The sequence below is a fragment of the Amphibalanus amphitrite genome, unplaced genomic scaffold (genome assembly GCF_019059575.1).
Source record: "Amphibalanus amphitrite isolate SeventyFive unplaced genomic scaffold, NRLGWU_Aamphi_draft 000602F_arrow, whole genome shotgun sequence".
In the NCBI taxonomy this organism is placed as follows: domain Eukaryota; kingdom Metazoa; phylum Arthropoda; class Thecostraca; order Balanomorpha; family Balanidae; genus Amphibalanus; species Amphibalanus amphitrite.
In genome coordinates, this window is record NW_024882096.1 from 149,363 (window position 1) to 219,996 (window position 70,634).

Genomic DNA, 70,634 nt, shown 5'->3' on the forward strand with positions numbered 1-70,634 from the left:
TAATAAAAGGTTGTGGCAGCTGGCTCACCAGACCACTGAGAACCTGCTCCGAAAGACGCTCGTTCGGCGGAAGGTACAACGAACAAATACACAGCCGACATCTGCCAGTTGGGGCCGATATTGCAACAGCTTGTAGACAAGTATTCAGATTTATCTGACAATGGGGATGTTTATTGTTGACATAAATACTGACTCCTCCCTGTCTCCTGTCCGTATTGGGAAATGCGTTATAAAGAGTGTAATTATTAAGGCGGAAATCATAAGGATCATTAGGGAGAAAATGTGACTCTTGGATGCAAATCACATCTTTGCCTTTTTCCAGTAGCACAGGTTTAATCTCCGGCCATTTTCCAATCATTCCACGAGCATTCCATTGCATGATGGTAAAACTCCTCACACTATTAACCATAACGCTGTTTCTAACTAACTATTCGACGGAAAAGTACCCAGCACGGTCAAGGTCACCTTTGCGCTCGTTCTCGGCTCTGAGGTCGGGCTCACGCCGCGCCCCAGGACCGGGCCCACGCCTAGCCCCGGGGCCGGCCCGCCGACCTCGCGATAACATCGGGTCACGTGACCTGCCCCACTGCCCCGGGCGCCGGTCGAACCATCCCGGCTCCGACAGAACACGCCCGTTTCATCAGCCCCGCCGCCAAACCGACCCAAAAAAGGATCGCCTGGCAGACTGACGACGACCACCACAAAATCAAATATAACACATGAGATACTGAAACCAGACACCAGATGCAAATCAGGATAAGGAAATAAATAATACATAATCTGGGTACCGACTAAAACCTGCGACAAACGCAGGCAACTGTAATCACTGGAAATAATTGTTCGATATTTGCCAGAAAAAACCACAAACACAGAAATGATGCTTTTGCTGGGTATTGTCTAAGAGTTGGGGGGATGGGAATTGTTTTGCCAACACTGTTTGGACGAAGGAAGTCGCGAAGCACTTTGGGCCCGCTGCATTGGTTTGAGCCGACCACGTTCACCTCGCCCTGGGGCTCGAGTGAATCGAGTCAGCTCGGGGGACGGCGAAATCTCGTCATCCCCAGTCAGTGCTGGAAGGACAGGCATGTTGCCTCCCTTCTTTCCCTTGCCCTTCCTCACAGTTTGCCACTTCCCAATCTCCTTGTCAAAGCCAGTCACTGGTCTTTCATCTGAGTCGACATCACCATGTTTTTGAACCTCCATAGAATCACTCTCTGTCTCTATGCATGAAATCTCACCACTACTCTCTACACCCTGTGCACCGCTGTCAGTGATGCAGGCAGGCTCTGTCTCCTTGTCTGTGCCTTTGGGATCCAATTGTTTGCCCAGAACCTGCTTGAGCAAACCCACCAGCTCTGTCACTGCATCTTCAAGCTTACCCACCCTGGTTTTCAGTTCCTCCTCCTGTGGGGATGAGCTCTGTGGTACCTTAAGGACCTCAGAATATGATTTTGGACTCTGTTTCTGTGCTTGTTCCTCAAATTTTTTCCTCGCCTCCCCAAAGGAAATGTCTTGTTCTACTTTCATTCTACATATTGCCCTCTCTTTGACCCATATCTCACACCTCCTATCCTGACAGGAGTGGCCACTCTTGCCACAGTTGATGCACTTTGGAGTGCACTCTCCCTCATGACTCGGTTCCCCACAGACAAGACACACACGATCATCCTTGCATGTCGTTTCAGAATGGCCAAATTTACCACATTTGTAACACATCATTGGATTTGGGATGTACTGGTCAACTTTGTAAGTGACATAGTCCAAAGAAATCCTAGAAGGGCAGGTGGGGGTATCAAAAGTTAGAAGGAGTGTTGCTGTCCTTTCAGTGCGCCCATTGACCTTCCTTGTGAACCTTTTGACCTTTGTGACACCAAACTCTTTCAACCACCCAGCTACTTCCTCCTCAGACAGTTCCATCAGGTCGTGGGCCCGCACGATACCCCGGGAGGTGTTGAGCCGTTCATCCCTGATCACCTGACACTCCTCACCTGCAAACATTTGAACTTTCAGAAGCTTGGAAGTCTGAGACTCATTTTTTGTCCTCATCAGCAGCCCACCATCAGCCAAGAGGCTAGCTTTAGCCAACCTATCATCAGGTCCCAGTATCCCTCTGATTCCGAGCTGAACCCAAGGCCATCCCTTTGATTTAAATGAAACATCAGATAACAACTTTACCTTCAAGAAAGAACCTGTGTTGTTGGACTCTCCTCCGTCAAAGAAAAACTCGTCAGGTCGCACCCGCTTTACGGGCCGCCTCCGATCCATCACTGCATCACCTCTTACTTCAAAGAAAGAACTTGCCTTGCAAACGAAACAGAAAATAGAAACCAATGAACCCAAACTCCAACACCCTCAGTAACGCGCGAGAGATCGCAGCTAAACTCGAGCTCCTCCTCCGCCGACGTCTCGCACACGAATGAGAGAAGGGATCCTCACTTATTTCTTTTTGTTCAGTCGATTCAGTTCATAGTTCAGTGTATAAAGCCCTTGCACAAAACTTGATAAGGCAAACTCAGCTGCTCACCTAGCGGTTAAACACTCAAATAGACTCAAAATACCGTTTTAGTTTTTAATACCATCAAATTGTTATTTATTTCTGCAAATTTAATGCTTTAAAAGATATTCACATTGTTTTTTAAGGAAAACAGGCATAATTGTTTTATATTACGCACAAAAATATTGAATATTGAGACTCTAGAAAAATGAGTGATCACAAATGGTTTGTTCCATTGCTGGCGCACTTTTTACGGTCTGCCAGTCGTGTTCACTCGTACCCCCGTAATATGCTCATGTAGAGATGCAAGTTAATAAACAACACTTAACAATCTAAAAACAGCTTAAAATGAATATAATTATGTTCAGTTGATAGGTATATATTCATAATGAATTCGTATTACAATATAAAGGTATTATCTTACCAGCAATGATATCAAAAAGTGCGAATATACTGGGCAAAAACTGCATTACAGTTTACCACGAGCATAACTGGGACCAGACACGCCGAAATAGTCAGACACTACCTATATCGAACCGTGCTATTTTGTTCCATCATGTGCTTCGTCTTTTTAGGGCCTTGCTTCTCGACTGAAAAGTCAAGAGCGCCGATTAGACGTTATACGCTTAGACGAATAAGAGGAATAGGGCTTACTGGGGTCGATGATATAAATGATAGAAGGGCAGTTCCTTTTACTTCATTAAAGAGCTTAAGTTCTCATTTGCCATTTGCTGCCATTCTCAAATGTTATCGTTCTGATCAGTGATCTAGGCCAAGGAACGGTTGTCTGTGAGTATTTCTGCATTTTCAGTATTGATGCTGCTGTTTAGAGGAAATGACTAAAAAAAAATTGTATTCCAAATGTAGGGTCAGAAAGGCACTACTACCATGGCATCCAAATTATATTTGCTGAACAATATATGACGCCAATATTATGAAACCTTGCAGGTTGTACACGTACCTATGGTATTTTCTGCTGTTGAATATGCTTAGAGTTTTTTCATGTTATAATAGGTCATTTTCACTTTAACCATGCAGGAAAATAACTTCCAGATCTTTGTTGTCATTGATGAAATTGCTGGAATGCCAGTAGTGATACGTTCAGAGAACATGCAACAATAAATTGGTGTTTCTGGTTTTTCCTATTTGGTTGTAGGTTCCTAATGTCTCATGACAGATCATTAGCCAAAATATGGTATGAGAATGGCATGAAGTTGCCATCATATCTTCTACTGTTTATCACAATAAATATGTCTTGTTCCTGCCACCTGCCAGATATATTGACAATGCTGATGGAATTTTCTGTCTAATAAAACTGTAAAATGCCATTTCTATCTAGTCCATATACTATTGACCTCTCTGTGATATGCTGACAGGAAAAACCCTACATCAGGTTATAAATGGTATTCTTCCGAAGCAGATGGTGCCTTTTGGAATGGAAGTTGAGCACAAGGCCAAAATAAATTTCCTATCACTTGCCAGTGTTCAACACATTTTTGTTTTCCAGTTGAAATTGTTCAAATAATAATGCATTTATTGTATTTCCCAGGTACCATCAATGGATAACTAGCACAAAACTAGATAAGCTGACATCTCATACAGTGGAATATTGAACAACTGCTACAACCTCCTAGCAAGTCTCTGGTTGTGCTGCATCATCTGGTTCACTCTGGTGGTGAGTCATGCTGTCCCTGTGTTTCCTACCCGCGCGGGCGGCCGTCCCCTCGGCTCGCCTGGTCTGCGTCCGCGCCGCCTCCGGTCAGCCGGCGGCCGGACGCACAGACGACCCCCAGTTCCGGCCTCTGGACATCGGCCGCCGGCGCGAGGTGGTGCAGCAGGCGCGCGAGCGGCGCCGCGCCACCCTGCCGCCGCCGCGCCACGAGCGTCAGCCGGTGAACCAGCAGTGGGGTGACGTGTGGCCGGCTCCCAGGACCTTCCACCCGGACGCGGTGCCACTGCCGCTCAGACAGGGCTTTGTGAAGCGGCCCAACGCGCAGGCGCCGCCCGGGAAACACGCCAACGCCGAGCTGATGAAGATCGCCAACTTCCTCCACCTCACACCGCCGGTCATTGAGCGTCAGTGTCGCGCGCTGGCCAAGTTCTGTACCCCCTGGCCGGAGGGGCTCACTGACGAGCGTTTGGACGAGCTCCGGCCTCTCGAAGTCATCACTCAGGACTTCCTACACGCCTCGCCCACGCTGCGCCACCCGGATGCGCGCGTGGTCTCGCTCAAAGTACCCCTTTCCTGTCTGGATCTCACCGAAACGGACCGCGACAAGCTTCTCCGTCTTGTCGGTGATCGACACGACCCAAAAACAGACGTCATCACCCTCACCGCCGACCGGTGTCCGTTACGGCGTCAGAACCGTGACTACGCTCTCTACCTACTCACGGTCCTCTACTTCGAGAGCTGCAAACGGGAGCCGTGGGAGGCGGAGCTTCGCACGGTCGCCGATGCGGAGAAGTTCGTGTGGGCGGGATCGGCGTCTGAGGCAGCCGTGGCGCCTCTTGGGGCAGCCGCAGATGTGGTTAACAGCTATGGTGAGGCCGTGACACGATTACACAACGAGGGAGAGGATGAGAGCACTCTGGCCGAGTACAGGAAGGCGGTGGTGGCGCTGCTCGGATTGCCTGAACATGTGGGCGCGAACTGAGACGTGAAAAGACCGAACACATTGCGGACTGAGGTGTGCAGGAATAGTTGGTTGTCATGGAGACGAATTGAGTTCTGTCTCGCGACGTGGGACGGTGGATTGTATGTGTGTGTTGGTGGGCACGAGTGTTAAAGTTAGGAGAGCGGTTGGAGATGAAATAGGAAGACTTTCTTGCCGACATTGGATGATGTTTCTTTGCTGAGGAGGTTGAATGGCTTTGCTGAATGGCTATAGGACACGAAGCGCGCTTTAAATTCGGTACAAGGTTGTTTAAAGGGAAATTTCGATGATGTCCAGTCCTTTTGTAAGCATCGGATTTTGTAAATCTACACGGGTCATGAAATTTTCCGTTTTGATTTAGTGCATTTTTATTTGACATAATGCTGACTGTCGCAGTGGGTAAATGTCTGTTATCCTGACAGTTTTTTGCTATTTGTTTTGATCGTGCAGTATCTGTGTAGCAACGTTTGGATAGCTCTTTTTAAGTGAACCTAGATACGAATCTATTGCGATTTCATAGCAATAATGCATAGCTCGTGCGAATAAAAATGAAACAGGCGAATGTTCGTCGTAAAAATATAGTCAGCCAGCACATTCTTTCTGCCTCTGTACTTCATGATCGTTGAGTTTCGGTGTTGCTGGAATGAATAGGTAGTTATGAGAGTGAACGCGAGCTGTAGGTCCCTCCTAATAAATTTTAGCCGTACCTTAGGAAATATGAGTATGAGCGACTTTTACGTGTCGTTACATTTATGCGTTTCAAACAGCCGTAAAGCATTATAACACCGTTTCGTCGTTCTTTGTTACCTTCGGGGCTATCGGATTCCAAACACGTCAGCTTGTGGCTCCCATTTATTGTCAACAACTACAATGCAATCACCATAAAACACAGTCAGTGTCATTACAATTTGCGGCGCGGCAAGCGTCGCTATCACTAAGTGATTGCCATGGCAACCTACCCTGGCAGTTTGGTAACACTGATTGTGGTATCAAACCATAGATCTCGGTCCGTCGGTCTTGCAGTCTAAACTGCAACGAATTGATTCAGACGCAGCGTACCGGGCTGCGACGCGACGTCAACTCAGGGAATGGCATAGTCGCTCTCATCAATGTCATGTACGTGCAACATCTCGTGTGGCAGCCAACATCGGCATAAAATGATAATTGCTAAATATGAACGCGAAGAACAATCGAAAATACGTTTTTGTAGGCTAGGAACGTTTAGATTCAAACTATCAGGCGCTATCCTCGCAAAGACGTCAGTTGACAAGAAGGAGACATCTTTCTGTATTGTTGGTAGCTCACCTTGTCGCCTCTTTGAACAAAAAAAAAATGCAGTAATTTAGATACCTATGAGAACTGATGAAATTCATCAATGTCCAACTTTCCATTCGCCACAATCTGTCAGTCGCTCCTCTGTCAGATCACGCAGTCCGTTCATCGCGTTGGCGTTCATCTATTCGCAAGTGATCATTGATGTCACTGTCAACAGACGTATTTAACAACAAGTTTCAGTGTTTGTAGTTCCTGATAGATCAGCCTGCCCTCGGCAGCAGGCTGTCACGTGACACATTCAGCTCCTGGAAAATCGGAGCTTCACAGGAAAGGACTCTCCGTCGAGGAGCCCGTGCTAGCATCTACCGGCGCCTCGGTGCTGCCCTCTAGCGTGGCCGTATCCACCGCCGGTAGACTTCTCACGTAGTCGTCGTCGTAATAGTAATCGGATAGATCGTCATAGTAGAAGTAGTCACCCTCGAACGGCGGGTAGTTAGTGGTGGAGACGGGTCCGCCCGAGTTCGCGGAGCTCGCTGAGCTCTCGTCAGATTTGGCGGAGTCGCTGGCTGCGAACAGCTGCTGCTCCTGCCGGAGAGGCTGCTGTCCACCGTCAGTGCCTGTGCTCACCACGCTGTTTCGGACCGACTCGCCCGACTCCAGCAGGTCAACTGGTCCCCTCTGCTCCGCCTGACGCTGAGCCTGCAGGGCGGCGACCTCGCGGGCGGCCGCTCTTCGCCGAGCCAGCTCCTCTGCTACCAGCTGCTCCTGAACTTTTCTCCTCTCCAGCTCTTCAGCTAGGAGTTTCTCCTGAGCCGTCCTCCTTTCCAGCTCCTCGGCTACGAGCTTCTCCTGAGCTGTCCTTCTGTCCAGCTCCTCGGCCACCAGCTCCTTCTGGGACTCTCTCCTCTTCTCTTCTTCGGCCCTCCTCACAAGCTCTTCTTCCCTCCTCTTTTCCTCTTCAGCCCTCCGGACGAGTTCTTCTTCCCTTCTCTTCTCCTCCTCCGCTCTTCGTACCAGCTCCTCTTCTCTCCTTTTCTGTTCCTCCTGTATCGCCTTCTCGTGCGCCTCTAGTGCCAGCTCGTGCGCTGTTTTGGGTTTTGCGGTGGTGACGGGAGCCTCAGTCGTGGACCTTCTCAAAGCAGGCCTCCTTCTGGACACGACTCGAATCCTCTGCGGTCGCAACGATCGCGGAGCCGCCGTGGTGCCTTGCTGTTCCTCCGCCTTCTCCTCATCCTTGGGCATTTCGATGCGCACCTCGCCAACCGTCTGTTCCCCGCCATCTCGGCTGAGGTCCAGGCGTCTCCGGTTCACCTGCACGCGGCGTGGCGCGCTCGCCAGGAGACGTGGACGGCGAGCTCGCTCGACCCCCTCCTCGAACTGTACCGGGGAGAAGGTTGTGGGCTGTGGCAGCTCAGTCCGCCGCCGCGTGCCCAGCGGTACCAGACGCACGACCTGTTTGTGGATCACGTGCTCTGTGCTGGCCTCGGGTTCAGTGTCTTGGTCAGACTGGTCAGTGAACCCTGTCAAATCGGCTGGTCCTCTCGAAGCCTGATCAACGCCGGGGCCGTCAGCGAAGTCCTGGCTACTGACATCAGATTGTGCGTCAAATGATTGCTCCCGATTGGCGAAAGATTCTCTCCTAGCGGAGGCTTCGGCACCAGGCAGAATGAACGGTTCCTGTGTTCTCAGCTGGAACAGACCCTGTCCTATTTCGTCCAACCGCGCCGTGTCTTCATTTTGATCGCGACCGCGACCGAAACCGGGCTCCACCTGGATAATGGACCTGGCAGAGGTTCCACGAATTTCGTCATCGAATGGTGACGCGATAGTGCGTGCTGTGACATCTTCGATCACTTGTCTGGCGGCGCTGCGCTGGTCTTCAGTCTCTTCTCTCGGCGAGAGCAGCGATGGCAGGCGAGGCCGGAACGTCGGTCTTCCCAGCGGTCTGGGACGCGGATCCGCCTGGTCCGGACGAGGGGAGATCCCCGTCCGGGGAGCCGGAGTGGTTCCCAGAAGCGAGCTCAGTGTCGAACTCTCGATCAGGGTGATTTCTGAAGTCTCAGCGACTCCAGGTCGGTTGTTAACGATGAGTCGTCGGTCTCCACCGGGCTGTGAAATCACAGTTCCGCGGCCGATGATCTCGGGAGCCGCTGAGCCCGGCTTCCTTCGTACAAACACGGCCTGCTTCTGAATGGTGCGGTTGAAGAGCTCCCGGAGCTGTTCTCGGGTCATGTTGTCTTGCGCCTGGTCGCGGACGAACTGCTCGAAGGCGATTTCAGTGCGTTCGGCAGACGTGGTGGCTGGGAAAGCGGTGGTGATTGCCGGGGGTACAATGGTTCCTCGTCGGATGGATGCAGCCGCCTCGGTGGTCGGAGGATCGGCGATCTCCTGGTTAGACTCTACGGAGGGTCCTGTAGTGACTTCCTCCGTTGATTCTGTGGTCGAATCGACAGGAGATCGGTTGGAGCCTCTACGCGGAGTGCTGAAGCGGTTCCTTCTACGTGTCTGGCTGAGACCAGGTCGGCGGAAACGGCTGAGAGCTGAGGATAGTGTCGTCGACTGTACCTGTTCTTCCTCCTCCTGTGCTGGCTGGCTCTCATCCTGGGCTTGTTCTGTGGTCGTGGCGGGACGAGGCCGAAGTGGCAGGCGTCGCCGAGAAGAACCGAACCTCGAGGACTGTCGGCGGCGCGCCGCCGCGGAGAGACGCCTACCGGGAGTGGTGGTCTCCTCCCCTCCACCCTGCTCCTCCCGCTGAGTTTCCTCTGGCTCTGCCTCAGTGCTCGTTTCTGTGGTTGTAGCGAGGCTCGGTCTCCGCCTTCTGCTGCTTGGTCTCCTCCTCCTGCCAGGTCTTGCCACAGCGAATCGAGATCTCTCAGTGGTCTCGACGGTCGCCGCCTCTGTTGTGGTTTCGGGTGCAGCTTCAGTGGTGGTGACGTCCTGTTCACGACGGGACGGACGGAAACGCCTGCGCCCAGGGCGTAGCCTGTTCAGCCGAGATTGAGAGCTGAATCGGCGGCTGCCACGGCTTGACTCGACTTCGTTCTCCTCAGCTGTGGTAGCCTCAGTCTCGGCCGTCTCTGTTGTAGTTGTTGTTGTCGGGGTAGTAGTTGTGGTAGTGGCGACAGTTGTTGTGGGGATCGTCGTGGGAACATCATTCACCAGATTAGCGTCGTCGGTATACTCCGGGTAATCTTCGTACTGTGCATCATCCAGGTACTGGACGTTAAACTGGTCGTCTGCGTATTGAGGCTCTTCAGACTGCTGTGAAGCCGTCTGAGGCAGCCGACCACTGTCCGGCAGAGGACGCAGGGGACCTAAACGCTGTCTCTGCTGCTCAATCAGCGTCTGGATGGTAGTGGGGCTGAGAGGCGGACGCCATGTGGTGGCCTCTTCCACCTCAGGCTCTGGGGCTTGGCTCGGTGACGGGTCAACGAGCTGACTGAACTCCGTGGTCGTCTGCGGCTGAGGGAGTCCCACCGGCTGCCGAGGACGTGGACGGAACGAGCGGATGGTGGCCGGGGTGCGGCGCGGGATCGGTGATGGCGTGGTCGTCACGATCTCCGGTTCCGTCACTGGCTCCGCCGTGGTTACCTCCTGACGCCTCTGGTTCAGCGCGTTCAGGACTCGGATGGGCGGCACAACGCGTCCAGTGGGACGTTCTCCACGATCCCGCGAGCCTCGAGAAGTGGTGGTGTCTTCCGCTACGAAGGGACGCAGAGTGCTGTCTTCGGCGCCTCTGAACCCTTCGTCAGACGCTTCCACGGGGCGGTACGTGGTGCTCACGATCCGTCGGCCCTGTTCGTCGTCAATGATGACGATGTCTTCGTTGACGTCTCCAGCGATGTCGTACTCGTACTCAGCGACCTCATACCCAGGAGGGATCTCGTCTAGGAATGAGGCACTGTCAGAGGAGACTGCGGCGGTGTTAGACTGCTGACTAGCAATGGATGGCTCCGAGATTCTGCTGGAGTCTCGTCCGAACTGTGGGAAGGGCGAGTTGAAAGAATTGCCGGTAGGTGGCCGACGCGACTGCTGTCTCAATGACGATGATCCTAGATTGTCCGTCTGCGTCCGGCGGGATTGTGACCGGAAGTTCGGCCCGCGATCGGAGGAGAGCCTTTGTCTCGGTGGACCTCCCGGAATCCGCCTCTCGGCTCCAGGTGCTGCCTCCTCTTCAGCGCTCACCAGTGGGTCCCTCACCAGTGTCTGATCAAACGCGCTGTCGGGCAAGGAACGACCCTCCTTTGCTCTCAGCAGCTTCTTGGCGAGTTCAATCTCAGCCCGTAGCTTGACCAGCTCCTCCGCCGGAATCTCACGCACCGTGCCATCAGGATACTCGAACACGTAGTCGTAGTAATAGTCGTACTCGACGTCTTCTTCGGGAGCTCCCGGTACGCTGGTGTCGAGGTTCGCTTGACTGGTGGGTCGCGGCAGCTGCTGCTCGGAGCCGGTCCTCAGTGATGGGACCGTGGTGGGCGCTGGACGCTCGGTGGTGGTGGTGGTGGGAGTGGTAGTAGTAGTGGTTGTGGTGGTGGTGGTGGTGGTGGTAGTCGGAGGTTCCGTAGTGGTGGTCGGAGGGTCGGTGGCCAGTGGCCGACGCAGACGGTTCGATCCGCGTCCTCTCGTCCGCTGGCGGAAACGATTGCGTGCCGAGCCTCGGTTCTGAAACAGAAGATAGACGGTCAACACACTGCTAAACAGAACTGATGGGGTATAGATACATTTGTTAGTGAAGCAACTCAAGTTCTTCAATTGAATTCTGACCAACTATAAGGTTTTGGGAAGCGGTCGTTCTAGTGAATAACGCACGCCAAATTAATGGTACCGTCATCGAATGGTTTTATGGGGTAGGAATAGGATGATGTTTCACACTGCTTCCTTTCGAGCAAACACTAATCATGAAAATGAAGATTTTCGTTTTGTCTCACGACAAGCTTTCAAGTCTCTTTGCCTTCATCTACAATTTCAGGGAGATCTCAATCTCATCTCACTATCACTTACCTCAGTTGCTGAGCTCGGTGGCCGGATGGCCACAGGTCTCTGCCGGCGGGTCGATTGCGGCGCGGGCGTCTCCGGCTCGGTCGCAGCGGTCGTGGTCGGTTCCTCGCTAGTGGTGAGACGCGGCGGTAGCGTGGTCGTGAGACGGAACACCTGAGGCGCGCGGCTGCCAGGTCGGCGGATGGTGACGCCTCGGCGACTTCCCTGCAGTCCAGGCATTGGAATGTGATGAACAGATTGCAAACAATCCCCGGAGAAGGACCAGAGATTTGTGGTGGGCATGCACACTGGCGGCGGCCTTTGAGAGTTTGGGATATTTTCCCCATTTAGGTCCGATTTTCATAATTACGCTTATACAAGTGCACAGTAAAAATGAACAGCCGATCATCAATTTCGAAAGGGGTGGCCGAGGTAACTTTTACCTCACTTTGGGGCCGCCAGTGCATGTGCATTCAGCATTGTGTCCTTAGTGAGAGTGGGAAATTTATGGTATGCATAATATTACACATAGTGCGTGTTTTAGTGTATTATTATGTATATTTACATGTTTGCTTATTCATTATCATTATATCCTTTAAGGTTTGTGAGCGGACGTGTGTTGTGTAGTCATTGTGGTGCATAAACGAGCAATTATTATCTTAGTTAGCTGCAAACTTTTTTTAAATTCGGTGACCATTGGTTATTGAATGAGGAATGGGGAGATCGATCTCAAATGTGGGCACTGGGCGCTGATGGCGATGCATCGAATGCTAAACGATAAACGTCAGGGGCAGCGGGGATATGAAACACATCAAAAGTTGAAGAGAATTTAAAGGAGCGTTGACAATGCTCAAATCATTTATCGACCAATAATTGACATCCGAAGGATCATAGGGATACGAATGGCGACTACGTTTTCTAGGCATGCGTTCCTGCATGCCTACTTTCCTCGCCACGTGCCGTTTACGCTACACTTTTATACAGAGACGATCCATCACCCACAAGCCACACTACCAAGATAACAATACAGGGTAAGGCCACAGGTCAACCACCCTGTCCCCCACCAGGTCAACTCAGGCGTGTCGGTATAGTCGGTGCAGTCAGCGTGTCTTTGTACAAATGCCAGTCGTCACTTGGCGTGGGATTGCGTGTGTGAGAGACCAAGACAGGTCTTCCGCTTCAGTGGACGATCGGACACTTACTTGTTGAACTCGTAGATACCATTGGCAGGATCGTCTTCCCCGGATCTCATAATGCTAGTCGCTAGTCGGTCCGTGGTCTGGGCAAGATTCGGTTAAAAGTACTTAAACGGTTTCGCTTGTATATTGGATTATCTTCACACACATCATCCAACATAATTAGCTCGCGAAAGCGCAGTCACGAAGGCTAGAAACAACATGGATTGACCACGGCACATGAGACACACTTCACTCTTAACAGAACAACAAACAAAGGAGTAAATACACGAGCTATCATACATCCTGAGCACGCTTGGTTGACATCTCGAGGGAAAACGTTGAGCATTGTTTACATCGGACCCATCGGCTATGCGTGACGATGATCGCATACAACTCTCGCTCACTCGCTGAACCTATTCTAGCCGCTCGAACGCGCGCAATGGAAATTCTGATCTCCTAGAGGGCATCGTGAACATCTTTGTAAAAGAGTGACGTATTTAGAACCCCACGGGAAATAGTGCATTATGTAGGGACCAAGGAAACATTGGAAACCAGGAAATAGCAAGCGGTAACCAGGACCTTCTTCTGGGCGAAAAGCCAGTTCCATGAGCTGCATGCTTGTGACTCAGTTTACGACACGGCTCAGCTTCATACAGCTCTTCATTCAATCTTTCAACATCCGCTTGAATAAATGTCCATTTGATCCTCAGCGGGCTCAAGCACACTTGGGTTCTTTTTATGCGTTGCTGTTTTTCCTTTCTAGCTTCTTTCCATCCAGCACGGTTTTCATTTATTTCATATTGATCAAGCTTTGGGCTGTTCATCCAACGTAGCAGCATCTGCAATCCATGACGCATTCACGCACAAATTAAATAACTTCGAATCTCTGCGCAGTTACTCCTCTTCAGCCTCTGCAGAGCCGAACCATACCGATACAACAGTTCTATTCTTCCGCAGGCGCGCATCATCCCAATCACACCGTCCTTCTTACTGGCTGACCACACTGCTAGGACGTCCGTCTTGCCTGAGAGCACCCTTTTGACGTCACATTTCTACTCTAGTCTCCAGCCAGCATGGCCCGCTCTCAGAGCCACCGCAGCAGCAGTGCGGCGCCCGCTGCCAACGTCCAGCAGAGCAGCCCTGGCGAAGCTGCCGGAGCTGAGTTGGAGATGAACGTCTTCCTCTTGAAGAGGCTGTCCGGATCTCTGTACCGAGGCGTGACGGTGGAGTAGGCCAGCACTTCCTCCTGGTCCAGCAGGCTCTCCTTGGGATCCTGCCCGGCCGCGCTGGGGTCACCGCTAGATGCCAGCACCGCCGGCGGCTTGTTCAGTAGCGAGGAGCTCTGAGCTCCATCGTGGCTCTGGTCGGCATGGTCAGCGTGGTCAGCGTGATCATCGTGATCGTGGTGGACGTGCTCCTCAGCTTCTCCCAGTGGTGATTCCTCAGCTTCAACATCCACCTCAGTCTCTCCACGAGGCAGTGGCGACGTAGGCCGAGCCGAATCGTCAGCCCACATGGTGAAGAGGGCCTCAACGGGAGAGACGGACGGCTTGGGCGAGGTGATTCCCCCGGCCGGTGGGGCCTCCTGCTCGGAGGAAACGCTGACCTTAACGGAGACGAACGAGTCACCGCCAGCAGCGGCGGAGGCCGGTGGTGGCAGGGTGGCGGCAGTGATGATCACAGCGCCATCGGAGCCGACAATGACGGGACGCTGTGTGGTAATCGAAGGACCGACGATGAACACGCGTCCGCCGCGGTTCGAGCCAGGCGCTTCGGTAAGAGACTCTGAGTCGGAGTCTCCGCTGGATTCTGTGGTCTCCTCGACAACAAAGTCGTCCTCAGAAGAAGACTCCTGGTTGAACTCTGTGGCGTAGACGGTAGGCGCCTCAGTGAGCTCGTCAAACTCATCAGCCTCTTCAACAGACGAGACGTCCTCGGCAGCTACAACAACGGGGCCGGCCTCTTCAGCCACATCCTCAGCACTCTCTTCTGTAACGTCTGCTGCTGCATTGACAGCTTCCTCAACCGTCGAATCGATCTCAGTGTCAACATTAGCGACCTCCTCCGTTGCTCCTGCCTCAACGACTCCCTGAACCTGCTCAATTGTCTCCTGAATCTCTTCCAGAGCCTGTTCTGCCTTCTCAGTGGCGCTGTCTGCGGCGTCAACTTCGCTCTCAGTGTGTGGTGCAGGGCCGTGCAGCGTCACAGACGTGGTGGCTACGATCACTTCGGCCACTGCGCCGCCCTCAGTGGTGCTTTCTGTCGTGATGGTAGCCAGGGTGCCGGGTTCGGTAGCGGCCGTCGGCTGCTCAGTGGCGGACGCTTCGTCTGTGGATTCTCCCGCCTCCTCTGCTGATGTCTCAGTGGCGGGCTCTTCAGTGGCAGTGATCTGTTCCTCCAGAGATGATCTCAGCTGCTCCACCAGGCTCTGCACATCCGGCTTCTTGTTTTCACGCGACTTGACCAGTTCGGAGAGGCTGAGACGCGGCGCGGACGGTCGCTGTCTGAACAGAGGTCGGCGGGTGACGGGATCGGGGATGTCTCCGTTGACTCGACGAGCGACGAGGCCGGGCGGCAGTGGCAGGCCCGAGGACTCAGTCGGAATCGGCTCGATCTCCGTGGTGGTAGTGGTGCTGGCAGTGCTGGTGGTCGTCGTGGTGCTAGCCGTCGTCGAGGGCTCCTCGGGTTCCTCGGAAGGTACCGGCAGGGGCGAGATGAAGGGGTTTGGCCTCCTCTCGCTGCCCGCGAGACGGTCCCTCAGACTGCTAGTGCGCCGGCTGCTCGGAGGTCTGAAGGGGAAGGGTCGTGGCCGCGGCGGGCCATCATCCGGCTGCTGACTGCGGAGCTCGAACACAGTCTGTCGGTGAATCTCCTGCTCAGCCGGGTCGACCTCCTCCTCTTGTTCGGCCTCAGTGGTGGTCTGAGCTGCGGTGGCAGTCTCAGTGGTAGTTGTAGTGGTCGTGGTCGTGGTGGCCTCGGTCTCAGTGGTCTCCGGGCGGCGGCGGCCAGCCAACAGAGGACTCGGCCGCTGCCTGTTGCGGGCCAGAGGATCGGGTCTCTGACGTCGTCCGAGGAGCCCCGGACGTCTCAGCTGTAGTCCTCCAGCAGCACCTTCATCCTGTTCCTCATCATCAGGGGTGGTCTCCTCAGCAGTAGCGGCTGGCCTCAGCCTGAAAGGCGGTCGCTCTGGCTGCTCGTCTAGAGTCTCTTCGGCGGTGGCCTCAGTCGTTGTCGTAGTCGGTCTCTGCCGGCGGAGAGAAGGCCTGCCTGGACGGAGCGGTCTCCTGTCAAACCTTCCCGGCCTTCCGGGGCGCCCCAGTCTCTGAGCTGTATCGGGCGCGGCTTCCTCCTGCTCTTCCTCCGCGATGATGGAGGGCTCGGTGGGCTGGACGGCATCGGGCAGCGGCGGGAAGGTGTTGGAAGCCTGGCGACCGGTCGTGGAGATGGCGGCCAGTTCTTGTTCCGTTATCTGAAACTCTTCGGGCTCTTCAGGGGCGGGACGCACGACTGGCCTGCCGCGACCTCTGGTGCGGAAGCGACCGCGACCCCTGCCGCGCAGATTCGTAGACTGACCGGGCAAGACGAACCGTGCCGAACCGCGCTCTGTGGTGGAAGTCAACTCCACGGCCTCTGTGCTCTGCTCGGGTGCCTCTTCTTCCTCAGCGACCTCCGCTGGGGTTTCCTCAGTCGTCGGGCGACGCTGGCGGAGTCTGTTCCTCCTGCCGCCGCCGCGGAACCGCCGTCCTCCAATCCTCTGGGGCGCGGGTGCGGGCGCTACTGTGGCGGGCGCCGGGGTGGGCTCAGTCTCCTCTAGGGCGTCCACGGGGTCTTCAGTGGGGGTTCCTCGGCGTCGGCTGGTCAGGCGGCGTCCGGACGTCACGCGTCGCCTTCCCGGACGGTTGAACCTGCTGGAACCCCTGACGAAACCACGGCTGGGCGTAGCTGTCGACTCTGTGACCTCGAATGGCTCCTGAGGCTCCGGGGCAGAGGTGGTCACCTCCTGGGGTGGCACGGTGTCAGCTCTCTCCGTCAGCAGGTTGGACACCTCGGGTGCGGGCTGCGGCGTGGTGGGTCCCTGAAGAAGGACCTCCTCTGGACGATCATCCACGGTCACCTCATTCTCGCTCAGTTCTGGCAGCTGGCTGGTGGGGGGCTGTGTGGTTTCCGTGATTACCTCCTCTGTGTCGCCACGAGGCCGCTTCAGTCGGATCACCCTCACCCTTCGCTGATCATCAACGCTCTGGTTTACCTCTTCCGAGTTCTCAGTGGGACGACGCACACGGACACGAATACGCGGGGGTCGCACAGATTCCACAGTGGGCGGGGGCGGGGGCGGCACAGTCTCAGTCGGGGTCTCCACAACGTCAACACTGGTGTCAGTGGGCACAGCGAACAACAGGTTCGTGTCGCGAGTCGCGGCGTCCAGGTCGGTTAGTTGGTTGGCCTCTACAGAGCCGTCGCTAATGTCCGAGTTAGCGGGCGCGCGTCCAGCGAAAGCGTTGAGCAGGACGAGAGCCGGATCGGCGGTAGCGTCAGGTCGTGAGTCCGTCACCTGCGAACCGAGGATCGGGCGGCGCGTCAGACTTTTGGCGCCGCGCTCTGGTCGGCCGGTCGGTAGCTGATACCCTCGAGGAGATTGGCACTCTGAGCAAACCAAGGAAGGTCGATTGGCTGGCTTCGCTAGGCGTTTTGCTTCAGCGTGAAGGAGCAAATCGGATCGTTAATTATTTTCTTCGATCGAATATCGAAGCAGTTTTGTCACAGTTCTGTTGAATTTAGTTCGATTTCTATTCAGGGGTCAAGTGATTCTGTGTTTTGGATCGTTCAGCAATCTATGAAGCTCATGATTTGTGTGCCGGCCTCCAGTTGGGTTTTCAGCTCCGAACTCGACCAATGTTGGTCGCAGCCGGGCCTTGGAAGGGCAGGTAACCATGGCAACCGAGACCGCCTCAAAATCCACCGACCCACTACAGGCAGGCCATCTAGTGGCGTGTTCTTTGACTGACCCAATCACTCGGGAGCGGATCATCGCTGCAGTGCTTCCAAACACCGTGCGAGGATCCGCGCCGCGAGGAGCGGTCGACACGCCATCTATTGTAAGCGTTAGTTGAGTTGCCACACCACCGCCCCTCCCGAAACCCGACCGATTAGACCACATACTAATCTAGACTAGCGGTACTATATGTCATATCAACGTGCGGCATAACACCAGAACAAGGCACGCGCATCCCTCAACCTCGCCTTGACATCGGGCTCCTCATACAGTCCCCAGGCCAGGAGGGCATAAATATTCGTCTCTGGAAATGCGACAGTCTCTCCATTTCATATTCAGTTAAGATGCTAAAGCAGACCCACTGTCTATTGTCTTTCGTCATAGAAGCGCTTTTCAGAACAGTATGGTACACCCCAGCGTGTCATTTGTCAAGTTGAGAACATCCTATCCGAAGTCGAAACAGCCCCATGGCTTGGCGTCTGAGCGTCTCAAGCGGCCGGTCGCTATGAAGCACATTTTCGCGGCAGATTCTCATTCGCACGCGATCCCGGATCAAGCAAGTTCATGGCCTCTTCATGGCGACAGCTTTTACTAACCTGAGGCCGGCCTCGCCGGGATGGGAGTCGCTCCGGAGCGGGGGCACCTTCCAGAGGAGGCACCGGAGTGGTGGGACGACCGCGGCGCAGCGTCACGTATCTGGAATGAGCGTTCGCTTACGTCAAAATCCTGATCTCTGAGATATCTGGAAAAGTCTTCTTCTCCGATAGGCATTGTTACGTCGACACCAACGACCAATGCACCAGAATGTCATGCGATTCTGAGAGACAAAGAGCCTACGATATCCTTCACAGGTCGAATTGCCAACCGAGAAGGAAGAACACGACCATCAAATACCTCACTGAAGGTCGACTTAGACTTTGTTCACGAGCAAAAACACGTCCGTTCTCAGTATAACAGTGGCATCCGATCTCGACAAAGGTTCACCCAGTTGTCGCACTCACTCTCTGCCAGTGTCCGGGTCCACCTCTCCCTGCTGTTCCTGCTCAGCCGAGGCAGCTGCCGGTGAGCCTCGCTGTCTGTTCAGGGTCACGTAACGACGCTGGCCGGGTCCAGAGGCCGACTCCTGCTCCTGGGCGGCGACCTGCTCCTCAACGGTAGGCTCGGTCGGCCTCGACCCCCTGCGAAGGACACGAGCGAGGTATTAGAGATTGATAGGTATCAAATGATGGCTGCTGGGACGAGTCATCGAGGGTCATGGGGCTCAATCCAGAGATTGCAATATCGGGATCAAGATGCCGGACTCTCGCCTCCCGATGGGATCATCGATCCTAATCCCGAAATGCCGCCAACCCCAGAAGAAAATGAGATATCATTTCACTAGCGCAGTGCTTGCATTTTGGCGATCCCTCTCGACCGGAGATGACTCAGTGGCCACGGGCAATGTCTACCTGTTGCGCTGGATGCTGGAGTACTGGGGTCGTCGGCGGGCGTTCGGCCGTCCGCCAGACGTCACCTCGACCTGCTCTTTCTGCTGACTGCGGGTCGGGGTCGGACGACGCCGACGGGCGTTCGACCGAGAACCGGGCGTGATCTCGACCTCTTCCTGCTGGGGTGTCGGCGGGCGGCGTCGGCTAGAGGTGCCCGTCCTCAGCCGAGTGCGTGAGTTGGTGCGCGAGTTGGTACGTGAGCTGGTGCGTGAGCTGGTGTCCTCCGAGGTTGTGGTCGTCGGGCGACGGTCACGAGAAATCGACGTGTACCTGTATGAAAGAGAATCCGAAAGTTAGCCACATGGACAGCTGCCTATGACCAACACAATCCGGGCGTGCCTAAAACCCAACCATCATCATCATCACCATCAGTCGTATGGCGACGGACGTCCATACAACTTTCGACAACTTTCAACGACTTTCGACTCTGTTATCATCGGTGGCAGCTCTATGATGCTCAAGCCAGGCCCGATACCCACCTCGGTGTGCTGGTCTCCCGCTGGGGCGTCTCTCCGACGATCTTGTTGAGCGTCTTCCTGGTCTTCTCGCTGATCTGCGGGGAGGCAGGATCGCTGTCGCCCTCCAGAAGCTTCTTCACGCCCTCGACACCGCCTGGAAGAAGGGATTTGTACCGGTTAGATCATGGATGCATATTTCCTTCAGATATTGTTCCATGCAAGAGACGGTCGCTAGTTGCAAAAGTGCTAATGATCTCCGTAATTACGAGCATGATCCGCATGACTCGAATGACCAGACGCCACGTGTGTTTGAGAATTGGGTTCAAGCGATTGACGTGAAGTTGAGGTGACTTACCGATTCTCTGGATGAGCTCGAGAATCTGTTTCAGCTCGGAGGGGTCTGACTCCTCCTCCTGGGGTGCCGCCGATCCGGCCTCGGTCTTGGCCACAGAACTGCCTCCACGAGAGCCGCCGAGCACCTGGATCGAAAACATCGTCAGACTCAGTACACCGTGTTCACGAACTCGAAGTTATTGATGACTGACCGGTGCTCATTACCTATCTTGCCTTACACTCAAAGAATACATTCCGATACAGTGGGCCGCTTAACTAATCGCATCATCGAATATATTTCATTTTAACCATGGAAATGCCATCTGTATTTTCGAAATTTCGAAGAACAACCAAGGCTTGTATTACCTGGGGCGTTCAGTTCAGCATAGCTCAGTACATTCAAGAGTTGAGCGTAATCGCCTTCCAATACGGCGTTTTCCGTGGTGCTGGATAGATGATAAGTACATAAGTGGTGATGTTGTCTTACCTCCTGCGCCGCGGGCTGACCGCTGACGGGGACCGGTAGATCCGCTCCCAGACCACTGTCGGGGAAGTCGAGGTCCAGCGGCGGCAGGTCGGCAGGATCGTAGTCCTCGTAGTACTCATCCAGCGGGTCTTCAGTGACAGTGCCGGGGGCGAGCGACGGACCCACGCCAATCACGGGCTCCTTGGTGGGCGGGAACGTGATGGATACGACCTCCTTGACCGCAACCTGTCGGGACAGGCAAACGAGACACGTCAATAAATGCTAACTAGTCCTTTCAAAATCCAACAGTTTCAATACTAGCCTGAACCGTATGACGGTGGCAGGTTAATTTAATATGCTCAAAGAAGCATTGGGAGTGATAAAGCTAGTACGATGACTCTCTAACCATAGATCATCTTTGTAAACGGCCTTCTGAACTAAGCATTCTCACAGATAGCTGTGTCTGTCAACAGCTACTGGGGATCCGTTTATTTATAGTCACCGTGCGTTTACTGATGGTATCGCGGATCGCAGTTTGGCATTTATCATGTCCATGGTCTCCTGTCGATAGTCGAAACAGCAACACTCGGACCTCCAGCACACTGACCTTGCACTTGACGTTTCTGGGGAAATCGCAGGCGTCCGTGCGGCGGTTGAAGAGCAGACCCGACGGGCAGGTGAAACTGTGCGGAACGACGCCCAGAGGTCCTCCGGCCAGACACCAGAAGTACTTGTTGCACTCCTCCGGATGGGGGAAGAAGCCCTCACGCTTGCAGCTGAAGTCTGTCGGAAGACGAGGTAGGAGGTGAAGTGAGAATGAAGGTGAATGTCATGTGGAAGAACAGCTGGTCCGGCTGCATGGATGGCCATGGATTGCATGGGTTGGAAGGCAGCATATGCTTTAATAAGCTACCACTTTTGCAGTTTTCATTTTAGTAACGACTTTGTATCGTCGAGCGATATGACTGCCGTGGTCTTTTCACCGATTTGTTCTTCACAATCGTCCGGTATTAATACCGATATTGCGGCCGTTGATAAGTCCATGCACATCGTAACCAAATACAGTCCACATGGTCGATCTAATCTATGTAGGTTCAAAGCCGTCAGAACCGTTTGGAATTGAATTTGACCTACCTGCTCCAGGGTCGGGGGTGGCGGGCGGCGGCGGGGTCGGTCCCTTGGCCTGTTTCGGCGGGCTCCTGAAACGGCGAAACAGAGGAATGGTCAGTTAAGTTAGTGGCATTGGCAATCCATCCTAGGCGATTTTAGACTAAAAATTAGAATATAGGTATAGAACAAAATGGGTCAAACGTGTCGCAACACCCTGGCACAATAAACAAGTCCCATTCTATTCAAACCTCCAAACTGTGCGTTCGCCAACAGAACAACCTCGGATTTACGCTACGCCCTCCGGAATCCACTCTCCGCTTCCTTTTCATGGCTCACTCGAGGACTGCGATACAATAGACTCCGGGAGGGCGCTGGCTGCCGAACTCTCAAGCTTGGGTGCAAAATAGAGCATGTGAATCCCAATAGACAAGCAGACACCAAATAAGAACTCACCCGGGTGCCGGTGCCAGGTAGGCCTCCTTGGCTGCCTCAATCAGAGGGTACGGTTTGCCCGAACAGCGGCCACGGAAGTCGTCGTTGTCGATGGACCAGAACATGATACCTCCCAGGTGGTTGTCGCGCACGTACTCAGCCTGTGGAGACAAGGTGAAGTCAGCGATGGAATAGTACGAGCAGCTCATGTCAAAGGTGAGATAATGGCTGAATGCTCCATTTTCTCTTCCATTTCCTTTACTTGATTGTGTATCGAGATGCGCAAATAGACTCCCTCGTGAAGGTTTTATAGGCCTACTGAAGCACGTGCGGGTTGAAATCCCAGCCGAGTGTCGTTGTCTGCTGTCTGGAATCAGCACGTTTGATATAAAGCTTGCTTCCAGTGATGTCGCGAGCATCATCTAAATCCTCTCTTCATACGATACGAGGCTTATGCTCGGGCATTTAAAACGACATGGCGCTACATTGTTCCTGCTCAGTGGACGTAATCATCGGTCGTTTTTGGTATGACAAAGCTGCGGTCCCGTGTTACAAGAAGTTAGAAGCCTTCGAAGCCCAGAGGTCTCAAAGAATGTGTTATAAGACATCTACGTAGGCCAACTATCAGGCCAACACGGTATTCGGTCAGCGGTCTTATCTGTAGGTTGAAAGCTTTCGTCACTGAATCAATAATCATGGTTTTGTCAATGACTAGAAAGTTCAAACATGGCTTACATATCCTGTTATCGATAAGAGATCGGAGACATATCACAACATATAACCGCCCACATTGTCAAACGGTCATGTCTGAGAGCTTTGGCCCAGCGTTCTCCGCCAGTCGTGACTACAGCTCAGTAGTTTGTTTTCTCCTCCGTGACGATCGCTCGGCGGTATTCGTGGCCAGTTCGCCGCCGGTACGGCCGGTTCAGCCGTTTGATTTCCACTGCTTTGACCAGTCTGGTGGTCTACGAGTCTGCTCGCGCGAAAATCCCCGCAATGGCATTTCCAAAGTCCGGAACGTTTATCGCGTCGGGCTTTAGTCCCCGCCGTTTCACATTCCGCGAATTTCCTAGCGAGCTGAATACCCGAAGCTATCAGAAGCTGTTTGTTCGCTTTCATTACGTGCGTTAGTGTAAACTCTCGCCTAGAAGAGCGAACATCGTGTACCGTTCAGATCCAGTGCCAACTATCTGCGATCCAACTTTCTCCCTTGAGGTCGGCCCAAGGCCGGTTTTTCATCCTCGTTCTGTCTGCACGGTAGGTATAGTAAAGCCGCGAACTTTCTTCAAACAGCGATTATCTCGTCTCTCTTTTTCCCTCTCCCTCCGCCTCCCCTCTCCCTCTCCTAGGGAGAGCGTCGGCGTGAAATCGCACTTGTTCTCAGCACAAATCCGACTCCGAACTGGCGACGCGAGCTGATTAGATCTTTAGATAACGGGAGACAGACTGCAGGAGTGGCGAGCAGGAAATGAGTACAGAACTGCACTGGTTCTCACCTTTTTGCGTACGATGAATTCGTCGTCGTATCCGACCCACTGTTTGCCCTTGGTGGCGTAGGGTCCCATTTCCTCCGGGTAAGGTCGGTACACGCTCCACTCGTCCACGGCGACGTTCTCGCAGATCTGAGGATATGAGAAAACAGCGGTTATAGTGTGGACTTTCAGACAGAATCTAGAGACATTCTTGCAGATCATAGGGGCAAAGAGGGACATCGGTGACAGGCTATATTTTCATTCAAACATTATATTTATCAAAGTATCGACGAGTGACGTATAGGCTGAGAAACGGAAGAAGTAAAATCCATCGGCACGTCCGGTCTCGACCAATGTCATTTCGACATTTGTGATTAACCGGGAAACATATCGTTAACATGAGAACGTCATATCTGCACTTATTTAGGTAGATATAACATGATCCCAAGCGGTCCTGAGAATGAAAAGAAACTGATCACGAACAACAAACTTACGTAACCAGCAACCCGCACAATTAATCCCAAATGCAACGTTCACATCCATTACACTGCACGACCGCATGCAGTGCTTACGTCGTTTGTCACAACCCCTGGAGCCTGCCGAGCGGCGTGGGAAATGGGCGGGCGTGACCCCTGAGCCGGAAGTCGGTGTCACTTGACCTCGGGGTCACCATCCACTGATCACGGAGTGCAGGCCGCGGATCACGAGCTAGCGATCACGAACCGTTTCCTAGTCGGTATACTCAGCTGCGCAGTCCGCGCTGCAATGTGTGCTGGGGAATTTAGTCCCATGTTTTGACTTCACTTGAGGGGGCGTTCTAACTTCGCATAACAGGACGATGCTTTGCAATATTCCACCGAGCTGTCGAAGGCTTTAAGCGGCTCGCTATGTGCTACATTTTATTTAACTCTTTTTGTCGCATCATTTGAATGACAGGACATTTCCGTATTACATCGGCTATACAAAACACGGAATTTGATGCTTGGATTCGACGTTCCGACGTGTTTTGACGCAGCGTCGTCGCCCACGAGGGACCATCCACTGCACGTGCCGCAGCTCGCGGCTCTGTAGCGGCGCCTGGCGCCTCCTGTCTGCACCGGAACAGAGCCGATCTCACTTTCGCACCAAGGCCTATCCGGTGGGGCCGGATGTGAGCGACCTCTGAGGCGCTCCCGTGACCCCGCCCTGACCTGCCGGGGGCACTTGTGGGTGTCCCGAGTCCGGAGGAGCGGCGGACTCGACAGTAGTCGGCTCTCTCTCTCTCCCTCTCTCTCTCTCTCTCTCTCTCTCTCTCTCTCTCTCTCTCTCTCTCTCTCTCTCTCTCTCTCTCTCTCTCTCTCTCTCTCTCTCTTTTGTTCTCTATTTCCTTCTCGAACAGCATCTACTCCATTATGGTTATTAAGCGTTTTACGTTTCAACAGGAACATCATTGTTCCTCGAACATGGGAAATCATTAACATCATTAGCAGGAACATCATTGACTGTATGAATCAAACTAGTAATTAACACACTCTCCAGGATTTGAACAGGTTTCTTCTGGCCCATTTGAATTGGTTTCTTCTATCGTCCGTAGATGAATGGATAGGATGCTCGGCTCTTCCTAACATAAACGATCATGTGTACTGTATAGGTACTCATTAATTCCTTAAACGCTCTCCAACATTGAATGGGTTTCCATAGATGGATGTTGGGGTGTTCCGCACTACCCAGACAGAATCGATCAGACTCCTCATTCCTCAATGGTCAGTCCATTCATCTTTTTGTTACGTAATCTCCTGTCCTGTCGGACGTCTGTTCCTTCCCCCGCGGGGATGCGTCAGCTACAAATGACCACCAGTCGCTATGTCCCAACACTACGTCAAGTTCCGCCATGGTGTGCGAGGCGCGAGCTCGAGCTTTGAGCTGCCCCTCGCGCTGCGACAGCCCTCAGGGCGCGGCGGGCGGCTGCGCGTGCGAAAAGGTTTCACTTTCAGCGGCTGGTGCGGCGCGTGCCCCCGGCTGGCCGAGCCGGGCGCGCCGCGCGCCGCGCCGCGGCTAGGACGGGGGCTAGTTTCTCTTCTGTCGTCATCAGCCTACGGCGTCTGCTCGACGATGTGAAACTCTCAATTAGAATGCGGCTCCGAGAGGCGCGGACGCCCAGGAAGGCAGGCCGATCTTAGGAGGTCAGACGGGGTTCCGGATGCGCCGGTTTTGACTCGGCTCGAGGCCAGCTAGGGTGGGGTAGGGAGCTACAAATGGGCAGCTGCGGTGTGCAAAATGGGGCCTCGCGCCCAGTGGCGGCATGGAGATCGGGCAGAGCATGGTGTGAAGCTGCTCTGGAACTGGCACAGGTCCGGTGCCTCCTTCAGCTCTCTGCATTGTAACTGCAATCGGTGCGTTCGATTCTGGTCACTGTATGACTGTACTTCCCTTGAGTGGGATCTATAAACATGGGAATGACAAGCATGCTGGGAAGCTTAGACATGTGAGCGGAAAGTGAGAAGGCATCGTTCAGTATTTTAAGAATCACCCGTGCGCACATCAACTTTAAAAAGCCGAAGTGCAGAAAAGTCACCGACTTGAGGCGCTGCTTACATCTTGCACGCATGGCTATCTGCTTGGTATGCGAGCGGGACATTCGTGTTTACGAGTTCCCGTGCTCGCCCTAAGCGACAACTTTCTACGCTCTCCGCCGTAAGAGGCATCAGCTATTCTGTCCACGTGCGCTGAGCACATTTCTCCGCGACAATCTCCACTGGAATGGTAAACTCGGACTGTGATTGGCCGACGCTAACGTGCGCTAACGCTTCTGCAGTCAGCGAGAATAGAATGTGCGTGAGACGTCATCAGTCATGCAAGAATGTCCCCGAAAAGCCGCTCGCCGCTGCATTGTTCACGACACAGGAACGCGGAATGCGGATGTCGCTACTTAGGACGGGTTCATGTGATGGGTGACTGAGGATCCTGCTGCCCCGGGAAAACGGTCGAACGAGCAGGTGCATTAAATCCTCGAATTCTCGACGTACACTGGTCGGAAATGTGGCCGGCTCGCGCGGAATTTTACTTATCGATTTCACTGTAGACGAGGTGACGCCTATACCGGTCTGTTTCCCTTTCTGCTTAAGAACTAGAAGCATCGCAGACTTGTCAATATCATTGGCATCAGTAACTTGAAAAATAGCACAAATACCAGCCCCTTAGGCGCCCGTCGCCGGTATACCCACTCAATAGAAGCCAACTCACCTCGTAGAAGCTGAGATAGCCCTCCTCCTTGGTGTATTTCCCCTTCAGCCCGGGGCTCTCGGCGGCCGCCTGCACGCCGCTGAAGTTCTCATCCAGCAGGGTGTAGGACCTGCCGTAGGTGGGGATGCCGACCACGAGCTTCCTGCGCTCGGCGCCCAGCTTCAGGTAGAAGCGCACAGTGTAGTCCTGTGGAAGAGACGTGGGTTGGTAACAGTTCACAGGTGAAATGGAACGGGACGGGAAGACGGTACGAAACAGAAATCCTGTTTTTCATAACGTATCCAGTATTTAGAACGGGATGGGAACTGTATAAACGGGGATTCCGACTCCCGTTCATATAAACACATTCGGAAACATAAGTAATTAATAAACTTAATTCATGACCCACAATGAATGCAAAGACGTGTTTAATTTGTGGGAATTGAAGCAGCAATTAGCACACTAGTGACTGAGTAGTGAGCGCGTTGCGGACGTTGCGCAAGCAAAATTCGCTTCCTTTCGCCCGTGTGTATCGTCGGTAGGTATGTCATAGAAGAGAGATTTTGTGTAGAGCTTGACATCCCATCTTTCTTTTTTTGTGACCGACTGTGGCCTCATCGGTGACACATGAGTGTCTGCCGGCACTCGGCCTCCTGACCTATTGCTACCAGCTGGAATGTTTGTACGTCTTTTTGTTCGAATATCTGTTAATCTCATTCGCTAATGCCTTGCTCGTGGTTGCATGCATGACTGTATCACAAGTTGTAAACAGAATTTTCTTCACATTTTGGCTGATGGATTAAAGATAACAGTCGGCAACCTCTTAATTAATCTTGTTGATCTACAGCTTATCATTCGATCTTGCTGATCACTTAATTTGCCTGATTGTCAGAAGGTCAAAGCCGATTTCGAGTAGACAGCAACAGCTTGTCTTGTCAGAACTAAGGAGTTTGACACACTCAGGCCTCAGCCATGCGAACTCTGCGGGTCGGTGGAATTTTGGCAGCCGCTGTGGTACGTTTGTTCTCATGTAGCAACTATTGACCGTGTGAACGGGCCTCTCACCCATACCTGGCCTTGATAGGCGGCCAGCGAAACAGTTTGCTGGAGTCGGTTAATGTGGGTGCACCGTCTGGCGCTACTGCCGGCAGCTATTTTGTTTTAGAAGCCAAGGAAAGCAGCTTGCCCCCCCCCCCCCCCCAAAGGAACGGCACTGCCCTGTGCCTTCGTCAGGACACACACTTAACTCTAATAATTTCATCCAGAATGTGGCAGAAAAATGCGTGCTCGTTACAAAAAGCTGAAGATGTATTAGACGATGAGTTTGACTCTATGAGTCGTCAAGCCGGAGTCGATGTGTGAGCTGGTGAGCCCGAGTCGTCGAGCCGAGTCGTTGTGATGACTCACCACGTTGAGCTGAGTCCTGTGGTCGTAGATAGAGGCGCCGGGCAGGGCCAGCAGTGGTGCGTGATGATCAGTTAGCGCCTCGGTGGACGCGTGGTAGTCGTACGCCAGGATGTTGAAAAAGTCCACCGCCCTGCCGAACAGAGAGGAAACGACGTCATTACGAATCATATGTCATGGAAACAGTCATTTGAGATGGTAAAGAGGAAGTTTCTAAGCAACGCTCAGCTGAAGGCTAGTACTAATCTAAGTGGGTGCATATGTTCATAACTGGATGCATTGACTGTCTTGCACGGAAGCTGAAATTTGGAGAATGTTTTAAGCGTGATTTGTCCTAAGCTATGATAAATAACTGCGACACATGACCCATTTGTATCATTCCTACAAAATTCGGTGTTGTGCGCTCCGAGAATAACTAATGGCTGTTATGATCACCGTACACAACATCATTCAAACAATCAGTGACACAAAGCTTGCCATATGAAGAAATATGACAAAGTCGCTAACCAAAAGGCACCGTTTATTATCATCTGATTGACGGCCTTTGTGTGACCTGCTCCTCCAACAAAGCAGGAGCCGGGGTCTCGCTATACCCTCCCTGCGCTATCTCCGGACCGTCATTTCTAACTGAGGTGACTGATGCCGGGTCATGAGGTCCCATTCGCCCAGCTCCAATTACTCGGACCATATCGGCGGCAGGATCAGACAAGGGTCGATATTGGGTCCATCGGTGTTACGTAATCAGTTCTACACGCCGGAATTTGAACGAGTCAATAGGAGGCGTCTGAAACTGTTCAGAGGCTACTCACGCTTGTTGCGCAAGAAAAATCACGACTGATCCGGTATCTTACCAGAAATTTATTATTTTTGTCGGCATACGCTTGATGATGCCAATCATTCAAAGAGCTTAAACATATTACGCGAATCCTACACATAATTCACAGTTTAGCCGGTTTGTGAAAAAACACTTTGAGAGAAGGTAGACTTCCTATCTTACGTTCCATGCACGAATGGCAGACGAGATAGATGAATGGAGATAAATGACGCTAATAATAATGTGACGCGTTGACCGACCTTCGGCTCATTACAGCGCCTTTTGTGACTATCGCCTATTTATTATTGCCGCAGTATAGACGAGATGACTGACGAATTGACACGACAGCTTAGCTGCAAGGTCATTCGAAACACGCAAATTTCAACACAATCTAACCTGACACCATCTGCACCGATATTGCAATGTCTGAGCACACGGTGGTGCCAGTCATGACACCACCCGACACTTGTCTGACACACGGTGTCAGTGACACATTGTTCTGATACAGCTCCCATGACCGGGCGCCAGTTACAACAGCTTGCATACAAGGTCGGGGCGTTGGAGGGAGGTGTTGAAATTTTATCCCGTGAAAAGACAGCGCAGGGGTGGGGTGCTGAGCCCAAACGTTCGGACGATGCTTGAGAACGCCTAGTGTGGGCTCAGCTCAGACAGGCTTTGCCGCCTTTCTAATCGTATTTCATGACATATCGCTTAAATTGGTAAGCCATTGCCGGAGTTTGACAGATGCTAGGTTGTGAAACTTACTTCACTTTAGAGTTTCTGACAACTGCAACCTGTTCACCTGCTGTGAAGAATGTTTTCCTTATAGCATGGTTGACGAAGTGCCGTCTGCGTTATCCTGCTACTGAAATTGTTTTTGATCTATCTGGGGTTTTATGCCTTCCCGCGATACCCGTGACGAGTTATCTCGCAAACGGAGTTTCCAATCATTACTATAAAGCTTTAGGCCAATACTAAACCTTTAGAACGTTCTCCCCCGGTATTGCGTCACTCATACTCCATGAGATCCGGCCTGGTGCGAACTCCCGCCTCTGGCGTCCTTCGGTTAGCGTGGGAAGGTGACTGTAGCTGGGCTGCTATACAGTCTACTGAGCCTGCTCAGTGCTCACAAGCCAGACTTGTAATAAATGCACGCAGCCCCACCCCTGGCGGTATGTGAGAAGGGCTCGCACTCTGCGTGTATTTACAGCGTAAGAAGGACACGTGCTTCCGCCTAGACGCGTTGTGAGAAGTGTGGGAAGAGCCCAATGCTCCCACTTGCCTCAGGTATGAGAAGAGCTCATCGTTTCCTCATAGCCGTGGTGCGAGGTGGAACCGAAGCATTGGCCTTACGTTGCGAGTTGGGCAAAAAGTATCGATGCACGCATACGGGGTGATAAGGACTTCATAATGTCCAATTAAGTGGAAATTACTCCCCGTGTCAGCTGTCAGCACGCTCGACCCTCGCCCCCGTCCTTCCCCGATGGTAGCGGTTGCTTATTAATGAGTCCAGCTCCTCCCTAATAATGCCTGAATATTGCTCAATACTCACGCGTTCAGTCGTGGCACGTTGAATCCCTTATCGATGGTGCTGATACCGGCCGGCACGGCCACCGTCAGCAGCAGGGTGGGACGGTTCGTCTTTACTGATTCCTCCTCGAATGCGGCACGCAGCTCCTGGGAACCACAGGGGGATTATGGATTACATCAACGGGGCAATGTGATATCATTTGGTGTGTGAAATTAATGTGGAATTAACATATACTCTGGTGGTGCTTATACGCGCTCGGCACTGGTATGTTCAATTCATGCTTGGTTTGTGCGTCGTTTATTGTAGCTAGGTATCGTGAGACGTGAGTTTTAGACGGGCGATATAACAGCAACTGGACAATTCAATACGATATACGATATCTCCATAAAATATTCGTGGAACAATGCAGTCACAATAGCCCACTGTTCAGTCGAGATACTGGGCTGTGCTGTTTGCTGAACTGTGTTGAGCTGAGTTAAGCCGATTCGTGTTTGGTCTCTCGGCGAGTGAGCTCTGTGCAACTGCTAAGGGCGTGGTCAGGTCGTTACGATAGCTTTGCAGCAGCGGCGGCGGCGTGAGCTGGATATTTCCGGTTTTCTCCAGACTACAACCGCAACAGATCACTTCGTCACGACTTTATCCACGAAGCGTGGTTCTGCGTTCTGAGACTGCGTACTTTGTCAAAGACCGAGCGAGGGGCTGCGCCGTACATAGAAGAAACACGCAATCAGTCATGATCTTTGATTGAAACCGAAGGATGAGTTCACACTTTTGATCACCAGAATCAGAAAGATCACCATCACCGGAACCATCACCAGAAAGATCACCACATTTTTGTCGACAAATCACAAGCACTGCATCTGGCCCAACGGCCAACTTTATTGATTGCTTCCATGATCCCAGTTGGATGACCACTCAACAGTGAGATCGGTGGTCAGGACTTTCTCCGAATTATTTGCGCGGAGACTGTCGGCTATAAAAGCCGTCACAGGTGTCATGGTCGCCGTCGGATGGCCGGTTTCACTTCTAGCGTCATCAGAAAGCGATAACGAAAACGACAGTCTGTTTTCGGCACGCTGGAAGCGCTTCCGGTGTAAGTTGGACCTTGATGACGTTTGTTCAGAACAGTGTGTCATCCAGTTGAGACGAGCACAAAAAGTTGACCGCAGGGGTTCCGTGTTGCGTGATGGGGTCACGTGACGTTACGGTAACGACACCTTCCGTCGCGCCGGTGTGATGTAGTTGTCACTTGAACTGTGTGATCAAGTGGGCAGTGGACGGTCTGATATGGAGTGATTGATCAGTGTCGGAAATCAGGAACTACAGGGAATGGCATCACTGCCTTAGCAAACCTATTTTGAGAGAGAGAGAGAGAGAGAGAGAGAGAGAGAGAGAGAGAGAGAGAGAGAGAGAGAGAGAGAGAGAGAGAGAGAGAGAGAGAGAGAGAGAGAGAGAGAGACAGAGATAGAGACAGAGACAGAGACAGAGAGAAAGGGAGAGAAGCGTGGTATGATGACGAGACCCCAAATGGTGCCTGATGCGCATGTCCTACTTTGGGTTACCTAAAGAAGTAAACCGTTCTCACCTCCATGAGCGTGGCGTAGTTGTCCTTGTCGGTGACGTCACTGCCGGCGCGCGATCCCGGGTACTCCCAGTCCAGGTCCAGGCCGTCAAAGTTGTACTGGCGGAGGTACCGGATCACGCTGAAGATGAACCTGTAATGCAGAACAGAGCGGGGCGTTAGTTCGAAAGATTATCAACAACTCGATCGGGAGTGATGCACATTAGGCGTGGAAAGGGTGAAATACACGGAATTGAGAATGCTGTAAATGTGTTACCCCGCTATTACGAATGTTAGGATAGGTGCAGGACAGGAAAGATGGATAGATCCATTGACTGACTCCTGTTTTGGTGGCTGATTTCCCGTCTGTTTTCGGCCCCGGCTGCGGCCGCTTTACATGTTATCATATGGTAACCATTACAGTATCTGTTATCGATTTCACACTTAATATGCATAAAGTGGATATGACGCTGGGTGTTGATGGTTACGGCTTAATCACCTGATAAGCCCGACTGGCGTAAGGACGGGATACTTTGATCGATGGGCTCAATTTCCCAAAGCCGCGGCAAACTCAAACCTGTAATTGGGCCTTGACACGCTCCACATTTCTCACCAAGCAGCAAACACTTTCTGACACTCGACTGCTGCTTGTGCGTTATTAAAATGAGGCAACACCAACGCAGTTGGAACCGCGTCTATTGGAGGCGGCAGGCTTCAGCAGCTGTGACGCAACCTGACCACTTCACGCTCGGGTAGCCCAGTGACCCAGCGTGCGCCGTGGGGTGCGGGCCGGGCCAGGCCGGGGCTGCCGCTTCGCTACGCGTCATCAGGGCTGCATTCATTCCAGGCGTCTGCTTTGACCAACCCCCCCCCCATCCCCCTCCATCACTCAGAGGAGGGGGGTCCAGCTATCTGTAAGAATCTGGCCTAGCCTCCGTTCACGAGCTCCAGCATTATTGGTCAGGTAATCTTGGTGCGGTCAGTGGTCAGTTGGTCAGTTACTCAGTGGTCAGTTGGTCAGTTGGCCAGTATTGGGAGGAGAAGTGGGTGTGGTCTCTCTGCAACAGCTGACGGGCCGGTACATACGGGTGGTTTCTCGTAGTCCAGGGCCAGCCCGCCCCTGACCCGCTGGGGAGGCGAGGGGAAGGGGCGGGCGTGGTCGCCGATGTGTGTTATGCGGTGACCCAGTCGCGTTATGAGGGCATTATGAGGCGGAGCATGTTTGGGTTCGGTGGTTTGAGTGTAGGCTTGATGGGGGCGAGGACAGGACAATTAGGCTTGTTGGCTTGTTTTGGAATCCGTTAGCGGGTTCAGGGCAAACAATGTAGCTACAACCTATTCGTAAGATGAATGGTAATTTGCCGCGTTTACCTATCAAGGGTGAAAAAGGGGAATCGGTTTGGAATGGTTTGCGCATTCACTTATGAAAAAGTCATTCGCAGCGTCCAAATCAACCTGACCATCAGCCTGCGACCTGTGCCTCAATTGGTTCCATTTTCCACCACGCTGAATGACTATTGCAGCCGCTCCAAGTCAAGGCCGAGCGTTCAGCCGTTCCAAACGCCTGATCTAACGGGTGCTCTCTAGATAGCTCTCTGCAGATGCTTTGTGAGTTTCAGCGGCGTCGTGACACCGCCCGGCTCTTCTGGAACTCACGGTTTTGTGAGGGAGATTCACGGAGAGACTGCGGGTTCTCACGGCCGTGCCGACACATCTGCTACCGCTGGACAAACTGTGTCGCCATGGAGAGGCCGAACTGGGGCAGAGCAAATCGGTCAGCTAGCGTCGGCTGCAGGCTAAAGTGACCCCGAGGAATGCCAGCTACCCAGTCGGGTCAAGGAAAACTGGGTTAGAAACTATCCATTATAACATCTATCATAACAAAATTAAACTGATCGCTAGAATAAATTTATTTCGACCGTCTTTGTTCCACGAGTGAATGCACCCTATGCCTACAGATATCGATTCTACTTTTACATGATGCAAACAAGGTCGGTGTGCAGTGCAACTTTCACTACAGCTACGATTTCTATCGAACAAAAGCCTCTCTATTGAACCGTCGAGGCGGCGTCTTTAAGCTGTGACTTTAACCTTGGTTACAGGTCCCACTGAGCACTGAGGAGTAGTCGTGTGGTTACAACCTACTGTATTTATTGTGTAGGCTCCTTTACACTGCCACACTATCATGCGCCCGCTAGTCAATGCCTATTCACTGCGTAGTGCGTACTACGCTACGTAAATTCTGTAATCTATAGGACTGCTACAAGACTACAGATGCTACTCTCTTGTGTTCGATTGCAGTCACCAGCGAGCGGCTCTGTGTTGTATGCGATCCTGTCTTGTGCGTAGTTGCAGTCTCCGGCTCTACGAATGTTACTGTGTTGTGGAGAGCTGTAGTTCCCACGACTTTATTACGATGATATTGTTATGTGCGCGGTTGAAGTCTCCGGCGCTGCGCGAATGCTACTGTGTTGTGCACAGTTGCAGTTCCCGGAACGTTTGGCACGAATATGATTTAGCCCGCGACCTGGTGGGGGGGGGGCTATTTTTTGCCCCCCCCCCTCCAGACTTTTCGATATATCTCCAGAACCGCTGCGCCGATCGTCACCAAACTTTCAGTACCCTCCCGGACATCAATTTTACACATTGTGACCAAAAAATTTTCCAAAGGCTATGAGAGGTTGGCCGGAAATGACGTCAGAGTGACGTCATGTTCTGCCGTTTTCGACCCAAAAAAAGGGTTTCGCGGGAAGAGCTGTCACGCCTATAGCTTTGCGAATACATAAAAATGATAAAGACATAAAAGCTGTAGATTGGACAGGGCTACAAAACTGCTATCTCGGATTTTTGAAATTTTTGGATTTTGACCCCCAAAAATCAAAAAATAGATTTTTTGAATATAATAATCGAAAAATCCAAAAAGTGTTTTGAATTTCGCAAAAACCGGAATATATGTGATAGTCCTTACCATCTTCAATCCACATACCAAATTTGAGATTGATACCTCTTTTTTTGGCAAAGTTATAGCGAAAAAACTGTTCAAAATTGATGACGTCAAATTTTCAAACTCAATATTTAGCAATTCTAGACCCCGTAGCGCAAAACAAAGACCACCATTAGACTCCCCGTGACGAGCTGCATCGAATCAATACCCATTTTATGCAAAACTATCAACTTTAAAATTTGACCTTTTTTGGTCTGACCTTGACCTGACCTTGACCTGAACTTTACCAGAAAGTGACCTAAGCCGTACCTGATAGTCTTATAACCAACACCATTGAGTTGGAAATGAAAAATTGGCCATAAAACATGTATCACACAACATTAGTAAAGTTGGGCTCATGTGACCTGACCTGTGACCCTTGGTGACCTGACCTGTGACCTGACCTAGTATTGCCAGTGACCTCTAATAGCAACATATCTACTAGGCAACTGACGCCCTACCGCTGATTCTCGACAAAATGCGTTTTCCTCGGTGTTATAGCGCATTCCCTAGAAGGCCCGTGAACGGTGAAACATTTCATCTTTGACCTGACCTGTGACGTCATCGGTGACCCTGAGGTCAATGAAATTTGGTTTCCCTCGACAAATTTGACAAGCCTTTCGAACGCCGTTTGAATTTTGCGGATCCGTCCAGTAGTTTCGGAGATACGAGGGGGGGGGGGGCAAAAAATAGCCCCCCTCCCCACCAGGTCGCGTTATAAACAGACCCCACCAGGGCGCGGGTTAGAGCTTGTTAGTCACTACTTCTGATTTTTCCCGTTGCTTTACACATATTAGCTGATCAGCATCATTTTGTGTTGCGGTGAAGGGACGTCTTAGAAGTTTGGAAACTTTGAGAGGCTTCATGAAGTATGCCATACTAATAGCTGAATAAATTCAATTTAGAATGCTCAACATATTTTGAGTGCTCGCCTTTTACGCACCCTGTTTGTAGTTGCGCAGTTGCCAGATCGTCCGTGAAGCAGCTGCCAGATAGCGTGTGAGACACTGACATTATCTCATGCTCTCTGTCACGCGTGGCGGGGCCGAGAGGTCGTGGTTACTCGGTCCTTGATTCCCAGCTGCCGGTGACGCTGCTAATTACCCCTCTCGGTGTGTGAGTAGCGTCAAAGCGCATGTGAACCTACTCTATGTGGGAGTGGCTTCTGCTGTCATGTTACCGTGCTATCTTGCGTGGGTTCCATTGGAGTTTGAGTGGATACAAGGTGATGGGTTCTCTTCAAGATGCTTAGCTTTGGGTCAAAGGTGGGCTGAGTGTATTGTTAGTGTGCTCTCGAGGTTTCATGCAATTTTTGGATGGCATGTAAATTGTGACAGGTCGAGTTTATCTCAGATAATGCAGCAGTAACTCTGTTGAAGTTGTTTTAGAGTACGTAAATGGCAGCTGGCAACTCACTTCAAGGTGAATTCACACATAATGTATGATATGACATAGCAGTTTGGGAAATGTGCACGTATGTTACCGTATCTCGAGCTAGTGCTGCGATTGTAACTGTTAAAGAGATACGCATATCTGTGGAAACCAGCCCGCTTATGAGTCTCATGTCCCAGTTTTAAGCCGGTATGCGTCAGCCACACGAACTGCTATCACTATAGAGTCGTCACTGCAGTTAAAGTCAGAAACCACTGCATTGTTCTCTCTGACTCTCACGAAAATGCCGATTAAAACCCCGCTAGCCTCAGAGTCTGATTGGAAAACAATGGGCCAGTGGTCTCACATAAGTGGCAAGCGATCGACCCAGAGCGGCTGTCTTCAGCGAATGAGAATCGAACAGTTGTAGCTGTGGGCTAGGCCAAAAATAATGTTCACTGAGCTCAGTGAAATCTTGAATGATATCGGTTTGACTATCATATTAGTTCATCAGCTAATGCTCATAGTTGCGGCACTCGGCGCTAGAGGCGTCACATGTCACGAGCTGATGATTTTATCGGCAGATGTTTTAACGAGTGGTAGGTATGAAACTTGAAAGGCTTGTTGGGACGCTTTTAGTCCCTTCAGTCATGCTTTTGAGGTAATAATGACAGCTCAAAGGTCGGTTTTGTCATAAAGACCGTGTACTATTGTCATTTGTAGCTGATTCCGCACCTGGCGTTACAACAGGTGGCGAGCATTCACACGGAATAACGAAACTGGATAATTACCATCGGCCGGTAGCCATGACAGCACTTTCACACTCTCACTCAACTGTCGTTTTGTTCCTCTCACTTAACTGTCGTTTTGTTCCTTAAAAAGTCAGTTTGTAGGATTCAGTTATGCATTTTGATGGGTCTTCATCCCTTCTTTGCGCCTCAAAATATGCAGTGAAGCTATGTGCTAAAATGAGCCAAGCAGTTCCAGACTTCAGCAAACGCTGCTAGTTGCTGCACATGTTGGACCGGATTCGACCAGACACGCCCATGCATGGGTGTGGTCGGTGGTCCTGGGTTGTGCACATTCTCGCATCCTCTCTGCCCTTCCAGTCCCCTCACGGCCGGTCGCACCATTTTTCCAGCTGACTTCCTGGTGGGGTGGCAGAGGGGTGAGACGAGTCGTCTGAGTTCTCAGAGACGGGGGGACTGGAGCTCAGCCAAGGACGACCAGTGATCCACCCCGCGGGGCAGCGGTCAGTTGAGGTGGCGAGGGAGGAAGTGATGCGTCCCTCTGAGCCAGGATCAGGATTCAGGAGTATCATCCGCCAATCAAGCAGCATTTCTAGCTTTTAGTTAACTGACTGCTGGTTATCGAGTTATATCGAATTGTTCGCTGCACATTTGATTTGACTGTCATGGCGTTCAAGTGTGAAAGTGAAACACTTATCATTGCTCTGAGTTCAGCCTTTGCAATATCCTGCTGAAGACGTGAAAGTATTGCGCGAGCTCCTTTTTTGCCTTGAACCATTTTTATGGCTAAGTCTTGCATTTGGGCAATAGAAACAATGGTGTTATGCAAGCCAGTAATTGAAGGTAGGTTGATTGTATTCTGAATGATGCCGGCATACATTATGCCAAATATGCGACGCTTATTATGTAAAGCAAGAGCTGATGAAATTACGCATATCCGACTCGTTTGGCGCTGGAGCCGCCTGTCCCTTTGAAGCCGACTAAGCCCGTGCTATTGAACTCACCTCTGCCTGTTCTCCGGTTCGGCCACCAGCTCAGAGAATCTTCCGGAGCCTTCGCTCCAGCCACCGAGCGCCAGCAGCGTCCGCAGGCCCTTGTTGTACTGCTTGAGGCCATTGAAGCGGGCGTATCCGCCTGTCACGGAGGTTAGGGTTAGTTCAAACGCACGAGCCGAGAACACAATACACGCACACAATACATGGGCGAGTGAATTCGTGTATGGCGTAACGCACTAATCTTGGGCCTGTTCCAGCGCCTCCAGAAGAAATTCTTGACTGGAGGCTCTACCAGAGGTTTTACTGGAGGCGCTGGAACGCAATCTGGAGATTTCTGGAGATTGGCATCACATATACCAAAAGAGTGATGATTGTTCTCTCTTGAAACGCAAAATTTGTTTTCAATTTTATTAAGAAAGATTAACAAAATTATAGCAATGTAATTTTCTTTACATTCAAGTAGTAAAATAATCAGTCAAAAGTCCTTTGTTTACACTCGTGATTGTCACATGTGCGCCATAATTGTAGACCAGAGCCTCCAGAGAAATTTGGACCTCCCAACTCTCTGAAGGCTACTGGAGGTTTCTGGAGCTTTGGCGAGAGCTTTCTGGAGCTTTCTGGAGGCGCTGGAACGCTCTCTGGAGGATTCTAGAGCTTTCTGGAGCTTTCTGGAGGTTTCTGGAGGCGCTGGAACAGACCCCTTGTCAGGACTCCGGTCTCAGGAGCAAGACCCGTCAGGAATTATACAATTGTATTAAATGTATTGCTTTAGAGGCGCGCTTGGAAACAAGGGTGTTTGATTGTCAAAGCAGCTGTTGCAGTAACGCAAGTCAATTGTGGACTTGGCTCAACAATAGAGTGGTGTGACAGGGATGACTGGGAAACTGAATATCCGTTTCCTTGGTGTTGAATTTTCCTCATTCACCGTTCGAATGATATAAGACTAGATTGGTATCACTATTGCGGTTCAGGGGCAGACTTACGACTTGCGAGTTATTCATTGCATTGTTTAACCTGAGCCTACAACCCGTCAGAATATCATAACACATTACGCTCTTTAATAACCGCATTTCTTCTACCACACCATCTGGTATTGAGATTCACCCTTTCCTTTGTCAGTCCCTGAATCCTGACGACATGACCGTACCATCCACTGATATATCAGGGCTGTAATTAGTACGTCTTCACTCAATAGACTCCCAAAAGAGATAACATTTATCGGGTGACCTCACCTCCGTGGACATGCCATTCATCGGCTCAAGCTAGGTCACGCCCCCAGGTCACAGGTCACCACCATCCCCGCCCCGGCCCCACGGCAAACGGGATCTCACCCGCGTCTAACGCAGGTCACCGGAGGATGCGGCACCTTCCATGGGACCTCACGCACACCTCTTGACCTTTTGACCTCTGTTCACGGGGTGACCTCAAGTGACACCCCAAGTCGATCATGATTAGCATCGACCCGCCCCTATCAGTGAGGTAATGGAGCTTTTCTGGCAAGGCCGTATAAGAGGTTTGTGGGGCATCAAGTCCGAGAGTGTTGGTGCGTTACGGACGACCCACCGCTGGGCGGTCTCTGTTGGGTATACCCCCAACTGCGATCCACCCTTGGGTATTCAGGGCCGCCGTCGGGCGTGGTCCCCCCCCCCCGTCTCGGGGAGGGGAGGGGGCGTCCTAGACCTCCTCGGGAGTGAGTTGAGCAATGCCTCGGGCGGGCGGGGTGGTTCTCGGACGGGCTAGACCGCCTCCAGACCAGGTGTCTAACTCTCCACATACAATGGGTTCCACAGTGGGTATTGTAGCGTCGACACGCCCCCGCCCGTGACTGCTCACGCGCTGTGACGTCACGGTTATGAAGTCACGTGGGCTGTGACGTCAGACGGGTGCGGGGTGGGTTGGTGGGCGGTTCGGCGTGCTCTAGCGGGCGGGATGGGTTGGGTAATCGAGTTCAGAGTGTCGGCAGTGGCCGTGTTCGAACAAAGATGAGTGGCGGCATTGGTACGAGTAACGAAGGCCTTCTGAGGCAGTGACATGGTCGGGATGACTGCGTGGGATCTGGGTCAGGGTAGGGAAGGGGAGGGTACTGGGTCTCTGCTGTGCGCATGAATTGAATGTTGGCATAGCGTTTCACGAGGATTGCGTGCTAGTCAGTAGTCGTTGGTAGGCATTGTGTTTAAAGAGGATGGACGAACTCATCGAAGTAATGACAGGGAGAGAAAGAGAGAGAGAGAGAGAGAGAGAGAGAGGGGGATGCACCAAGTGGAAAGAAATGGATCAAAAGGGCGAAAATGCTGCAAAAGAAGCGCAGTGCAGACGTAACACCATAGAAAGAGTGGGGTGGAAGCACCTGGGTCCTTCTTGACAACGAATGAGTTCTAAAGCTATCAGTTATAACTGAAATTGAGCTCTGAGTTACAGACTGATTTGCGGTTACTTGCTTTTACCACAATTGATAAAACGGATCTTTGTGGCTCACTACATTTCGCAGTTCGATCTCACCTTTCTCGATATCCTGATACTTGTCGAAGGGTTGCAGCTGAAAGTCATCGTCGAACCCTCCGAAGGCGTACACCAGATGGGTGCAGAGGTGCGGGTTGATGTTGCTGGGTAGGTATTTGGCCAGGCCCAGCCGGTACACGGACCAGTTGGTGTAGTAGCAGACCACACGCTTACGGGTCTTCTTACGGGCGGCGTCTGTCGGAAACGGGCGGGCAAGGGGTCAGCAGGTTGTACAGAGCATGTGCAGTATGCAGATCCCGACCGAGTTATGGCTCATACAGGTCAGACCAGGCTATACAGAGTCACAGACCCGGGACAACAGACCATACGAGGTACTGACTCGTAAGACTTCCCTATCGTCGGACGAGCTTATGATTCTGATGACTGACCAGTAGCAGATCCAAAAAGGTGAGTTGATATAAGCTTGTCAGCTTTATCCCAGTCGGCATAAAGCATGTTATGAGATGAACGATGAAACTACGTTAAATAAATTGTGACATAGCAGCATCTAGCCTTGCTTCAACCTAACTAATTGTAATTATCAAATTTCTTTGTATTGCCAATTCAAGAAAAGCTTGCCCCTTTTCTTTCACTCTTAACACGCTGTTTGAGTGATCAAACAGTATGTCCAGCAAAGTGGACCACACTGCTCTAACAGCGTCGGCGCGGGAGCGCTACTGACCGCTCTGCGGAGAAATCTGTCCGCCCCGGCCCGGCCCGGCCCGGCCGCTCACCCAGCCGTGACCTGTCAGACGTGCCGACGAGGCCCCGCCGGCCGGGCTCGTGAGCGGCACGTGCTGTGCCCAACACCCATCGTCACGGCTGATGGGGTAGGCTAAATTACGCTTCACTGGTGACGGTTCGCACAACTGGGCTGGTCGGACGTACAACATCTGTTCGCTGGGCATACATTCACCATGGTTCAGTGCTTATTTCGCACAGCCAGCTTTCAATGGAAAGATGAAAGAGATTGTCAAGAAAGGGTTGTTTTTTGGTGCTAGGTTGGAGAGCTGAGCATTTTAGCAATATGGCTCCATCGGTTGGTCTACAATCTGCTTTTCGCACTTTGGGCACGAGAGTTTTGTTGACCTCTGATGGATAAACGGACAGTGCGTGCCGAATATCCTATAAGAAAGATTCGGTCGATATCGCCACCTAGCAACAAAGGCACAACAAAATGAGAAGTTTGTTGCTTGCACAAAATTGTTAGACTGGCCGTGAAATATCCACTCAAAACTTTGCTGCTTGTCAATTAAGCGAACAGCATGAACAATCGAGTTCTTAGAGTTGTTTTGCAGAAGACAGGCAAGTTCAATGAATACTAGTGTCAGAATTCGTATTCCCTCGCAAGTGCATGTAGTGATCTAAAAATGCGCACAATATTTGCGCCAAAGACAATGCATTTACAAGCGTCCTGCATTTCAGTTTGGTGAGTCATGGCCATTTATCATTATAAAAATGAAATATAAACAATATATGTAAATTGTATTGAAGTCCGCCGGTTGCCTGCGGGTGTCTGTTTCTTTCGCCGCAGGGGAGACTTAGACACACCGGTGAACTCTCGGCCAAACGTGTCACGAGTCACGACTCATTAGCTAGGAGTCATGAGTCATGAGCCTGTGCGGAGCGTCGTTCTCAGAGGGGACCTCATTTCCAATAGGATGACCAATTGTGATAGCTCCAGGAAGCTGTGCGATCAGCTCAATTTTAGATAGGTGTTCTCAGTCGATGGTTAATCATGACATTGTTCTGGAGATGTGCTCCATAGGTGAACATTCCTTCAGAGAATAGTCAAAGAATCGAATTATTCAAATAAATAGCACAACTATCGCGTGCCTAGGTAGCGCTGTTGATACGATTACATACATTATACTGCCTGCCCCAATGAAAAGCGGTACGGAGTGGGGTTTCAGCCGTCACGCACTTGGCACCGTTCTCACGAGATCTACTCCCACGGCCCCTCACAGATGGCACCGAGAGACAATTCAGCAGTTTTCGAACCGCCAATTTTTATAAACATTGTGCACATCTGTCGATTGAAGATCACTAAGTGCAGTCTTAACGGTGTGATTTCCACCGTTCTTGCTCCCTGCACGGTGAGAACTGAGCAATCTCCCTATTGTTGTCTGCAGTTTGCACCTGGGGCAGTTATTTGTTTATTGCAGGATCCTTGCCGTTTTTGCTACGACACTGCGCATCCCTCCGCTCCTATCTCCGCGTCGAACAATAAAACGGTATTTTGGTGGGAAGAGGTTGCGGCCCATAGAATGGCAACCATGGAGTCAGGAATTTTACACAGTTGTCGAGAAAGCACGAAAAAAATGTGTGGGAAATAGTTACCAGAGGCTCCCAAACTTAACTCTTATCTACATTATCTTCGAGTAAATTTTATGGCTTCTTGGAATGTGACTGATAGACTCGCGTTATATTTTCCGGCAATCAGTACGTTGACAAAGCTCATGATGCTCCTGACTGATGAATAAACCACGCGATGAGCGTGTGCACATACCTGTTGTGACGACGGCTAGAAGCAAGCAGCACACAAGAAGCGCCCATAAGGGGCGAATCTGAAACAAAAACAGACCACAGTTAGTGTGATATTCGGTGCCGGCCACAACTTCAGCACACCACACATCACAAAAAAAAACAGTCGATCACCACAATCGCCTCTCCGCCCTCCATCCCTCCCTCCCCAAACCTCCTCCCTCTTCCTTCATGCTCATTCCAGACAGCAACAAGACACCTCCCGACTAGTGTTTGTCTTCGTTTCGCAACGTGAAGACTTTCTCGTTTGATGGGTCTGGCAAAAACGGGAGTCTGAGTCTCACTCACGCGTGGGAGTAACCGAACACACCCTCAGGGAAGGGGAAGGGAGCGGGGTGGCTGGTGGGTAGGGAACGCCCACGGGTGGGGGGGGGGGGGGGTAGTTGTGCAATATGACTGAATGTGCTGAGTGAGCTGGGAGACGATGTTAGTGTGGGAGGGGCATGACACGCTGCCTATAGCTACAGTAGGCGGAACAGAGATAGAGAGGGGACTAAATGAAAGGAAATGGAGACGGAAAACGGAATGAGAGGGAAGGAAAGGGATCGGAATGGGAGGTAGAGATGAAACATTTGTGAGCTAGTCAGATGAGGCGTTGTAGCCTGTCAGACATTTCCTCTCGACGATGCATTACATTGCAAAGCACATTATAATGAATTGTTACAATGAAAGAACTGCGGCCAATTTGTAGGATTTTATCACCACTTTTTATCACTGGATTGAAAAGTGTGCCGCTTGCAGCTTTTGATGTCCCGATAACCACCATCAGAAATCCCTTCTCGGGACCTGCCCATCCCGTTCCCCGGCCCACTAATCGACTCGGTGAGCTACGAGCTCAAAGAGCCGCTATCGCCGCGACCATCAGCAGTCACCAGACCGGACCCGGCGACCTAACCGACCGCCCCGCGACCCGTGCGGCCTTCAGTGACCCAGCGCTGACCTCTGGTGACCCGAAGGCCGCGGCGACGTGCGCGACACGTTCAGACAGCTGACAACACTTTCACTGTCCGACAGCAACCGACCGACAGACCGACCGGCCGACCGGCCGACCGACCGACCGACCGACCGGCCGAACGACCAACCGAAGACGGCAGTGGCGGTGACCATTGAAGTGCATGGATGGTTGTTGGGAGGATATGCTGACAGCTGATACGATTCGTGTAATATGTCTGCACCACGTACAGACTGAGGAGGTGAACTAGCCAATGTCTAACGGGATCCTCGACGAAAAGCGAAACACAGTTTTACCGGTATCTACAGGACAAACAAGATTCTCAGCTTATAACCGTTGCCGCAGCAACCGACTTACGAATGCCATTTTAACAGAAAGCTAAGCAGTGAAAGCAGAAACCGTCAAATCCCGGAGCGAGAAAACAAGCTGACCCTGTGTCTAAGTGTCACAACAGGTAGGTATGCCACTAAGAAGGATGGGATTATACCGCTGTTTCTCTAAGAAGGGGTGGCTCATAGCGCCTGGCACGACTAGCCAGGCAAGGTGTCGGACCGGACCAGCTTGCTGCTCAGGAGGATCGTCCAGCTAGACTGGGCCCAGACTTTGGCGACGTTACGGGCCCGCCAGTCCATTGAAACCGCATGAACCCTGACTGAACCGGGCGGATCCAACGGGGTCCCCACTAATCCTCAGATTAGCCCTCGGTGCGCTCTTGTGCAAGACGTCCTCAGCCTCGCTCATGGACATCAGCCGTTCCCTGTCTTGCACCGGCCGTCTTGGCTTGTGCCTGATGTCGTCAATGGCTAGCCCTTTTGTCAGTGTACCCATCAGATTTCTTCGCTGCGCCACCTTGCAGGGAACGGTCAAGATCTTAGGAGTAGGTACTGTCGTAGACTCGTATCTCCTCCAGAAAAGTATCGCCTGTCTCAGTGTTGGGCTGTTTCTGTGTCTCTTGTCTTGGATATTGTCTCCACGTCATCGCTCGGAGATTGTCTCCTGTAATAGACTGTCTCTAGATTGTCTCCTTTTTATAGTCTCGTTATCAGGGAAGGTCGTCACAAGTTTTCACGTTCTCCAAGTGCATATCCACTGCATGAGGCGAGATATCCATGAGCCATATATGTTCCATGTGCCATATAGGGACGAACCGTTGCACAGACAGCAAAGCAAACCGCCAGTGCTTTCACACATCAGCACGCTACTGACTGATAAACTCTGTACGGATAAACTCATAGTAAGGTGTAGAAACGCGATTAGTAACGATTCCTCACAAATAACGGTCACGTTATCGTAATCTTGACATCATAACGCTATTTCTGTTGCCAAGCTCGAATCAAGTGGTCTATCTTTCCTTTCCGTGCAAAAACAAAACAAAGCCAAATCTGGAGAACGTTGATCGCCTATCGAATTGATAAGAGCGTCGCTATTTATTTCTGGCATCAACATTTAAAACCCACTCCAGCTGGACTCAGGAGAGAGATAGAGGGAGGGGAACAGGAAGAGAGAGGGAAGGTCAGGGAGGGAAAAGGGAAACTCTGACTGGTTGCAGGCGGTGCAGGGATGACCTTTGACCTTGGAGGAGCCGGCGGGCCCAACGGACCACGCACATACACAGGCGGCACGCGAAACGGACACTGCGTGCGGGCGGGAAGGAATGGCCGAGCGCAGAGGTATGATTAAATGTGTGCAGGTGGTGATTAGAAACAGATCTTGTCTTATACCAGAATGAGCATTGTTAGCGCAATGTAAATGAATTCTGGCATTTGCAAAATCAATTCCGAAATCTTATTAAAAAGAGCATGCTAATTGCTAATGCATTGTAATTCCAAACTATTACACCAAAATAAGTGAACCCGATTTCACACATGTTACAAGAAACCGCAGCACAAGAAAAGAAAAGAAAAATAGGCACCCATGTGCTTCTCTGTGTTCATCTTTGTCACGGAAGAGTGCTCCATAGTCTTTAGGGTTGGAAGCATCTGTGCCTGGTACATATCTCAGGGTCGTTTTGGTGCCGTTTTTGCACCACCACTGGCCCCTGTGGCGAGGTTAGTTTCTGCCAACCCTGCTCTCTCAGCCGGTCTCTCCCTCCCTCTCTCTCTCTCTCTCTCTCTCTCTCCCTCCCTCCCCCTCTCTCTCTCTCTCTCTCCCTCCCTCCCTCCCCCTCTCTCTCTCTCTCCCTCCCTCCCCCCTCTCTCTCTCTCTCTCTCTCTCTCTCCCTCTCTCTCTGGACTGGTTTGCCCTCCTTCTCCCCGATGCAAACATGCGACTCGGTCATAGATCAGAGGCCGAGTCCGCTGCTGCACTGGTGCAGCTCCAAGGGCGGAGGGAAGGGAGGGGAAGGCCGAAGGACGGTGGCGCAGCGTAAGCAAAGTGACCATGGGGCTCGGATGCGGGGAAGAAGGTCAGAGAAGGTTGAGCACAGTAAATGAGATTAGCTACCTTGCGGGAGGACGGGATGGGGGTGGTTGGTTGGTTGAAGGGGACGTGTTTCGCTGCTCAGCAGTCGAAAGTGTCTATCTCTCTAGATGGGGGACTAGATGGTTAGGTAGATATGACTGGGCACGGATGGACCGGTGCCAGTCACTGGAATCCCCAGCGGGTGGCGGTAGGTCTTCCCTGGCCCGCCCTTTCTGCTCCTCACGCCCCGGTAAAGCTGAGGAATGATAAGGATTCCTCTGAATCATATAACTGAGCATCTGGCTGGAAAGTAATAAAAGGGGGACCTTCAGCCATGTTCCGGTTATGACACCGGGAGTGGGGGATTTATTTCTTACCGGGCCTGCGGCCGAACAGTTAATCATCATATAAGACCAGGCCAGACATTCATTTTCATCATCTTTAAATCGCCGTGCTCTTTTGGCAGAAACTCATAAGATAACGACATCAACAGATAGCGTGACAGTTTCATTAGCGGTGAAAACACCCACCCTTGATGACAGCCACCCAGCTGTGCGCCATTACACCAGCACCCATTTCCAGTGTCGAGAATGCAGCCGCGTCATTGTGAAACTGCGCCCGCTGTGTTCGCTCCGTTTTTTGCACCGTTACAAACGGACAGCAGAGGCCGGAGCCGAGGTTTTTCCGGCCACGGACTGACGGAAGAGATTGTCTCTCTGTCTCTCTCTCTCTCTTGTTCACGCTTGCATCTCTGCATCCTGGTTGTTTTGTTCGTAAATCGTAATGTATCTCACAACGCTTGGACAAATATAAGCAAACACATGAAAACGGTCTTAGCATACCCTTATGCTTCAGGTCTACATCTCAATACATGGATCATCTAGATGGCGTTCAAGGTTAATTAATCTGCGGGAATCTTTTTAAGCTTAGGTCAACGACATTATCATGTCAAGACGGTAACAATCTGGCAAATATTTTAATTCACTTCCCTAACCGCAGCGCCGGTGCTGATCGCTCCGCGAAATGAGATGGAAAGTGTCTCGCCGGCCCGTGGCGGCGCTCGCCCCTCGGCCCAGCTGGTCGGGCCGGCCGGCCGGTCTCTGGTCGGTCCAATCGGTCCCGTCTGGCCGGTCCAGCCCGGTGGACTGCGGCGCGTGGCCAGCGCTACTTTCTCCGATATACCGGCCACAGCGGGCGGATCAAGTGGCTCGCGCTGGTCGCCGCGGTCTGGCCCGGATAGAGCCGGGGTGGGGGACGGGAGGGAGCTACTCGGGGACGACGCACGACAGGTAGGAGGAGGAAAACACCGAACGGAGCCGGAAGGATGACCCCAACGGACGGGAGGGAGAGAGAAAGAGAAAGTGATGGAAGGTGTGAGTGGAAAGGCGAGCATCCGATATGCAGATAAGGTGGGAAAAAGAGATGGAGGGGAGAGAAAAAGATAGTGTAAGGGGAAGACAGAGAATAGCTGCATGGTTTTAGGGTGATTTACCAATCAATCACTAATTGACTTTTCTCTAGCGCAACATGTTGCTGACTGAATGACAGCTATCACGATTTACGCTGAAAGCTTGTGACGCAAGATAATTACGATAACCCTAATCAGCTGCTGCAAGTTGTAAGAAGTTTAGCTAAGTGGAAAATGCTAAATGCGAGCAGTTCATCTATAACTTAGTACCGTTGACAAAACCTCTTTTGCTTTTTTTTTTGCCTGCCATCAGCACTGGTCAGCACTGCATGCCAGTGCCAGTGCTGCCAGTGCTGCCACTGGCAGCAGCCAGTGCTGAGCCATGGGAGCCCGATAGGTAGGGAGTGGTGGAACATCAATCTGCCCCCGAGTGTACCACAAGTATCAAAGAACTTCACCCAGCTTAATCCCTTGGATCATGTGTTTTTGCAGAGTTCTATCGTCGGAGGGTCTTTTTTGCTATCGGCCCTTTTGTGCCACCACTCTCTCCGGTTGTTTGTCGGGACAAACTAGTGAGACCCCTCCTTCCCTCTCCCCACCCTGAACTCTCATGGAACCCAGCCGTGTCTGTCCGCTCTACCCCACAGCCATTCAGCTCACTCCGTGCAAACAAGGCCACAGGTTCCGGCCGAGTGCGTCTCGTATGGCCGTTTAGTCTGGCTTGGCTGTGTGCCGCAAGATTGTCTGCCATGCCTGTGTGAGTACTGTGCCTATGCGAGTTACACTTGTGTGCTGTGTCTGTATGCTATTTCTGTGTGCTGTAGCTGTTTGCTACGATTGCACGCTTCAGCTGTTGGCTGCACGCACATTTGTGTGCCACGGTTTTGTGCTGTGTCTATGTTCCCTATCCACTTGGTCCGGATGTGTGCAATATTTGTGTGCAGTGTCTGCGTACCTCGTCCGGTACGGAAGAGCCAACCTTCGAGCTAAGACCACCTGTCGCCCCTAGTTCAACTCCCAAAGTTCCGCGGCGTTAGCGGCGTCTGCGGTGCGCCGGTTACGTCCACAGTGCGTCACATATGCCCACAGGGCGTGGTGGGCGCCCACACTGCGCCATTAATGTCGCCATTCTGTTCGACGAGCATTCAGTGACAGCTGAGTGGTTCCATAACGAGATCCCTGGTGAAATTATCGAGATATTTGGTGGCTTTCTGGAGAGCGGTGAATCCATTTTCGCAATGTTTTGCGACATTTCCAGATGATAAAATGGCGAGGACGTGAAAAATGCGGTTGGCGACAGCTCAATTGCGCTGTGTTTCTTCAGCGCTGGGAATCAAACGATGGGTGTGCTGTCCAGTGAGCGGTCATTAGGCGATTGTTCGGGTCCTGCCAAGGGCGGGCTGAGTTAGTGATGTAATCGGATGGGCGCGTATAGTCGTGGTAAAATTCTCAATACACTGACATTGGCTGTGCATGAAGGTGTAAAATTATTTCTATTTATTGGTAGTTGAATAAACGTGTAGCCTTGATTTATTTAGTGCCGTCACATGGAATATTGAAAGGTTACCGGTAACAGGGTATATTGAATTAGGACCGGTAATCAGCGGAATCGTCGGATCTCCAGAAGGCGTAATTTCTATGGCTACTTTAAAATTGTCATGAAGGAAGCTTATATAGTTATGTTACTTTTACTATTCCATCTCGCTAGTCATTTGTTCACTTGTGATTAACTTGACCTTGACATTAAGTATTTAATTACACCTTATTTGGAGGGACAAGTGTCGTTTTCCATTCAAATGCGGAGCACTTCCTCTCTCTCTGTAAATCTCGAACACCGACCAATTAGGAAGTGAGCAAAACAATAGGGGAGATCGTCTCGCTGCTTGGGTTTCTTTATAGCCTTAGATGGTCAAAGTCATAAAACTGGTCGTGCCGCTCGGGGTCACCCAGTCAGTCTTCAAGCGCTGTAGAGTGTAAAAACTCTTCGGTATTAATAAAAAAACAGCCACAGCAACTAAATTTTCATTCGTTTCAGTGTCATAATAACGGCTGTCGTGGCTAGCATTCAGCTTCATTCAGCATCGTAGTCAGAACGCATGAAGCAATGACCTTGCAGCATTGCGGACATGGAAGTATCTATGGTTTGATCGCAAATGTGTAACTTTACTTTCGCTTTCAGACGACGCCAAGCATTGGTGTGTCACTCATTATTCTTTCTAAGCCTTTGTTCATACTCAGCTTTTTTATCATTGAATTCAGTGGTTCACTCTTACTTCTCTTGTTTCAGCGTTCTTTTGAACTGAGTTTATGTAGCAATAGCTGTTAAAGCGCACCTGACCATTTTTTCCAACCCTGGATACCTAGTCCAATGTAGACCTGAGATGCCAGTGACCGGTTCATCATTGCCTCGGGTCAGGGTGTGTGCGGGAAATGACATCAGGGTCAGGTGATGACTCGCCGTCGAAGGTGAAGGGGTCTCACGGCCAGATCAGGGAATGGAGACGGGTCAGTCGGCCTTGATGGACAGCTAACGGAGCTTGGGACAAGAGAGCAGTAGACGACCTTGGAGACGGCTGGACGGTGGAGACTCATTTTATCCGACTCAGCAACAGCTTGGTGCGACAAGGCGAGAGATGCGACACGGTGGGATAGGATATGGCATGGCAGGAGGAGAGAGAAAATTTGTAGAAAAAGAGAAAACACGGCTATTTTGGTTCAATGGCACATCCATGGCTGTATTCATCTTTCAAGTGATCATTTGAAACGTGCATGCAATGTCTGAGACGCCGTGTAATTGACCTTTCTAAGAGCCGCTTTAGTTGCCGTTTTCTGTGACCACTGATGACAAATAATCGACGATCGCGGGGGATGTGGTGAGCGGCAAGTACCGGTGTCTCCTGGCGAGCCCAGGGGTGTGTCAGGGTCGCGTTCTTTCCCGGCGTGTCAGTTCCGTCCGGCCTCTGCAGGGACCTCCCGGTCGGGGCACTTTCTCCGTCAGTGGATTCCCCCCACAGTGGGTGGATGGTGGTCGGCGATACACGCGAGATCGCAAATCAGCCAGCAGATTGAAACATAGACCGACTAGACTAGGTTTCCTTGCAGGACGGTAGCTTGCCTGAGAAGCAGCGCCAATTATGATAGCCAAGCTACCCAATTTTGCTATTCTAACGGAGCCAGTGCCACATGAAAAGGTCGACATGCGACGCTGTGCCAATGTGAGCACTGATCAGCTAGGCATGGCTTCTTTGAGGTTGGCATTTTTGGCATATCATTTAAAACATCTTATTGTGTAGCCTGATGTTGACCATTGAGGCAGATAATTTCCCTCCTTTGATATAGCATGCTAGCCACCACGCGTATCCTGATTTCACTCAATTATAGATGGATCCCTCAAAAACTTAACTACACACATGATTTCCCTCACACTAAAAAAATGGTCATTTATGACGGCACGGGTGCCCAGATTGCCCCGGTTGAGGGCACTGCTGCACAGAATTAGTCAGAAACCATGCATGTCCGCTATGGTTTCTTATTGTGTCACTGTCTGTATTGTACGTGGAACAATGGACAGCATAACCGGCCGGTCGATGTAACGGCTGGCGGACAGGGGGCTGATGTCTGTGCCCTGCTGTCGGTGTAGAACAGACACAAGGCTAGCGTATTGAAGGACAGGGTAGTTCTGTTGTTTCAGTGGATGCAGAGCTTACTGGTCTTGTGTAAGTCTGATGTTTCACTGCTCAACAAGAATCCAGTTGACCAAAGGCAAAAAGAACCATCCATCTTATGGTTTAACTCATAAAATGGGTGGTAGAGTGCATGAAATTCATAATAAATGTATCGGAAAATATATAGAGGGCATATTAACTTTTGGCCTAGAAGTACTGCCCATTTCGTCCGATAACAGTTAAGAAGCATACCATTGTATCTCTCATCAGGTAGTCGTTTCAAATATGACCCAGAGAGGCCCCATGACCTCTATGAACGCTTGGAAATCGTAGAAGGCCGGCGACTGCATCATATCACAGAAAATAATCACTAGGGGCGGAGACTGCACTGCAAACTGGAAAAATAGTGCCAGTCTCTGGAGACTGCGATACTGGCTTGGCAAGCAGCACCAAATGCTAAAGACGGCAATGCGGGCTTTGTAAATAACACCAGGCGGTGGAGACTGCGACGTCTCATGACGGCTAACACCAGAAACTGCATTGCAAACCTAGCCAATAACACCAATGCAGTCCTTCCGTTGCGGGCCCCTTCCAACTGCACAGAGAGGCGATGGGACTGGGGGCGACGGGGGTGGGGGGTGGAGGAAGACATAGCAATGACTTGTTCAATGCTAATGCTTGCGATCAGCTGCCTCCACCGACCTGACTTGCCGTCCAGCAAACGTCAGAGTTCCCTTGAGGTGGTCTGACACAGGCACTGATTCCGTTCGCTTGCTACACGGGTCGCCTCGTGGCAGCACCAGGTGCAAGTTTCCTGGGCGGCGTCTCTGTTGTGAAGTTTTAACTCCGCGATAAAGTTTTAACTCTGTCTGTACCGGTTATATGTTCAGTAGAAGCATGTGGCGAGTATATTGTTACTACAAATATCGACAGAAGCGAGCCCGACACAGGGGACCGACACAACACGTGTTCGGATGTTTGCGTCTGAGTTTTCTGTCTAACCCCATTCATCGTCATTTTTTCCGCAGAGTTTATCGAAATGAAGAGTGAAATGTGAGCTGACGTCCATAATTAGTCACGCTAACCTTTTGACATCGGCCCTGTCATTGAAGGAATGTTTCCTGTCAATGAAGGACCGGTCTGATGGCCCGTCTCAATAGTGGTCGGTTATACGACAAAATACAACACGGTGCTGACTCAGACCCCTGGAACTGGGCACCTCAGCAGTGTTCAGACACTGATAGTAAGCTCGCAGACGTGCGATTGCTTTGTAATAGTGAACCTCATACAACCCTAGACTAGCGCATTGCAGCAGCGCCTACACACTCATAGTGGGCCTGATATGCTAGGACTACACCATCTGTAGTTGGACTGCCTTAAGAAGGATCCTAACAATCTCCTGGGCTCAGGCACGATGGTCCGAATTCGTTAACGTCATCAAATGAACAGCACCCAATAACGGTTTAGTTCGATCCACCTTTCACTTTATTCTGATGGATCCTAATTGATTTTCAGATAGAAATCCTTCTGTGGCGCGTGCTGCGCTCAATCTGTCCACTCCCGTTCCTCTCGATTAAGCGTCGGTCACTCTTCTCCACGCCTGTGGGCGCGGCGGTCATCTAACGCACCACTGAGCATCTGGGTGAGGTGTCCACTCCCGCGGGCGGTGGCCGCACCCTGCTCTCACCAATCTGCTCTCGGTAGAGGGGTGAGATCGGACGGCGTCTGCGCATCAATCCGCGCCTCATCAGCCAGCGTCTCAGCGAATAGCTGATGATGGGAGTACTGAGACTTCTTCAGCGACCGTCTTATCACCACGCCCTCGAGGGAAAGGCCGTGCGCTTTTTGGTTCACTTATTGATAGATTCAATATCGGGAAGATGTTACGTAAAGATCAATCACACATTTCGCGTGGCTAAATAATATTGTCATAAGTAAAAAAGTCAAGCCCACATATAGGTAAGGAGATCATTCAATTATTCATCGAGTGCTCCCTTTGAGGAATTGGTTTATTATCGACGCCGCTGTATACAGAATCAGCTAGATGTGATGGGGAAGCAGAGGTAGGAACGCTGGATGATCGCACCGAGGGAGGGGGCAGAAAGCTCTGTCTGCGAGAGGCTCGCCCTCTGCGGCTGCGCCGGACGCCGCGGGTATCCATCCGTCACTTTCTTTTCCTGTCTGAATATTTTGTGCGGGATGTTCTGCCGCCGGCTACCGACCGCAGCACTCGAGTAGTCGGTTACCATGGTAACCAGATGAGATCAGACCCCACCTTTTTGAAAGTGTCGGAAGATAAGGAGCTTCAGGAATGCACTTTTACCTTCTCCGTGGGGAGTTGTTCGAACACGAGCGAGCGGAATAAAAATTATCGCGCGACCTACGATTCGGTAACGTTGAGTCGGTTACGGGCATCAAAGTGAGCCGCAAAAGCACGTTACTATAAAAGCACGGAAAGCTCTATTCATGTAAGTGCTTGAATGGTTCACCAAGCTCAAGGGACTGGGGATTATCTCTAAGTGGAAATTCAGAAAAATGGTAGGTGTAATGTGCAGGGAATAGCAATCCAGCGGCAATGAGCGTGTGCATTTGACAGCACTCGATCCAAAATGACATTCTGACACGGATTACGTGCCACAAAACTCGAAGGAGCAGGCAATTCTAAGAAGATTAGCCCTTCCAGGACGTTCTCCTCTCCGACTGGCTTCTCTTTGGTCAATTCCACCGACCATGCTTCCCAGTAATCACCCCCTCCAGGACATAACCAATTACAATCCCAAGTGACAAGTGACAACCATCTCCCAAGTGACATCACGACACCTCCTGACACCTCCCCGCTTTTGAGACCAGACGTCCCACTCGAGCTATACCCCGACACTTCTCTCAGGAGCTGACGCGTTTCTGAGACCCCTCTCCAGTTCACGTCCTGAATTCTGACCAGTGACCTACCTTGGGTAGCATGGCTGTGTCCGTCCGCTGGCGGCGGCTCAGACTCCTGGATCGGACCGTTCGAAGACTCCCTGGTGACGGCTCTCTACCTGAGCTGTCTCCCGAGTCTCCGCGTCACACTGCTCACCGCTCGGCGCGCGCCGCTCGACTGACCGGCCGGTCGGAGTCGGGCCGCCACTTTCACCGCTGGACTCCGAGTCGGGCTCCGAGCCCCCCCCCCAGACGGGGGGGAGCCGCCCCCACCGCCGGCGGCCGGTCCGGCGGGGTGCGGAGATACTGCACACGATCACTGCATTCCTGGGTCAATTAAATGTACTCCGATGTCCTCTATTCCCTCGGGGTGAAATTTAAATGTACATTTTACAGTGGTCGAAGTTTTTTATACTAGACGTTTTTACGACAGGCTTTCTGGCGAATGCACCTAAATTGAGTAATTCGACACCAAATCTGTTTTTACAATAAATATCTTCATAACATCAATTTATTTGAGTATTTTAATGGAAAATAATTCCTGGTACCAAATTAAAAAAAATGAGGTTTATAAGAATGTGTGTAACCCAAGATGATAACTTTTAAGAAACACACTGAACCTAATTTGACCAAATCTGTACCAAATCTGCACCAACTAATCTGCGCCAAATGTGTACCAGATGGCCGTCGTGAAAACGGCTACTATTGCTGCATTATCTGTCTTTCTTTATCTTTCGATTAATTCGTTGATTGACATACCTGCATAATCTTTTTTTAAATAAATTTAGTCCGAGCCTTTTTGCTAGGAAGGATTTACAAGGACAGAGCCACCGCTAAGCGAAGCTTGTTGCGGTGACCCTGCCCTCTACCCTCCGATCGCGCAATTCCAGTTATATGGCAGAATTTAGAGTCCAAAGTTTAACGTGCGCACATAGCCGCGCACGGCCGGTCCCCATTATTAATTATTTCCTTATAAATGAAATAGATAGTAAATCCCACACCTATCCATCATACCTACCCATTATTTCATTCTTACACGGTTAGGTGACCTTGTTCGTATTGGGACTGATTCCATTATACGATAGCTATAGGACATAGGTAGCATCTCAATCCGATCACTCAGAGCCTCGGTAGTCCCGGTGAGATGGCTGGAATTTCTAGACGTTCCTAACCCTCTCCTCCGCCGATCCAAGACCCTCTTTCCAGGACTGTAGGCGATCGTCGGTATTTTTGGCACCGTTCAGCCTCGTCTGGTGGTGATTTACGATCTAAGTGGCGTCACCGGTGCAGAGTCGAACGGTTTCTGTCGCAGTAGCTCTCACACACTGTCTCTTCTGCTGCAGACAGGAGACAGTGCAGAGCCCTGAGTAACACCTCCTCACGCCGCCCTTTTTAGCGAGTCATCAGACAGGAATGTAATTTAGCGACGGCTTGCAGCTGGGAGGATGGTGCAGACTGCGACAGTACCTAGCCTTGGAGCTGGATGAAAGTCGTCCAGATGCACGGTTTGCGGTTAGTGAGACGGTCGCAGGGGGATAGAGATTAGGATATTGATTGAGCTGGCGGATGGTACCGTCCCGTACCAGTGTTTACGGTGGCACTGTTAGAAGCAGATGCTCCTTTGCTGGTATGAGTCATGGATCGGGTTCATTTCCCAGGGATCCAGATTTCAGCCAAGGTTGGGAACGGTTTTGTATCTATATGGATGCTGAGACGTGCAACAGCCGTTTCGAGAAAAAATAAAAACTTTTTAAAGGGACCCTCCCACCTTAACATTATATTTGAGTTGAGATAGCCAAAATGGGGTCCCTGGCTCACAATTACCGGTTTCGGCACTCACAACATCGAGAAATGCCTTAACCTTCCAGGCGGTGGGGGGGGGGGCAATTTTTTGCCCCCCCTTTAGTTTTTTCGATATATCTCGAGAACCGCTGCGCCGATCGTCACCAAACTTTCAGTACCCTCCCGGGAGCAGCTAGCGCACATGGTGACCAAAATTTTTTCCAAAGGCTACGATAGGTTGGCCGCTAATGACGTCAGAGTGACGTCATTTTTGCCATTTTCGACCCAAAAAAAGGTTTCGCGGGAAGAGCTGTCAGGCCTAAAGCTTTAGAGATACAGAAAAATGTTTTTAACATAAAAGGTGTGGAATTGACAGGACTACAAAACTGCTATCTCGGTTTTTCGAATTTTTTGGATTTTGACCCCCAAAAATCAAAAAATAGATTTTTTGAATATAATAGACAAAAAATCCAAGAAGTTTTTTGAATTTCAAAAAAACCGGAATATATGTGATAGCCCCTACCGCCTTCTATCTACATACCAAATTTGAGATCGATACCTCTTTTTTTGGCCAAGTTATAGCGAAAAAACTGTTCAAAATTGATGACGTCAAATTTTCAAACTCAATTTTTAGCAATTCTAGACCTCGTAGCGCAACACAAAGACCACCATTAGACTCCCCGTGACGAGCTGCATCGAATCGATACCCATTTTATGCAAAAATATCAACTTTGAAATTTGACCTTTTTGACCTGACCTTGACCTGACCTCCACCAGAAAGTGACCTAAACCGTACCTGATGGTCTTATAACCAACACCATTGAGCTTGAAATGAAAAACTGGCCATAAAACATGCATCGCATAACCTTAGTAAAGTTGGGCTCATGTGGTGACCCTTGGTGACCTTTGGTGACCTGACCTGTGACCTGACCTGGTATGACCAGTGACCTCTAATAGCAACATATGTACTAGACAACTGACGCCTTATCGCTGATTTTCGACAAAATGCGTTTTACTCGGTGTTATAGCGCTTTCCCTAGAAGCCCCGTGAACGGTGAAACATTTTATCTTTGACCTGACCTATGACGTCATCGGTGACCCCGAGGTCAATGAAATTTGGTTTCCCTCGACAAATTTGACAGGGCTATCGAACGCCGTTTGAATTTTCCGGATCCGTCCAGTAGTTTCGGAGATACGGGGGGGGGGGCAAAAAAGTGCCCCCCCCCACCGCGCGGAAGGTGGCTGGTAGGCCCACCGCCTGCCGGGTTAAATCGGAAATATTGAATTTCAAAATTGCAGCATTTTGATTCAGAGGGGCTAATGCTTAGGAATACCCCTCTGAATGTGTGACGTCAGCGCAGATATCTAACGATTTTTAAATGTTTGACTAAAACGTTTTGTAGCACGCGGTGGTATATGCTATTTGCGCGCAACATCTGCCGCAAACGCCGCACTTCTAAAATAAAGTCGCTAGAAACAGCGGAGACCCCAAAAAAAGTAAACAAAAGTAAAAGTCTAATATCTTGAAAACCGGTGAATATTTTTCGGTGAAATTTGGTAGATATTCGTTTTCGCTCTTTCTGAACCAAGCGACATCACTTTCATGCCAATTCATAAACTTTTTTGAAGGTGGGAGGGTCCCTTTAAAGGGACCCTAACCATTACGGGAATCTGATGACGTCATCAGGCTTTCGAACGTCCGTTAAATGTTTGACTAAAACGTTTTGTAGCACGCGGTGGTATATGCTGCTTTGCGCGCAACAAATGCCGCACTTTCAAATAAAGTCGCTAGGAACAGCGGAGATCCCAAAAAGTAAACAAAAGTAAAAGTCTAATATCTTGAAAACCGGTGAATATTTTTCGATGAAATTTGGTAGATATTCGTTTTTGCTCTTTCTGAACCGAGCGACATCACTTTCATGCCAATTCATTAACTTTTTTGAAGGTGGGAGGGTCCCTTTAACTATGAACAGGATGAAATCATAGTTACCCGAAAGCTGTCATATGCAGTTACGTCCTATAATCCATTCATTCGGAACCGTACGCTCGGTTATATAACTGCGTGACATCGTGTCCGCGTTTCAGTCCTCACGTGCGGAGAGAGCCAGATCAGTGTTCCACCGGGTAGAGCGGGAGCCCAGGGAGGAATTCGGTTCGACGGTAGCTGAATGGAGTTTGCGGCTCGCACAATTGACGGGGGTTAGGTATGGATCAGCGCAGTTCCACGCGAACGTCCGATATTGATATGTTTTAGATGGTTCGATTTTCGTCAGTCTAACTTTGCATGCAGAGTCTAACCCTCGCCCGCACATGCCATTTTCCCATCCTAGAACGCACATGGGGGTGGTTGCCACCCCCCCCGCGCCATTTCGTTCCTGTTGGAGATAGAGCTTAGCAGTAAAGACCAAAAAGATTCTTTGGGAAGAGACGAATCCAATGATACCCAGTTTTACCTTCTCAGGTCAGTCATTGACCTTCCAGGTCAGGTCAAACTTAAAAATGTTGCTGTTTTGGGTCACCGTTGGATATCAAGTGCGCTGCTTATCAAATACCGATGACGATGCTGTTTTCTGGTGCCAAGCCAGCTAGAACCTCTTTCTCACACCATCCGACCATAATTTTGCTGCTGAGGTCATTTCAGGTCAAGTTAGGTCAAGGTCAATTATATGTGTTTGTATGTCTGTGTGTGTCTGTGTGTATACTGATGTGTGCACCGATTGTTTTTGGGTCCATATCACATGAAATCATGATCTGAGAAGCGTTTACCAAAAATGCAGTCAAAAAACTTCACAAAAAGTAAATTCAGCTTGCCTAAAACGCAATTATCTTAGATGACCTAGGTTGACCTTGACCCTGACCTTGACCCCTGTACATCGTCGAACAACATGTTCCATGATAGGTGGGAGGTAAGACTGGCAAAAAAGGTCGAAATCAGGTTGTCAAAAGCTCACAAGGCCCATGGCAAACGCAAAATGTTGAGAATTGGCCATTTGGGTCATGACATGACCTGAAAAACAAGGTCATATCTCCGAAACCAAAAATCACAGAAACTGGAAATTTTCAGTGGACATCAAGAAAGGATAGACGAGCAGCTATACGAAAAATCAGCCTTCTAGCTCTAAAAATGTTGAGTGCAGAGCAGAAAGACTGCCTGGGGGGGGGGGTGGCAACCACCCCCCCCCCCCATGTGCGGGCGAGGGCTAACATGCCGGCGGCGGCGGCAATATTTCGATTTTCAAGATTGACAGATAATCAAATTGAATTCGGTAAAGTCTTAAAGGTAGTGTGCCACCTTTGAAAGATTTCCCATTTTATTTTTCCTAGGATAAGAAGCTTCTGGTTTTACCAAATATCGCAAAAAAAATCAAAAATGGGCCTGGAATAGTGCCTTTTTCGCCTAAAAGTTTTTCGGTTTTTAGATATGTATCACAACTGTAGTGGGCTCACCTGCAAACAGGCGTCGGGCAACAATCGCGAATGCGGCGCACTTGTGACAATAAGCAAAGGTCATTATAGTGTTACGACCATACGACGTACGGGAATGAGTTATCAGCTGTCTAATCGTAGACAACACAATGTCGAGCCTTAAACTGTAAGCCCGTATTGGTATTGTTTCTTTTATTTGGCTGTCGAACATAATTTATGGTTTGAAATATGATTTTATGTAAAATAATTGATATGAAAAAGCCGTCTTATAAGTTATGACCCCATTTCACCACACGCAAGTGGCAGAAATGACAATGATCAGCTGACGCATTTTTCTCGGCCGAAGTCAGAGCGCGCGGCCCGACGCACCACGCGTATTTGGAAATTCCGACCTCGACGAGCATCAGAAGCCACCTAACAGGCGTGTTCGAAACCGCAGGAGATGATGATGAACGGGTTTATCGAAACTTGATTGGATGAGCATATCGGTAATAGCGATTTCAGTGTGTGCATTTATTGTTCATAGTGGTGTGAAATGTGGTTGGGGTACGACCGACAACCCGTCGGGGCGAATTTCGCACTGGGGTACTCAAAATTTGAAGAATTTAAGACGTTTCCATGAGTTTTGAAGGTATGGATAAGTTCTAAAAATCCGGTTCTCCTTATCTGGGCCATTAACTCCATACGGTCCAAGAAAGCTGGCACACTACCTTTAAGGTGATTACAAGCAAGGATCCAACATCTCACGTTCGTGAGTGTCCCCTTCTAAGTTGTGGCCTATAAATAAACCACATAGGCCGGTGCGCACAGCTCCATGCAATCCTGTGTGTCATTGCAAATCTGACCACCATTTAGTAACCGTGTCGCCCAACCACCCCATATCTGCACCACACCCAGTGAAGGCGTGTCTGTCACCCGGTGTGTGAGTGTTGCCCCATGTCGCCCGCCCGAGGGTGTCGGTAGAGTAATGCCGCCCGGGGGCGCGACGGCGGCGGAGCGGCGCGTGGTCGGTTTTCCCACGGGTGGGGTGGTGTGCGGGTGTCTGAGGTGGTCGGTGGGCCGCAGAACGCCGCCGGTTATCGTTACAATCGCCGTCACTGTCACTACTTGTTACGGTACCAGCGGCAGTCGTCACACCGTCAACCCTGCAGTCACTGTCAGGTGTTACCGGCAGTCAGAGTTGTCAACACCGTCACTATCTGATGTTTTCGGTATAAGATATTACCCAGGGCACTTAAAGGAAATAGTTCACATTTTAACATGGGTTTTTAACTGGAATAGCAGTTCCGTAGCTTGGGCTGAGACGAGCATAAATCAGGAGCTTTTACAGCCCAACGATCACCCTAGGCAAAGATATTATATTTCTCGTCCCGAAAAAGGTGCCTTGCGTTGAGGTTGTGTGCCTTGCATATATTTGCATCCAGTATGAAACGAGCATGGGTCCCGAAAATTCTTCAGAAACGCTCCAGCAACAAAAGAAAATTATTCAGAAAATTCTTCAGAGGCGCTCCAGTAACAAAAGCATGAGCAGATCGCCCAAATGCCGGTGGCCATACCGGTGGCCGCGATAATTTCTCTAGCTTCTGAAGAATTTTCGGGACCCATGCTCTTTTCATACTGGATCGCGTGTGCCTTACAGAAACTGAAAAGTTCTTCCTATATCAAAAATATAGAAAATAATATTTTGTTATAAAAAGGTTTTATTTTCTTTGCTGATCATTTTGAACATAAAAAATCATAAATCCATTGCAAAAAATATAATTTCGTGAAAGTGAACTATTTCCTTTAAAGGAAAAGGGCCACCTTCGTGAAATATGAAGATATCGTTGTTTTTCATTTTGACATTATTATTTTTCATTTTCTTTTTAAAACTGGTGCCAGAAGTGCACAATTCGCGAAAAAGTATTTAAAACTATTTAACATATTGGTACTATGTTGATACTCTCTACGGCACCTACTGTATGATGGCATAGCGATGACGTCACACTCAAGCCAATCAGCGTTCAGAAGACAGACTCGTCGGATTGTGTCAGATAAGCTGATTGGTTAAAGCTGAGCTGGTTGGAGCTGATTGGTAAAAAACCAAAGCCTCGCCGCGGGTGGCTGTATTGTCGGATAAGAACGCATTCCTCGGATAAGGACGCATTCCTGGCGTATTTTCTTTTAAAATTGCCGATAACTACGAATGGAGGCCGAAATCGGCCGTAAGGAGGTACACAAATAAGTTTTCGGACACGGGCTACAAGATGGCTATCTCAGTTTCAATCCCCATGTTAAAGGTGGCCCTTTTCCTTTAAGAGTCATATTACCAATTGCAATTGATTCAATTTCGTAGTACAAATCTTAGGTAGTATGCCCTATACAACAATTTTAACCATTTCGTGCGAATGGTGACACAAAGATGCTTACTTTTTGGGTACAAATAGCGCAACCAGATCCATTATACTCTGAAACAACTGGCCAATGGGTTGTGTCTAATTGGTACTGGTCCTGTTGGGCCAGTGCAAGTGTGATCCGCCTCGACAAATGCATGCCGGTGCTGCGCTCGGCCTCGGTAAACCGTTTCAGCCCCTCTCCTATCGGTTGCCTACCAACTTTTAGTTCCATTTAGTACCATCACAGGATGGTGGCGCTGTGGTGGCGCTGGAGGCTGGTCCAATCTTGCGGCTAGCCTGGTCTTCGCCTCTGGCGTATCATCGTACAATATCGAGCGGTATCACCATTTCTTAAGACGAACATATCAATGAAAAGAATTAGCACTTAGATAACCAACCGCTATCAACTACAGTGCCATACTTCCTTCGCACTCTAATGCCTGATCCAAAGCTAACAGGTAACAAGCATCTTTCGATGATTAATCTGTATTATGAGCTACAGAGGTATACGTCATATCACAGTATTTTCCCATACATTTTCAGGATTGTGGGTATGAAACATACAACCAAAGCGACAGATTACAATGCCACATAAATTACAATGTGCAAATGATACAAGCACACGTTCAGGAATCGGGCACAAGACACATTACACTGTCCTCGCATTGTGTGCAAGATATAAGTCCCGAACGGTGTATCAGCAGCACCGCCTGGGTAAAACATCATATCATCGCACCAGCACCCACATCCCACAGCCGTGTAGATAATGCAAACACTCGGTATCAGCTGTCGTATTCGTGTCTGTCTCCATTAACAGCGAACCAGCGCCGTGCAACGACTTCATGGTAAACCTCGGATCAGCGCTAGTGGTTTGTCTATCTATCCTTCACATAGTCGCAGTGCAGTTCATAAGTTTACATGTCTCTCCAGCTGATCACAGCAGACCTGTGCCAAAGTTTGCGTATACCTCTTCATAGGCACAGCATCACCGATGCTCATATAGCGGGTCATTACGAACAGGAGACAGCGCTACCATCGTCTCCCTCCCTCTCTCAGCCAGAGATAACCGACACTCGAGGCCGAGACAGAATGGGTGAGTTCGAGCTATCAGGTCAATATTCGGTAGTTGTTGATGTGTCATAGGACTGTCGGGCTGTTGGACAGTGTCCGATAGTAGACCCCAGCTCTACGACAAACTCAGCAGATTCTCAAGGAGACTGGGAAGACGTTCAGGAGCTGAGAGGTCCCGGCTACTCCTCTTCCTGTGTATGTGCTCCTCTAATTTGTCTCCCTTGCATTGACTTTGTGTCGTCAGTCATTCCTCGGTAGGCATCGTCGCTATTGTAGAGACATAGCAGACACTGTTGCCTTTGATCAGACTCGGTGGATGACCAGCCGGACCTTGTTGATAGAGTCGCCACTTGCAGGAGCTCGGTGGGCACAGGTGGCTCATGCCGGGAAGAAGATTGTACTAAACTGGTCCTTACATAGCTGCTCCATCTCATCTTTGGACAGAAAAAGGGGAGGGACACCGGTGAGTGGACGTCATCAAGATAGGCGTCACTGTTTTTTTTTTACAATAGAAACTTAGCAGTCCGGTTGCTGTCTTGTCTAGTCTGGTTGGGCCTAGCCATTCGCAATATCATAAAGGCACAAACAAGGTAATGAAATACACACAAAAGTAAGTATTTACGACATAAATTTGGAAAAATCATCGGAATATTTAAGAAGATGATACGGTCCTCGGGTGATACGGATACGGTCCTAAAATGTCCTACGGTCATTTTACTAACTGTTGACGTCCATAAGGTTCATATTCTTCTGTTGGACCACGGAGAAGAACTCCCTATTGGGGTTGACCCGGCCGGCCACCCAGGTCTCGTTCATGGCCCGACCGAAGATCGCGCCGCCGTCACCCTGGAACCTGTCAAAGGTGGGGCAGCTCTATCATAAACGCAGTTATACAATATAACAACAGCACTGTGGACTACTCATAGCGACCCGTAAGTATTGGTACAAACTCGCAAGACCCACGATTATGTATAACGGGAACGCATACGACGGGAAAAAAAGAGGAATCGTTCCTCGCTAAAAGAAAAAAAGAAAACATAATAAAACAACACAAAAAACTCAAAAATTCATAAAATGAAATAAAATAAAATAAAATAAAATAAAATAAAATAAAATGAAATCTGTCCCTCTGCCCATAGTCTGTACATTTGCCTCCCTCCAAACACCGATCAGTGAAGGTAAACATCGCCCCTCGCCGCCGGTGACCCGACCTGAGCGCGTCCTCTCTGAGGTCGACCATCAGCTGGAGGGCGTCCGACGGCACAGAGGCGGCCGTCGGGCCGTGCAGGCTGCTCTTCTGAGCGCGGTTACACCGGTTATAGTAGATCAGTCTGCGGGAAGCGCCAACCACGGGTCAATACACCGCAAATAGCACACCAGTCTACGGGCGCACCGATTATTGTATCGGTCAGACAGGAACAGGATAATAATACGTCGGTTTAGGTAGATCAGTAATAGTAAATCGGTTATAGCAGAGGATGTACCAGCCAGGTATTCGACAGATAGGCCGATGTAAGGATAACTATGATACCACCAGAACTCAGCAGCATTGGGTCTAAAATGCAATATGAGCAACTCCTCCTTTTGAATGAAGCTGAAGAGTTATAAGAATCATAATCCCTGTCGAAAGCGATGGCCACTTTCTCCAGCTAGTTCACTGACATTTGCCTGATAACCCATTAATGCCGGAATTTTTATTTTTTGATTCTTTAGTTGTCCTTAACAAATGTTAGCCACACGGGTCCCAGTAAGAAAACTGTGCAAGCTTAAAAAATTGTTCCATCGGTTCTCAAGTTATAAGTATGGGTCATAAATGACCCAACCGGCATTGGCATAGTCACAAATAAGGAGTTATCACGAGAACCGATTTAGCTAGATACCTTATTGTGTATACTGTATAGCGGTCTCAGCCAAACAATATTAAGAGGCACTGCATTGCAATGCTTTGCAACGTCTCATTGGCGAGGCCGTTGGTGCCGCTGGCAGGCCTGTGGTGCCCCTGTTAGGCCTCTGGTGCTCCTGAGGGGACACCATAGGCCTGACGGGCCTGTGGTGTCCCTGGAAGGACTGTGGTGCCCCTGGGCCCTGACAAGCCTGAGGTGCCCCTGACAGGCTTGTGGAGCCCCTGACAGATCTGTGGTGCCATTGCTAGGTTTGTGGTGCCCCTGGCAGGCCTGTGGTGCCCCTGGCGGGCCTGTGGTGCTCCTGCTAGGCCGCTGGTGCCCCTGGGTCCTGGCAGGACTGTGGTGCCCCTGACAAGCCTGAAGTGCTCCCGACAGGCCCGTGGAGCCCTTTACAAGCCCAAGGTGCACGTGCGAGGCTGGTGGTGCCCCTGTGAGGTCGATGGTGCCCCTGGCGGGCCTCTGGCTGGTGCCCCTGGCAGGTCTGTGGTGCCCCCTGACAGACCTGTGGTGCTCTTGCTAGGCCGATGGTGCTCTTGCAGGCCTGTGGTGCACCTAACAAGCCTGTGGTACCCCTGACAGGCCCGTGGTGCCCCTCGGCCGGCCCAGTCGCCGGCCCGCCCCGCGTCACGGCCCCGGACAACCGGTCCGCTCATGATATCCCAACATCGCAACACTAGGCCTGTGGTGCCCCTGATAGGTCGGTGGTGCCCCCGGGTCCCAGGGGAGGTCATGAGTGACCCATATGACCCCCCTCCCTTGGATCCGCCACTGTGATCTGATCACAACCCCCAGAAATAAATAATCGTTTAATCATCAATTGCTTCCCTTGTATTCAACATACGAGAAAATTGACAACACTATTGCCGGCTGGGTCATTTATGACCCAATGATATTTATCGAGGAAAAAAAGTTATCCGATGGCGACAAGAAGGGCAAAAATATACAGCATGCCTTTTTCAGACAAATTTAGATGCCAGATGGACGATCATTCAATTGATAGTAAAGTGCAAACATAGCATAATATTACTTTTTAGGACGGCGCGCCATTGCCAGTGACCGGCGGCTGTGCAGTCCCGTCGTCTTTGGCTCCAGAAACTTCAGTGGACGAGCTCACACGAGTTTTATGCGGCTCCGACGCTCGTCGCTGAACCCACAAATCCAACAAAACACACGCACAAGTTCCTCAAAGTGCCACTTGCCTCCATTCAGAAAAAATGTTAAGATGTTGCTTTTGGGTCATATATGACCCAAGCGGCATTAATGGGATAAGAAGCGAAAACCACATCCCTTTCCTTCACACGCTCCTCCCCGACTTACTTCGTGTCTCCGTCGTCTTTGCCCGACGACTTGTCGTCGTTGATGGCGCTACTCAGTAGAGTGGAGAGCTCCTGAACGGGTCCAGCCATCGAGGCATCCAGCTCCCGGCAGAGGGGCAGAGTGAGGCGCACCTCCACTGGGGAGAGAGAGAGGGTTCAATGTCAGACCAGAGCGAGGCGCACTTCCACAGACTGGGGACAGAGGGGCCAGACTAGGGTAAAGTAAGTCCTCTGGGAGAGAGGTTAACGTTAGACCAGAGTGAGGGCACCTCCATTGGGGACAGAGGTCAGAGATCAGACTAGAGTGAGGTAAATCCACAGGAGAGCGAGGAGTCAATGTCAGACCAGTGAGGCATCTTACTCTCGGAACAGGGACAGGGCAAGGCCGTGCTTCCAGTGGCGAGACCTTCCAAAACGGTCCACCATCTGACATTGCGATTCACTGTTCGACTGACTATGCCGTCTCAACTGACGCCCTTCTATTCCTACTTCCTACCCACCCCTACTTCTAGGCCACCCCTTTCCCTCACCCTTCCTGGCTTCCTGGTCCCGGCAGCCCCCATTCCCAACTCACGGTCCACCAGTAGGACGACCACCACGTCTCTCAGTCGGTAGAGCACCAGCTGAGCCCGCTCGTCCGTCGCCTCCACCGGATCGCCACCGTTCCAACTGTCATCCCCGTCCCTGCTGCAGCCGTCCGCAGCGCCGCCCAGCGGCAGAGCTGTGCAGTTGTGCTTCCGCAGGTGGACGATAGGCGGCGCCAGGAACGAATCCGTGCCGTCACCGGATGCCTCGGTGGACATGAAGCTAAGAAAGGGGAGGGGAGGGGAGCATGAAGGTCTGATATAAGTAAAACGTGATATTCTACAGTAAACAATTGATAAATGTTGAAACTAACTTTGATACTGAAGAGCACACGGCATAGATGGGGCACATTTCAAAATGAGGTCGACTTCCATGGGTCTTCCTCAGCCCCAGCCCCCCAACATTACCCAGTTACCCACCATCAGCCCTCAAGCCTTTCCCCATAGAAATACCACTACCTCATCATGCAGCATGGCACCTCCCCAAACGCCGGCCTGTGGCCGTCGGGACCCTCGGGGCCCATGTTCTCTATGGTTCACGTTCATTTACCGCTCATTATACTGTGAAGCAATCGCTGGATAACATAATATTGAGTTTTAAAGATGGTCAATCATGAACGATGATGACAATGAATTCACAAATGGAAATGGCACCTGAGGAGCTTTAATGGTCCCCCGAATCTCCGTCCGGCGGAGGTCGACTCACACTCCGCTGGTGGGTGCGGTGCGTTCCTTCCAGACGGCCGGCCGTTCGGGACCACACTCGGGAAACAGCACCGTCTCCAGGTACCAGTGGATGATGCCCATGTTGGTCTTACCCAGGCCCGACCTGTAACGGAAAACAGATTAGAGTTTATTAACCGTCCTAAGTGAATACCAGTGGATGATGTCCATGTTGGTCTTACCCAGACCCGACCTGGCGGAAAACGGGCGATCAATTAGGGTTTATTGACTGTCCTAAGTTACCAGTGAATACCAGTGGATGGAACCCTGTTGGTCTTACCCAGACCGGACCTGACGAAAAACCGGCGATCAGTTAGGGCTTATTGAAGTTACCAATGAGTGACATTGGATGATGCCCATGTTGGTCTTACCCAGACCCGACGTGACGGAAAACGGGCGATCAATTAGGGCTTATTGGCTGTCCTAAGTTACCAGTGAATACCAGTGGATGGAGCCCATATTGGTCTTACCCAGACCCGACCTGTAACGGATGTTTGTTGTTATATAGTAGGTTTTATGAACCAACTCAAGTACAAGTGGGTGATGTTCATGTTGGTCGGACCTGTAGACCGGACTAATTGTAGCGGATGTTTGCTATTAGTAGGTTTTTATGAACAGTCTCTAAGTACTAGTGGATGACGCCCACGTTGGTTTTACTCGGACCGGATATGAAACCGGACATGAGAGCAAACGGGCGATAAAGATTATTAGGAGCCATGAGAGCCATGAAAATATAGTCAGCCCATCAAGGTGAGACTGATGGGTACTTGCATGATTCGTTCAGCGTGGACACTTGTAATGCAGAAGATAAACGTCGACATTATTGAGACGAATGTGTGTTCAATAACGTAAAACAATATTGACTTTTGTACCAGGACCAAGATCAATGTTGAGAAACAGCAAACACTGGCGATACGAAAGCCAAATGAAAACAGTTGACATGTCTAACAACGGTATTGCCATCGAACTACGGCCTACGGTCATGATTAATATCCCAACCAGTTAATTGAAGGTTGGTCTCTAGAACTTCCATACAAGCAGCGAAAAACAGCACTAAAGAAATACGGATATAAAGAAAGCACTAAGAAATCCGTACCAGATGAGATGCTGTTTGTAGTAGATGACCGAGTGTCGGATGAAGGGGTGTAGCACCTCCAGCTGGTTGACGAAGCTCTGCAGCTTCAGGAAGGCGAGTCGATCCAGCGAGAGGAAGCGGACGCCGCCGTAGACGTCTCGAATGTCGCGCTGCTGGAGCCGCAGCACCGGCACGTACTGGCGGAAACAAAGACAGGGAGCTAAACGTTCAGCCACAGCACCGGAACGTCCTTAAGGAAACGGGGAACGCTTCCTTAAGTACGTCCTTCAGTTCCTAAAATTTATAAAAGAGCGTCAGGAACACTGCTCAGCCATAACTCAGGTATGAATCTGGTAAAAACGGGATGAGAACGTTATTGGCCCAAAACGGGGAGGATAAATGATCAACTAAGCGAGGTACTCGTTACATTTTATTTGATAAAATACAATGAACTGAACTGAACTGAACCAGCCATGCAACTCAACCATTCATTCTTCTCTAGACTCTAGAGTCGATTTTTACCGCTTTTTACCGCCGATTTTCGGAAGGTACTCACGCTGTCGAATATCTCCGCAGTGCTGCGTACCAGCTCGTCGCGGCTCTGGGCCGCCAGTGTACCGCGCAGCAGCCGGTACATCTGGTACATGTGTCGCAGCACGGAGAGGTACACCGACTGCTGTACGGCCTCCGGGGTGTACTCCTTGTACGGAGAGTTGTTTCTGGTGACCTCCTCGACCGGCTGGCGCACCACCTGTCCACCAGAGGCGGGTGGTGATGATTGGAAGAAACAGGGCGCACCAGCAACGAGGCTATATCGGGATATATGGCCTTGCTACATTGCATACGGAGATGCGTGCATATAAAGGTCCAGATCGTGGTATTCGTCTGAGTCGAGGTCTTGTTTATTGTATTGGGTTTTAGAGGCATGCCAGCAATTATATTTATTTTTAGCTCGACTGAGTCAAGGCTAAACACGCAAATATGGGGAGTGGGGGTTAGTATGGCTAGGTAAATCTCATTGTCAGCAAGCTCTGCTGGAGGGTCAAATGCACAGATGTGTCCTATTTTTCAGCAAAATTTGGAACGGGGATTAATACAATTTATTGGTACTTTAATTTCAGCTAAATCCAGGATACAATTCAACAAAAATATATAACAATATGGGAGAAAAATATCATAGACCTCTGATAGCTGGGGCATTCCACGATAGATCGTACCAGGCCCGTCACCCTCATCTCTCAGATTTGAATGAAAATTGGTACAAGGGGTAATCATAGGCTCCAAAAACACCTGCCAAAATATCAGACTTCTCAGATGAAAACTTTTTGAGTTACAATGCATAATATTTTCTAAACTTCAGATTGTAAGGGTGAGTTTGATGAGCTATAACTCAAAAAACGAGCTAAGCAAGCAACAAACGGTGAACAGCTTTGAACTAACGATGAATCATAGATTAATACAGTATTTTTAAAATTGGAAAGAAAAGCTTTACATATTGAAAAAAGTCGTAGTATTTTTTAAATTGCCTATAATGGCCCTTGGGACCAAAATTTTTGCCATTTTTATTTCTTCAAAATAAACCTCAGTTCCTTTAAAATCGACATGCAAAAAATTAGAAAGGTGTTCTTTCTATAAGCTCCTCATTTAAATGTATACAAAATGGGTTTCCGGGGGGTCGGTACGACCCCAGCTCGCCGTTTCGCCTCTAATGGAGCTAGAACCTTGCGAAAAAACGAGCATGTGCTCCGTTACAAGATGCATCGAATGATACCACATTTTAAGGTCTCGGGTTCATTGGTGACCCCTGAGGTTATTTCAAGTGACCCAAATTACGGGTCCGGTTTTTGGTAGATAACTTCGCAACAAATGGTCGCAGAGCCGCGATTTTAGCATCTTTGTGTTTGCCTAGCTCCGGCGCGTCGAATGGTATACTGGTTGTCCTGGTGAAGTCAGCTTAAGTCGCTGACCTCGGGTCAGCACACTGCCGTGTACTTGGCTCCGCTGCGCGACCGGGCGGCCCAGCCGGCAGCCAGCCCCCGGGCATCACGTGACC

General features: G+C 50.6%; 3 protein-coding genes across 6 annotated transcripts in view; 1 reads left to right on the forward strand and 2 right to left on the reverse strand.

Annotated features, from left to right (window-relative positions):
* The first annotated feature begins 3,001 nt into the window (after nt 1-3,001).
* On the forward strand, nt 3,002-5,745 carry LOC122394615 (28S ribosomal protein S35, mitochondrial-like). Its single transcript, XM_043391606.1, has 2 exons — nt 3,002-3,283; nt 4,044-5,745. Exon 2 carries the CDS (start codon nt 4,177-4,179, stop codon nt 5,146-5,148), a length of 972 nt encoding a protein of 323 aa, XP_043247541.1. The 5' UTR covers nt 3,002-3,283; nt 4,044-4,176; the 3' UTR covers nt 5,149-5,745.
* A 242-nt stretch (nt 5,746-5,987) lies between these two features.
* LOC122394614 (mucin-5AC-like) lies at nt 5,988-54,506 on the reverse strand. 3 transcript variants are annotated; one of them, XM_043391603.1, is made up of 20 exons: nt 54,356-54,506; nt 42,947-43,004; nt 40,438-40,632; nt 37,948-38,077; nt 31,865-31,994; nt 30,301-30,425; nt 27,938-28,067; nt 26,552-26,737; nt 23,354-23,479; nt 21,879-22,018; nt 21,450-21,514; nt 20,923-21,098; nt 20,337-20,561; nt 19,872-19,995; nt 19,538-19,670; nt 19,020-19,328; nt 18,573-18,749; nt 18,168-18,267; nt 11,425-11,625; nt 5,988-11,085 (listed from the first exon to the last, which is right to left on the reverse strand). In XM_043391603.1, the coding sequence occupies exons 1-20, from the start codon at nt 54,365-54,367 to the stop codon at nt 6,745-6,747; spliced, it is 7,083 nt and encodes a 2,360-aa protein (XP_043247538.1). In that variant the 5' UTR covers nt 54,368-54,506; the 3' UTR covers nt 5,988-6,744. The 3 variants fall into 3 exon arrangements, with proteins under 3 accessions (XP_043247538.1, XP_043247539.1, XP_043247540.1); XM_043391604.1 differs by having other exon boundaries at nt 31,865-31,989; nt 37,946-38,077; nt 54,356-54,495; XM_043391605.1 differs by lacking the exons at nt 5,988-11,085; nt 11,425-11,625 and adding an exon at nt 12,709-17,130 and having other exon boundaries at nt 54,356-54,505.
* A 7,870-nt stretch (nt 54,507-62,376) lies between these two features.
* The window catches only part of LOC122394625 (vacuolar fusion protein CCZ1 homolog), a 12,413-nt gene continuing 4,155 nt past the window's right edge, over nt 62,377-70,634 (reverse strand). Inside the window, exons 5-12 of one of the 2 annotated variants that reach the window (XM_043391626.1) lie at nt 69,138-69,332; nt 68,603-68,778; nt 67,490-67,612; nt 66,774-67,006; nt 66,201-66,336; nt 64,191-64,310; nt 63,702-63,832; nt 62,377-63,413 (exon numbers count right to left, since the gene is read on the reverse strand). In XM_043391626.1, coding sequence (XP_043247561.1) covers nt 63,358-63,413; nt 63,702-63,832; nt 64,191-64,310; nt 66,201-66,336; nt 66,774-67,006; nt 67,490-67,612; nt 68,603-68,778; nt 69,138-69,332 — 1,170 coding nt within the window. In that variant the 3' untranslated portion in view covers nt 62,377-63,357. Of the gene's footprint in view, nt 63,414-63,701; nt 64,311-66,200; nt 66,337-66,773; nt 67,007-67,489; nt 67,613-68,602; nt 68,779-69,137; nt 69,333-70,634 lie in introns of both variants that reach the window. The other variant, XR_006258902.1, reaches the window with a different exon arrangement.

What these genes read in the sequence shown, in the direction of transcription:
- LOC122394615 (XM_043391606.1), top strand. Translation starts at nt 4,177, where the DNA reads ATGCTGTCCCTGTGTTTCCTACCCGCGCGGGCGGCCGTCCCCTCGGCT.
- LOC122394614 (XM_043391603.1), bottom strand. An exon ending in GTATCAGGATATCGAGAAAG is followed by an intron (nt 38,078 to 40,437) that starts GTGAGATCGAAC and finishes CCTCCGTGACAG; the next exon opens with GCGGATACGCCCGCTTCAAT. An exon ending in ACAGGACTCAGCTCAACGTG is followed by an intron (nt 26,738 to 27,937) that starts GTGAGTCATCAC and finishes TCTCTTCCACAG; the next exon opens with GACTACACTGTGCGCTTCTA.